General features: G+C 41.9%; 3 protein-coding genes across 3 annotated transcripts in view; 1 reads left to right on the forward strand and 2 right to left on the reverse strand.

Annotated features, from left to right (window-relative positions):
* The first annotated feature begins 48,761 nt into the window (after positions 1–48,761).
* aco1 (aconitase 1, soluble) lies at positions 48,762–60,010 on the forward strand. The gene is made up of 21 exons (XM_085253812.1): positions 48,762–48,996; positions 50,046–50,160; positions 50,250–50,418; positions 50,832–50,969; positions 51,056–51,125; positions 51,196–51,379; positions 52,770–52,909; positions 52,991–53,162; positions 53,256–53,356; positions 53,548–53,664; positions 53,928–54,087; positions 54,160–54,295; positions 55,022–55,106; positions 55,257–55,413; positions 55,736–55,860; positions 55,954–56,058; positions 56,671–56,813; positions 56,955–57,102; positions 58,080–58,202; positions 58,275–58,460; positions 58,534–60,010. Exons 2-21 carry the CDS (start codon positions 50,052–50,054, stop codon positions 58,648–58,650), a joined length of 2,685 nt encoding a protein of 894 aa, XP_085109938.1. The 5' UTR covers positions 48,762–48,996; positions 50,046–50,051; the 3' UTR covers positions 58,651–60,010.
* Positions 60,011–63,970: 3,960 nt separating this feature from the next.
* Positions 63,971–68,350, reverse strand: paqr9 (progestin and adipoQ receptor family member 9). The gene has a single exon (XM_085253891.1). The coding sequence runs from the start codon at positions 67,380–67,382 to the stop codon at positions 66,237–66,239; it is 1,146 nt and encodes a 381-aa protein (XP_085110017.1). The 5' UTR covers positions 67,383–68,350; the 3' UTR covers positions 63,971–66,236.
* A 3,378-nt stretch (positions 68,351–71,728) lies between these two features.
* Positions 71,729–72,089, reverse strand: part of LOC146577377 (leucine-rich melanocyte differentiation-associated protein) — a 3,847-nt gene continuing 3,486 nt past the window's right edge. Inside the window, exon 5 of the mRNA XM_085254069.1 lies at positions 71,729–71,947. Within this exon, the coding sequence (XP_085110195.1) occupies positions 71,758–71,947 (190 nt within the window). The 3' untranslated portion in view covers positions 71,729–71,757. The remainder of the gene's footprint in view (positions 71,948–72,089) is intronic.

The following is a 72,089-nucleotide window of genomic DNA, read 5'->3' on the forward strand; positions in this document are numbered from 1 at the left end:
CGGTGGAGTTCTTGATGTGGTGTGGGGTGTTCCCCACGAGAGGAGCAAGGATGGTAGCAAGGTGTTTTGCAATGTTATAAGTGGCTGAGTTTATGCTACTGACGATGGGTCTGAGTGGGACAGCTTCCTTGTGGATTTTAGGAAGTCCGTAAATGCAGGGTATGGCATCCCCTGGGTAAAGGCGGTGATATGTAAGGCGGTCAATGATTTTGTCCTTTTGAAAGTCTTGAAGGCAAGCTATAACTTTCTTTTTGTAGCTGCTTGTGGGGTCTCGCTTTAAGGCTTCGTCGGTATTGTTGTCACTGAGGAGAGTAGTGATCTTTGTATGGTAATCTGTAGTGTTTAGGACCATGGTGCATCTTCTCTTATCAGCTGGTAAAACAGTGATGTTGTGATCTTTGCTCAGAGAAACGTGCAGAACATGTGATTCATGTTGCACAGCAGTGGGACATTTGAAATAAAGTCAGCACACTCAGTACAGATAGTGCATCAAATATGATGCTGCTGCCAGACGTCTGCCTTTGAACACGTCCCTGCATCGCGCACAACACCAAGGTTGCCATGGCAATCACAGCTAACAGGGACAAAGTGCACAGCTGGAAGCCTGCAGGTATATTTAACACGATGTATTTCTCAGTGTCCTGTCTGTGTGTGAGAGACAAACAGCCTCTGTATGTGTGTGTAAATACAGCATGAATATGTAGAGGACATGTTTGTGGATATAAGTAAATGAAAGCTCTGCGTCATTTGAATCTTTGACTCTTGTTTCTGTTGCAGGTCTGTGACAGAACTTCTGGGAGGAGAAAAGTTGGTTTCATGCTCTGTGATTCTCTGTTTTGTCATCTCTCTCAGGTGATGGAGAGCTCAGATGATGACCCCGTCTACGTGGTCAAATTCAAGTCTACATTCAGAACAGACCTGGAGACACGCAAGAAAAATGCCAACATTGTATATGTGCAAACTGCTGCTGCACTGGAGCCAGATTCAAGGAGCTCAAGTGTTTACCCAGATCTTACTGAACTTACTGCAGGAACAGAGGGTTGTTGGAGGGAAACCTGTGGAAGCAACAACATACGAGCCACCAGAGAAAAAGTTGGCCCTATTGGTGCTTCATCAGAGTGTGAACAGGAGGAAGACTCAGCTGAGAAGAGTGTGGTGGATACAGAGCAGAGCTCACCATCAGTACAGAGGCCTGTCCATTAGAGTGCTGCTCCAAACATGCACACATAAGATAAGATAAGATAAGATAAGATAAGATAAGATAAGATAAGATAACCTTTATTAGTCCCACACGTGGGAAATTTGTTTTGTCACAGCAGGAAGTGGACAGTGCAAAAGTTATGAGCAAAATTAGAATACAATAAGAACTAGAAAAATTTGCATTTCCTGCGAAAATGCAGTGTGGATGCTTAAAGCTGAAGCTGTATGCAAAAAGTAGCTGAAAAAGCTGAAAAGTTGCAGAAATTGTAAAAACTTTGCAGAAGCAAAAGAAGTTTGCTAAAATGGAATAACTTAGCAGAACTGCAATATCTTAGAGGAAACATAATACTTGGCAGAAATACAATAGCATAGCAGAATTTAGCAGAAATATTGTAACTTACCAGAAACATGATAACTTCTCAAAAATACAAGAATTTAGGAGAAATAGTATAAGATAACAGAAAGAATATATTTAGCCAAAAATACTTAAACATTACAGAAACACTATGATTTAGAAAAATAGTACAACAGAGCAGAAATATTGTGATTTACCAGAGACACTGTGATGAACTATGAATATTGTAATTTTAAATTGAGACTATGTTTTAGCACAAATATTATAATTTGGCAGAAATACTATAATTTAGCAGAAATACTATATTAAGCACAAATCCTATAAAAAGCAGAAATGGTATGATTAAGCACAAATACTACATTTAGTAGAAATACTTTGTTTTAGCACAAATCCCATAAAAAGCAGAAATACTGTACTATGATTTAGTAGAAAAACTATAATTAATCAGAAATACTAAATTTAGCAGAAATACTATATTAAGCACAAATACTATGAAAAGCAGAAATAGTATGATTAAGCATAAATACTACATTTAGCAGAAATACTATATTAAGCACAAATCCTATAAAAGCAGAAATAGTATATTAAGCACAAATCTTATAAAATAGCAGAAATAGTATGATTTAGCACAATAGTAATAAGTTAAACAGAAAAATTGGAAAAGCAAAATGGACAGCTGAAAAAATGCTGAACATGCTGAGGGTCCCTCAAATATACTTGTTAAATGACAAAAATCTGCAAAAAAATTTATTACAGCCACACAATCACAAATATGTACACATGAGGAAACACACATGCACAGAGAGACCCACACACAAGATCCAATTCAGTCAACCAGTCTAAATATATTGAATTTAAATCTTAGAATGAGATCATCCCATTAAAAGCCTTTCTCTCTCTCTCTCTCTCTCTCTCTGTCACACACACACACACACACACACACACACACACACACACACACAGGGAGAGAGAAGTAAGTTTCTAGGTCAGCCTGGGAGCTGGTGAATTTGAATCCACCAATCAGAGAGGCTGTGCACTTTTCCCCACCAAAACAGGTGCATCTGTTTACACACGCAGCAGCACAGAGAGGCACAGGATTATTGCAGTCTATTTCTCATAGTGACGACTCCCCTCAAACAAATGACCGTAATTTCCTAACCGTAGGGGCTAGAACGGTCATTCTTACACCGTTTTGTTCAGAAGAGATGGGGGAATCTTCAAGTGTTGACAATTTAATATTAAAATATGAATTTTTAGAGATATATGACATGGATGACTTGTTGACTTAGAAGCCACGAATTCCCCAATATGCAAATTTGAATACCTGGAGCCCACATACATGATTGGCTGGCTGGGAAGCTGTGCAGGCCCTGATTTGTGGATTTGAATTCCTCAGCCCTCAGATATGATTGGCTGGCTTAGAAGCCATGAAGGCCCCAATATGCAAATTTGAATGCCTCAGGACACATATATGATTGGCTGGGAAGCCGTGCAGGCCCTGATTTGAAAATTTGAATTTCTCAGTCCTCACAGAGGATTGGCTGCCTGGGGACCTGGCAGAAATATATAGAAATACTATGATTAAGCATAAATACTACATTTAGTAGAAATACTATGTTTTAGCACAAATACTATAATTTAGCAGAAATACTATATTAAGCACAAATCCTATAAAAAGCAGAAATAGGATGATTAAGCATAAACACTACATTTAGTAGAAATACTATGTTTGAGCAAAAGTACTATAAAAAGCAGAAATACTATAATTTAGAACAAATAGTATAAAAAGCAGAAATACTATAATTTAGCAGAAATACTATGTTAAGCACAAATCCTATAAAAAGCAGAAATACTATAATTTAGCAGAAATACTATGTTAGGCACAAATCCTATAAAAAGCAGAAATACTATAATTTAGCAGAAATACTGTATTTAGCACAAGTACCGAAAAGTACCAGAAATACTATGATTTAGCAGAATAGTAATAACTTATTGAAACACAAATGCACAGAGGGACACACAAACACAGGCTCTAATCCAGTCAACCAGTCTAACTATATTCAATTTAAATCCTACAATGACATGCTGTCAAATAAGGGCAGGGTCCTCTCTCTCCCACTAAACACACACACACACACACACACACACACACACACACACACACACACACACACACACACAGAGGGAGAGAGCTGCCAAATTTAAATCCACCAATCAGAGTGGCTGTTTACGTTTTCCCGCCAAAACAGGTGCATCTTTTTACACACGCAGCAGCACAGAGAGGCACAGGATTATTGCAGCCTATTTCTCATAGTGAGGACTCCCCTCAAACAAATGACCATAATTTCCTAACCGTAGGGGCTAGAGCGGTCATTCTTACACTGTTTTGTTCAGAAGAGATGGGGGAATCTTCCAGTGTTAACAGTTTATCATTAAAATGTGAATTTTTAGAGATATATGACATGGATGACTTGTTGACTTAGAAGCCACGTATTCCCCAATATGCAAATTTGAATACCTGGAGCCCACATACATGATTGGCTGGCTGGGAAGCTGTGCAGGCCCTGATTTGTGGATTTGAATTCCTCAGCCCTCAGATATGATTGGCTGGCTTAGAAGCCATGAAGGCCCCAATATGCAAATTTGAATGCCTCAGGACACATATATGATTGGCTGGGAAGCCGTGCAGGCCCTGATTTGAAAATTTGAATTTCTCAGTCCTCACAGAGGATTGGCTGCCTGGGGACCTGGCAGAAATATATAGAAATACTATGATTAAGCATAAATACTACATTTAGTAGAAATACTATGTTTTAGCACAAATACTATAATTTAGCAGAAATACTATATTAAGCACAAATCCTATAAAAAGCAGAAATAGGATGATTAAGCATAAACACTACATTTAGTAGAAATACTATGTTTGAGCAAAAGTACTATAAAAAGCAGAAATACTATAATTTAGAACAAATAGTATAAAAAGCAGAAATACTATAATTTAGCAGAAATACTATGTTAAGCACAAATCCTATAAAAAGCAGAAATACTATAATTTAGCAGAAATACTATGTTAGGCACAAATCCTATAAAAAGCAGAAATACTATAATTTAGCAGAAATACTGTATTTAGCACAAGTACCGAAAAGTACCAGAAATACTATGATTTAGCAGAATAGTAATAACTTATTGAAACACAAATGCACAGAGGGACACACAAACACAGGCTCTAATCCAGTCAACCAGTCTAACTATATTCAATTTAAATCCTACAATGACATGCTGCCAAATAAGGGCAGGGTCCTCTCTCTCCCACTAAACACACACACACACACACACACACACACACACACACACACACACACACACACACACACACACACACACACACACACACACAGAGGGAGAGAGCTGCCAAATTTAAATCCACCAATCAGAGTGGCTGTTTACGTTTTCCCGCCAAAACAGGTGCATCTTTTTACACACGCAGCAGCACAGAGAGGCACAGGATTATTGCAGCCTATTTCTCATAGTGAGGACTCCCCTCAAACAAATGACCATAATTTCCTAACCGTAGGGGCTAGAGCGGTCATTCTTACACTGTTTTGTTCAGAAGAGATGGGGGAATCTTCCAGTGTTAACAGTTTATCATTAAAATGTGAATTTTTAGAGATATATGACATGGATGACTTGTTGACTTAGAAGCCACGAATTCCCCAATATGCAAATATGAATGCCTGAGACCACATATATGATTGGCTGGCTGGGAAGCCGTGCAGGCCCTGATTTGTGGATTTGAATTCCTCAGCCCTCAGATATGATTGGCTGGCTTAGAAGCCATGAAGGCCCCAATATGCAAATTTGAATGCCTCAGGACACATATATGATTGGCTGGGAAGCCGTGCAGGCCTTGATTTGAAAATTTGAATTTCTCAGTCCTCACAGAGGATTGGCTGCCTGGGGACCTGGCAGAAATATATAGAAATACTATGATTAAGCATAAATACTACATTTAGTAGAAATACTATGTTTTAGCACAAATACTATAAAAAGCAGAAATACTATATTAGGCACAAATCCTATAAAAAGCAGAAATAGGATGATTAAGCATAAACACTACATTTAGTAGAAATACTATGTTTGAGCAAAAGTACTATAAAAAGCAGAAATACTATATTAGGCACAAATCCCATAAAAAGCAGAAATAGTATGATTAAGCATAAATACTACATTTAGTAGAAATACTATGTTTTAGCACAAATAGTATAAAAAGCAGAAATATTGTAATTTAGCAGATATACTATATTAGGCACAAATCTTATAAAATAGCAGAAATAGTATTATTTAGCACAATAGTAATAAGTTAAACAGAAAAATTGGAAAAGCAAAATGGACAGCTGAAAAAATGCTGAACATGCTGAGGGTCCCTCAAATATACTTGTTAAATGAAAAAATCAGCAAAAAAATGCACAGGGAGAGAGAAGTAAGTTTCTAGGTCAGCCTGGGAGCTGCTGAATTTGAATCCACCAATCAGAGAGCCTGTGTACTTTTTCCCGCCAAAACATGTGCCTCTTTTTACACACGCAGCACAGAGAGGCACAGGATTATTGCAGCCTATTTCTCATAGTGAGGACTCCCCTCAAACAAATGACCATAATTTCCAAACCGTAGGGGCTAGAGCGGTCATTCTTACACCGTTTTGTTCAGAAGAGATGGGGGAATCTTCCAGTGTTTACAATTTATCATTAAAATATGAATTATTAAAGATATTTGACTTGTAATGCACCATAACTGAGTAGAGCGAAGCAAAAACTGCCTTGACTTGCCCTCAAACAACGCTTTCTAACTCGAAATCTATTTGGAGTATCGATATCATTCTTTCACCGTAAGAGACAGCAGGCTTTGGTGAACAATCATGGAAATTTTCAGGTCTCTGTGGAAATCCAACAAAAAGTTATGACGAGAGAAAAAAGTGGTTCATTTCCACAGTTTGAAATCTGAAGAAATCTGAGCGAAGGACGAATTTCCTACCCTCAAACAAGTCCAACTCATTTCAGAACGGTAATAGGTGAGAAAGAAATTCTTGAATTGTGAGCGTCAGGGGTGTCTGAAGATATTCGGGGACAAGCCTCATGTCTTAACTTTGCTTCGTTAAGGAGATATGACGATTCGAATATGCCTCTCATTACAGAAATCCAGCGGTGATTTTGAACAAGCTCTCCATTCACTTTATATGGAGAGTTTTCTGACCTTGTGTTAGTCTGAGGAGATTTGCAAAAATTCTATAAATCCCACAACAATGATGGTGACATTTTCTGAAAGCCAGCAAAAATACCTACGTTTTGATGTATAATTTGTGGAAGTTGAGTGAAAATTGAGCAAGTAGCAGGAAGTTGTTCGGACATGAAGTGAAAATTGCAAAACCTTCAGTGGCACACTGGAAGCCAAGAGCATAGCAACCATAACAACACATGTATTTTGTGAAAAATCACAATTTTGCAACTCAAAACTTTAAGAGGCATAAAAGTAAAACAGTAGAAGATTTGAAAAAGCTGAATCATACCTGAATAGCCCAATAATTTGTGAACATTTTAAAATTTGAATGGTTGTTCTAGGTGAAAATATGAGGAAGTAGTTAAGTTTCAAAAACAGGCAAAATTTAGCAGAATTGCAGAAGTTTCCCATTCATTTCAATGGGACAAATTAAAGGAAAAAAGCTTAATATTTTAAAAAGTATAATAGTTAAAAATAGCAAAAATCGTAGCAGGAATTAGCAAAAATAGCTGAATAGTTTAAAGTTTGAACGGTGAAAATAGCACAAAAATTGTGGAAGTAGTTAAACGGCGAAAAGTGTACGGAAGCAACTAGAATAATAATAACTAGAAAAATTTGCATTTCCTGCGAAAATGCAGTGTGGATGCTTAAAGCTGAAGCTGTATGCAAAAAGTAGCTGAAAAAGCTGAAAAGTTGCAGAAATTGTAAAAACTTTGCAGAAGCAAAAGAAGTTTGCTAAAATGGAATAACTTAGCAGAACTGCAATATCTTAGAGGAAACATAATACTTGGCAGAAATACAATAGCATAGCAGAATTTAGCAGAAATATTGTAACTTACCAGAAACATGATAACTTCTCAAAAATACAAGAATTTAGGAGAAATAGTATAAGATAACAGAAAGAATATATTTAGCCAAAAATACTTAAACATTACAGAAACACTATGATTTAGAAAAATAGTACAACAGAGCAGAAATATTGTGATTTACCAGAGACACTGTGATGAACTATGAATATTGTAATTTTAAATTGAGACTATGTTTTAGCACAAATATTATAATTTGGCAGAAATACTATAATTTAGCAGAAATACTATATTAAGCACAAATCCTATAAAAAGCAGAAATGGTATGATTAAGCACAAATACTAAATTTAGTAGAAATACTTTGTTTTAGCACAAATCCCATAAAAAGCAGAAATACTGTACTATGATTTAGTAGAAAAACTATAATTAATCAGAAATACTAAATTTAGCAGAAATACTATATTAAGCACAAATACTATGAAAAGCAGAAATAGTATGATTAAGCATAAATACTACATTTAGCAGAAATACTATATTAAGCACAAATCCTATAAAAGCAGAAATAGTATATTAAGCACAAATCTTATAAAATAGCAGAAATAGTATGATTTAGCACAATAGTAATAAGTTAAACAGAAAAATTGGAAAAGCAAAATGGACAGCTGAAAAAATGCTGAACATGCTGAGGGTCCCTCAAATATACTTGTTAAATGACAAAAATCTGCAAAAAAATTTATTACAGCCACACAATCACAAATATGTACACATGAGGAAACACACATGTACAGAGAGACCCACACACAAGATCCAATTCAGTCAACCAGTCTAAATATATTGAATTTAAATCTTAGAATGAGATCATCCCATTAAAAGCCTCTCTCTCTCTCTCTCTCTCTCTCTCTCTCTCTCTCTCTCTCTCTGTCACACACACACACACACACACACACACACACACACACACACACACACAGGGAGAGAGAAGTAAGTTTCTAGGTCAGCCTGGGAGCTGGTGAATTTGAATCCACCAATCAGAGAGGCTGTGCACTTTTCCCCACCAAAACAGGTGCATCTGTTTACACACGCAGCAGCACAGAGAGACACAGGATTTTTGCAGTCTATTTCTCATAGTGACGACTCCCCTCAAACAAATGACCGTAATTTCCTAACCGTAGGGGCTAGAACGGTCATTCTTACACCGTTTTGTTCAGAAGAGATGGGGGAATCTTCAAGTGTTGACAATTTAATATTAAAATATGAATTTTTAGAGATATATGACATGGATGACTTGTTGACTTAGAAGCCACGAATTCCCCAATATGCAAATTTGAATGCCTGAGACCACATATGTGATTGGCTGGCTGGGAAGCCGTGCAGGCCCTGATTTGTGGATTTGAATTCCTCAGCCCTCAGATATGATTGGCTGGCTTAGAAGCCACGAAGGCCCCAATATGCAAATTTGAATGCCTCAGGACACTTATTTGATTGGCTGGGAAACTGTGCAGGCCCTGATTTGAAAATTTGAATGTCTCAGTCCTCACAGAGGATTGGCTGCCTGGGGACCTGGCAGAAATATATAGAAATACTATTATTAAGCATAAATACTACATTTAGTAGAAATACTATGTTTTAGCACAAATATTATAAAAAGAAGAAAAACTATAATTTAGCAGAAATACTATATTAAGCACAAATCCTATAAAAAGCAGAAATACTATAATTTAGAACAAATAGTATAAAAAGCAGAAATATTATAATTTAGCAGAAATACTATGTTAAGCACAAATCCTATAAAAAGCAGAAATACTATAATTTAGCAGAAATACTATGTTAGGCACAAATCCTATAAAAAGCAAAAATACTATAATTTAGCAGAAATACTATATTAGGCATAAATCCTATGAAAAGCAGAAATAGTATGATTTAGCAGAAATACTGTATTTAGCACAAGTACCGAAAAGTACCAGAAATACTATGATTTAGCAGAATAGTAATAACTTATTGAAACACAAATGCATAGAGGGACACACAAACACAGGCTCTAATCCAGTCAACCAGTCTAACTATGTTCAATTTAAATCCTACAATGACATGCTGTCAAATAAGGGCAGGGTCCTCTCTCTCCCACTAAACACACACACACACACACACACACACACACACACACACACACACACACACACACACACAGGGAGAGAGGACTAAGTTTCTAGGTCAGCCTGGGAGCTGCTGAATTTGAATCCACCAATCAGAGAGGCTGTTTACGTTTTCCCGCCAAAACAGGTGCATCTTTTTACACACGCAGCACAGAGACATAGACCTGCTTCTTTCAGTTTATTTCACATAGTGAGGATTCCCCTCAAACAAATGACCATAATTTCCTAACCATAGGGGCTAGAGCGGTCATTCTTACACCGTTTTGTTCAGAAGAGATGGGGGAATCTTCAAGTGTTGACAATTTATCATTAAAATATGAATTTTTAGAGATATATGACATGGATGACTTGTTGACTTAGAAGCCACGAATTCCCCAATATGCAAATTTGAATACCTGGAGCCCACATACATGATTGGCTGGCTGGGAAGCTGTGCAGGCCCTGATTTGTGGATTTGAATTCCTCAGCCCTCAGATATGATTGGCTGGCTTAGAAGCCATGAAGGCCCCAATATGCAAATTTGAATGCCTCAGGACACATATATGATTGGCTGGGAAGCCGTGCAGGCCCTGATTTGAAAATTTGAATTTCTCAGTCCTCACAGAGGATTGGCTGCCTGGGGACCTGGCAGATATATATATAGAAATACTATGATTAAGCATAAATACTACATTTAGTAGAAATACTATGTTTTAGCACAAATACTATAAAAAGCAGAAATACTATAATTTAGCAGAAATACTATATTAAGCACAAATCCTATAAAAAGCAGAAATACTATATTAGGTACAAATCCTATAAAAAGCAGAAATACTATATTAGGCACAAATCCTATAAAAAGCAGAAATACTATATTAGGCAATAGTATAAAAAGCAGAAATACTATAATTTAGCAGAAATACTATGTTTGGCACAAATCCTATAAAAATAATAAATACTATAATTTAGCAGAAATACTATATTAGGCACAAATCTTATGAAAAGCAGAAATACTATAATTTAGCAGAAATACTATATTAAGCACAAATCCTATAAAAAGCAGAAATAGGATGATTAAGCATAAACACTACATTTAGTAGAAATACTATGTTTGAGCAAAAATCCTATAAAAAGCAGAAATACTATATTAGGCACAAATCCCATAAAAAGCAGAAATAGTATGATTAAGCATAAATACTACATTTAGTAGAAATACTATGTTTTAGCACAAATAGTATAAAAAGCAGAAATATTGTAATTTAGCAGAAATACTATATTAGGCACAAATCTTATAAAATAGCAGAAATAGTATTATTTAGCACAATAGTAATAAGTTAAACAGAAAAATTGGAAAAGCAAAATGGACAGCTGAAAAAATGCTGAACATGCTGAGGGTCCCTCAAATATACTTGTTAAATGAAAAAATCAGCAAAAAAATGCACAGGGAGAGAGAAGTAAGTTTCTAGGTCAGCCTGGGAGCTGCTGAATTTGAATCCACCAATCAGAGAGCCTGTGTACTTTTTCCCGCCAAAACATGTGCCTCTTTTTACACACGCAGCACAGAGAGGCACAGGATTATTGCAGCCTATTTCTCATAGTGAGGACTCCCCTCAAACAAATGACCATAATTTCCAAACCGTAGGGGCTAGAGCGGTCATTCTTACACCGTTTTGTTCAGAAGAGATGGGGGAATCTTCCAGTGTTTACAATTTATCATTAAAATATGAATTATTAAAGATATTTGACTTGTAATGCACCATAACTGAGTAGAGCGAAGCAAAAACTGCCTTGACTTGCCCTCAAACAACGCTTTCTAACTCGAAATCTATTTGGAGTATCGATATCATTCTTTCACCGTAAGAGACAGCAGGCTTTGGTGAACAATCATGGAAATTTTCAGGTCTCTGTGGAAATCCAACAAAAAGTTATGACGAGAGAAAAAAGTGGTTCATTTCCACAGTTTGAAATCTGAAGAAATCTGAGCGAAGGACGAATTTCCTACCCTCAAACAAGTCCAACTCATTTCAGAACGGTAATAGGTGAGAAAGAAATTCTTGAATTGTGAGCGTCAGGGGTGTCTGAAGATATTCGGGGACAAGCCTCATGTCTTAACTTTGCTTCGTTAAGGAGATATGACGATTCGAATATGCCTCTCATTACAGAAATCCAGCGGTGATTTTGAACAAGCTCTCCATTCACTTTATATGGAGAGTTTTCTGACCTTGTGTTAGTCTGAGGAGATTTGCAAAAATTCTATAAATCCCACAACAATGATGGTGACATTTTCTGAAAGCCAGCAAAAATACCTACGTTTTGATGTATAATTTGTGGAAGTTGAGTGAAAATTGAGCAAGTAGCAGGAAGTTGTTCGGACATGAAGTGAAAATTGCAAAACCTTCAGTGGCACACTGGAAGCCAAGAGCATAGCAACCATAACAACACATGTATTTTGTGAAAAATCACAATTTTGCAACTCAAAACTTTAAGAGGCATAAAAGTAAAACAGTAGAAGATTTGAAAAAGCTGAATCATACCTGAATAGCCAAATAATTTGTGAACATTTTAAAATTTGAATGGTTGTTCTAGGTGAAAATATGAGGAAGTAGTTAAGTTTCAAAAACAGGCAAAATTTAGCAGAATTGCAGAAGTTTCCCATTCATTTCAATGGGACAAATTAAAGGAAAAAAGCTTAATATTTTAAAAAGTATAATAGTTAAAAATAGCAAAAATCGTAGCAGGAATTAGCAAAAATAGCTGAATAGTTTAAAGTTTGAACGGTGAAAATAGCACAAAAATTGTGGAAGTAGTTAAACGGCGAAAAGTGTACGGAAGCAACTAGAATAATAATAAAGAACTAGAAAAATTTGCATTTCCTGCGAAAATGCAGTGTGGATGCTTAAAGCTGAAGCTGTATGCAAAAAGTAGCTGAAAAAGCTGAAAAGTTGCAGAAATTGTAAAAACTTTGCAGAAGCAAAAGAAGTTTGCTAAAATGGAATAACTTAGCAAAACTGCAATATCTTAGAGGAAACATAATACTTGGCAGAAATACAATAGCATAGCAGAATTTAGCAGAAATATTGTAACTTACCAGAAACATGATAACTTCTCAAAAATACAAGAATTTAGGAGAAATAGTATAAGATAACAGAAAGAATATATTTAGCCAAAAATACTTAAACATTACAGAAACACTATGATTTAGAAAAATAGTACAACAGAGCAGAAATATTGTGATTTACCAGAGACACTGTGATGAACTATGAATATTGTAATTTTAAATTGAGACTATGTTTTAGCACAAATATTATAATTTGGCAGAAATACTATAATTTAGCAGAAATACTATATTAAGCACAAATCCTATAAAAAGCAGAAATGGTATGATTAAGCATAAATACTACATTTAGTAGAAATACTTTGTTTTAGCACAAATCCCATAAAAAGCAGAAATACTGTACTATGATTTAGTAGAAAGACTATAATTAATCAGAAATACTAAATTTAGCAGAAATACTATATTAAGCACAAATCCTATGAAAAGCAGAAATAGTATGATTAAGTATAAATACTACATTTAGCAGAAATACTATATTAAGCACAAATCTTATAAAAAGCAGAAATACTATATTAAGCACAAATCCTATAAAAGCAGAAATAGTATATTAAGCACAAATCTTATAAAATAGCAGAAATAGTGTGATTTAGCACAATAGTAATAAGTTAAACAGAAAAATTGGAAAAGCAAAATGGACAGCTGAAAAAATGCTGAACATGCTGAGGTTCCCTCAAATATACTTGTTAAATGACAAAAATCAGCAAAAAAATTTATGACTGCCACACAATTACAAATATGTACACATGAGGAAACACACATGCACAGAGAGACACACACACAAGATCCAATTCAGTCAACCAGTCTAAATATATTGAATTTGAATCTTACAATGGGATCATCCCATTAAAAGGCTTTCTCTCTCTCTCTCTCTCTCTGTCACACACACACACACACACACACACACACACACACACACACACACACACTAAGTTTCTAGGTCAGCCTGGGAGCTGGTGAATTTGAATCCACCAATCAGAGAGGCTGTGCACTTTTCCCCACCAAAACAGGTGCATCTGTTTACACACGCAGCACCACAGAGAGACACAGGATTTTTGCAGTCTATTTCTCATAGTGACGACTCCCCTCAAACAAATGACCGTAATTTCCTAACCGTAGGGGCTAGAACGGTCATTCTTACACCGTTTCGTTCAGAAAAGATGGGGGAATCTTCAAGTGTTGACAATTTAATATTAAAATATGAATTTTTAGAGATATATGACATGGATGACTTGTTGACTTAGAAGCCACGAATTCCCCAATATGCAAAATTGAATGCCTGAGACCACATATGTGATTGGCTGGCTGGGAAGCCGTGCAGGCCCTGATTTGTGGATTTGAATTCCTCAGCCCTCAGATATGATTGGCTGGCTTAGAAGCCACGAAGGCCCCAATATGCAAATTTGAATGCCTCAGGACACTTATTTGATTGGCTGGGAAACTGTGCAGGCCCTGATTTGAAAATTTGAATGTCTCAGTCCTCACAGAGGATTGGCTGCCTGGGGACCTGGCAGAAATATATAGAAATACTATTATTAAGCATAAATACTACATTTAGTAGAAATACTATGTTTTAGCACAAATATTATAAAAAGAAGAAAAACTATAATTTAGCAGAAATACTATATTAAGCACAAATCCTATAAAAAGCAGAAATACTATAATTTAGAACAAATAGTATAAAAAGCAGAAATACTATAATTTAGCAGAAATACTATGTTAAGCACAAATCCTATAAAAAGCAGAAATACTATAATTTAGCAGAAATACTATGTTAGGCACAAATCCTATAAAAAGCAGAAATACTATAATTTAGCAGAAATACTATATTAGGCATAAATCCTATGAAAAGCAGAAATAGTATGATTTAGCAGAAATACTGTATTTAGCACAAGTACCGAAAAGTACCAGAAATACTATGATTTAGCAGAATAGTAATAACTTATTGAAACACAAATGCACAGAGGGACACACAAACACAGGCTCTAATCCAGTCAACCAGTCTAACTATGTTCAATTTAAATCCTACAATGACATGCTGTCAAATAAGGGCAGGGTCCTCTCTCTCCCACTAAACACACACACACACACACACACACACACACACACACACACACACACACACACACACACACAGGGAGAGAGGACTAAGTTTCTAGGTCAGCCTGGGAGCTGCTGAATTTGAATCCACCAATCAGAGAGGCTGTTTACGTTTTCCCGCCAAAACAGGTGCATCTTTTTACACACGCAGCACAGAGACATAGACCTGCTTCTTTCAGTTTATTTCACATAGTGAGGATTCCCCTCAAACAAATGACCATAATTTCCTAACCATAGGGGCTAGAGCGGTCATTCTTACACCGTTTTGTTCAGAAGAGATGGGGGAATCTTCAAGTGTTGACAATTTATCATTAAAATATGAATTTTTAGAGATATATGACATGGATGACTTGTTGACTTAGAAGCCACGAATTCCCCAATATGCAAATTTGAATACCTGGAGCCCACATACATGATTGGCTGGCTGGGAAGCTGTGCAGGCCCTGATTTGTGGATTTGAATTCCTCAGCCCTCAGATATGATTGGCTGGCTTAGAAGCCATGAAGGCCCCAATATGCAAATTTGAATGCCTCAGGACACATATATGATTGGCTGGGAAGCCGTGCAGGCCCTGATTTGAAAATTTGAATTTCTCAGTCCTCACAGAGGATTGGCTGCCTGGGGACCTGGCAGATATATATATAGAAATACTATGATTAAGCATAAATACTACATTTAGTAGAAATACTATGTTTTAGCACAAATACTATAAAAAGCAGAAATACTATAATTTAGCAGAAATACTATATTAAGCACAAATCCTATAAAAAGCAGAAATAGGATGATTAAGCATAAACACTACATTTAGTAGAAATACTATGTTTGAGCAAAAATCTTATAAAAAGCAGAAATACTATATTAGGCACAAATCCCATAAAAAGCAGAACTAGTATGATTAAGCATAAATACACCATTTAGTAGAAATACTATGTTTTAGCACAAATAGTATAAAAAGCAGAAATATTGTAATTTAGCAGAAATACTATATTAGGCACAAATCTTATAAAATAGCAGAAATAGTATTATTTAGCACAATAGTAATAAGTTAAACAGAAAAATTGGAAAAGCAAAATGGACAGCTGAAAAAATGCTGAACATGCTGAGGGTCCCTCAAATATACTTGTTAAATGAAAAAATCAGCAAAAAAATGCACAGGGAGAGAGAAGTAAGTTTCTAGGTCAGCCTGGGAGCTGCTGAATTTGAATCCACCAATCAGAGAGCCTGTGTACTTTTTCCCGCCAAAACATGTGCCTCTTTTTACACACGCAGCACAGAGAGGCACAGGATTATTGCAGCCTATTTCTCATAGTGAGGACTCCCCTCAAACAAATGACCATAATTTCCAAACCGTAGGGGCTAGAGCGGTCATTCTTACACCGTTTTGTTCAGAAGAGATGGGGGAATCTTCCAGTGTTTACAATTTATCATTAAAATATGAATTATTAAAGATATTTGACTTGTAATGCACCATAACTGAGTAGAGCGAAGCAAAAACTGCCTTGACTTGCCCTCAAACAACGCTTTCTAACTCGAAATCTATTTGGAGTATCGATATCATTCTTTCACCGTAAGAGACAGCAGGCTTTGGTGAACAATCATGGAAATTTTCAGGTCTCTGTGGAAATCCAACAAAAAGTTATGACGAGAGAAAAAAGTGGTTCATTTCCACAGTTTGAAATCTGAAGAAATCTGAGCGAAGGACGAATTTCCTACCCTCAAACAAGTCCAACTCATTTCAGAACGGTAATAGGTGAGAAAGAAATTCTTGAATTGTGAGCGTCAGGGGTGTCTGAAGATATTCGGGGACAAGCCTCATGTCTTAACTTTGCTTCGTTAAGGAGATATGACGATTCGAATATGCCTCTCATTACAGAAATCCAGCGGTGATTTTGAACAAGCTCTCCATTCACTTTTTATGGAGAGTTTTCTGACCTTGTGTTAGTCTGAGGAGATTTGCAAAAATTCTATAAATCCCACAACAATGATGGTGACATTTTCTGAAAGCCAGCAAAAATACCTACGTTTTGATGTATAATTTGTGGAAGTTGAGTGAAAATTGAGCAAGTAGCAGGAAGTTGTTCGGACATGAAGTGAAAATTGCAAAACCTTCAGTGGCACACTGGAAGCCAAGAGCATAGCAACCATAACAACACATGTATTTTGTGAAAAATCACAATTTTGCAACTCAAAACTTTAAGAGGCATAAAAGTAAAACAGTAGAAGATTTGAAAAAGCTGAATCATACCTGAATAGCCAAATAATTTGTGAACATTTTAAAATTTGAATGGTTGTTCTAGGTGAAAATATGAGGAAGTAGTTAAGTTTCAAAAACAGGCAAAATTTAGCAGAATTGCAGAAGTTTCCCATTCATTTCAATGGGACAAATTAAAGGAAAAAAGCTTAATATTTTAAAAAGTATAATAGTTAAAAATAGCAAAAATCGTAGCAGGAATTAGCAAAAATAGCTGAATAGTTTAAAGTTTGAACGGTGAAAATAGCACAAAAATTGTGGAAGTAGTTAAACGGCGAAAAGTGTACGGAAACACCCGGAATAATAATAATAAAGAATAAAGAGAAACAGGAACTCAATAGTGTGGATGCTTAAAGCATCCACACAATAAAGAGAAACAGGAACTCAATAGTGTGGATGCTTAAAGCATCCACACAATAAAGAATAAAGAGAAACAGGAACTCAATAGTGTGGATGCTTCAAGCATCCACACAATAAATACAGTACACAACTGTACAGAATAGAATAAAATAAAATACTATATACAGTAGAATAAAATATACAATAAGATAAAAATAGAATACAAATGCTATATACAACTGAGTAAAAATACAACGATGTCAGAAAAGTATTGCACTTAGTGTTATTGCACATGTGTGGATGTGTGTGTTTGATCAGTTAAAGTCTTTATTGTGGAGTCTGACAGCAGTGGGGAGGAAAGACCTGCGAAATCTCTCCGTCCCACACCGTGGGTGCCGCAGTCTCCCGCTAAAGGAGCTGCTCAGTGCTGTCACAGTCTGCTGCATGGGGTGGGAGATGTTGTCCAACAGGGATGCCAGCTTAGCCACCATTCTCCTGTCACTCACCACCTCCACTGGGTCCAGAGGGCATCCTAGAACAGAGCTGGCCCTTCGGATCAGCCTGTTCAGTCTCTTCCTGTCCCCAGCAGAGATGCTGCCGCCCCAGCAGACCACACCATAAAAGATAGCAGAAGCCACCACCGAGTCATAGAAGGTCTTCAGGAGTGGGCCCTCCACTCCAAACGACCTGAGTCTCCGCAGCAGGTACAGCCTGCTCTGCCCTTTCCTGTAGAGGGCGTCTGAGTTATGAGTCCAGTCCAGTCTGTTGTTCAGATGAACACCAAGGTACCTGTAGCTGTCCACAGTCTCAATGTCCATACCCTGGATGTTCAGTGGTTGCAGTGGAGAATGCTTGTGCCTGCGGAAGTCTACCACCAGCTCCTTGGTTTTACTGGCGTTGATCTGGAGGTAGTTCAGCTGGCACCAGTCCACAAAGTCTTGAGTCAGTCCTCTGTACTCTTTGTCGTCCCCATCAGTGATGAGGTCGACTATTGCAGAGTCATCAGAGAACTTTTGCAGGAAGCACTGGGTGGAATTGTGGGAGAAGTCTGCAGTGTAGATGGTGAAGAGGAACGGAGCCAGAACCGTTCCCTGTGGGGCCCCCGTACTGCAGACGACCCTGTCCGACACACAGCCCTGAGTCCTCACATACTGTGGTCGGTCGGTGAGGTAGTCCAGGATCCAGGTAGTGAGGTGATGGTCCACTCCAGAGTTCTCCAGCTTGTCCTTCAGAACCGAGGGAAGAATAGTGTTGAAGCCACTGGAGAAATCAAAGAACATGATTCTCACAGTGCTTCCAGCGGTCTCCAGGTGAGAGAGGGAACGATGTAGGAGGTGAATGACGGCATCATCTGCTCCAATGCCAGGCTGGTAGGCAAACTGAAGTGGGTCCAGTGATGAGCTTGTTAGGCGCCGAAGCTGAGCCAGGACCAACCGCTCCAGGGTCTTGTACATGTACTTGGCCACAGCTGCAACATCTGTACCTGTGAAAGCTTCTTCTCTGTTGCTGCTCATATTGTACAGAAGAAGAGAGTTTCTTTATCATCAGAAAATGTCAATGAGCTTGTGAGTCTTTGCAGCTGGCTCGGTGCAGAGGAGGAAGAACATGTCAAGACAGAGGAAGATAAATGCAGTTCATGTTGTCAACTCAACCTGGACTATTGAAAGAGTTTTTCTTTGTCTTGTTTCTGACTGAGATTCTCCAAAGGAAATCCAGCACAAACACATACTTCACACACTCAAAGTCCTGCACAGTAAATGAGCTGATGAGCGTTTGTGCTGCTGCCTGATAACAGAACAATAGTTCTGCTGCTTCCTGTTCTGGAAACACACATTTATAAATGTTCACTTGCTGTTGATCAAAGGTATGTTGGTGGCTCTGGACGCTGAGGGAACTTTGTAAAAAACTAGATCAAATATTAACGTCCTGGCAGAGGCAAAGAACTTTGATTCGATATTTGATTTGATTCATGTTTCAGCTCAGACTGACAGAAATGTTTGAACTGCTGCTGTGTTAAAGGGAACACTGCTGTTAGAAAGCACCTGATCTGTTTCTGCACACTGAATGTTGCACTTCTGATACTGCAGTACTATTAATATATGTTGTTGTAACAAAGCCATTAATGGTGATTCAAAGTGTTCATGGTTTCCCAGCACAACAAATGATCACACAAGTGTGACTGATCCACTTTCTAATGTGTGTGTAGCCCACACTGTGTGTCACTGTGTCACAGGTGAGTCTGTGTGTCCAGGTTCTATGAGGACAACAGGATATAGTGACTGAGTCCAGCAGCTTAAAGTCTGACTCCATCCTCCATTTAAATAACTCACAGCAACAACTGAATAGCTTTGCCTTTGTGTAGCTGACACTTCATTTTAATCTCCTTCTATTCTGGTTCATCTGGTCTCAGTTTCTATAAGCACACAGGTTTCATCAGGGACTCTATGACCTCAGTAATCTTTGCTGGGCCTTAATGCTCTGAACAAAGCTGCACATCACAAGACTAAATAGAAATGAATCAGTCTTTCATTTCTCACTGCTGTTTGACTTCAGCTCTCAATGTCCCACCATAACCCATGGAAAGAATTACTGTCCATCCAGGCTGCTGAACATGAAGCTGAAGAAGGTGGAGTATTGTGAGGGCTGATGGAGATGATGATGAGGAATCCAGGAGCAGTGGGTGGATGGCAGCATCAGCATGAAGGATCAGTGTGAGAACACATCATCATCCACAAAGGAAACCAGTCTGAGTGTCTGACGCTCTTGTTAGAAAGACGCAGTCCCAGCAGTTAGCTTACCTGCTAGTTAGCTGAGAGCTAACTCACTTGTACATTGAATACCAAACTGTGTAAACCAGGGGTGTCAAACATATGGCCCGTGGGCCAAATCCAGCCCTTGGAATAATTTCATATGTCAAATATTGAAGAATTTTCAGGCTTCCTGATACTCAATGTGAGCACGGCTGAGATTTTATTCTGATGAGCAAACCCTGTGGCCAAACACATTAAGAGACAGACTGAGATCATACCATTATGTGAAAGAAGACGGAAATGTCCCATAGACAGCAAGGGTAGTGGTAGAGACCAGTACACAGAGAAATGGGAGCTGTATTGAAATGCAAGCGTGTCAGGAAAGAGTGAAAAGGCAAAATGAGCAGCATCTGGCTGCATTTCAGTGATATTGGAGACCACAAAGCTGAGTGCAACATTTATACAGGAGATATACAGGAGACGCTGAGAGTAGAACTGATAAAATTAGGAGCTGGCTAAAGTGAGACCCATTTTTATTTCCACCCATTTTCCATTGTGGAGGACAAAAGGTTTCAAACTCGTCCAGGTCTTAAACCTCACGTGTTCTTCCTAATAGCAGTAAATGGATAAAAATAAGGCTTTTATGAAAACACTGAATACAAATTGCTGCCTTTAAAAAGACTAAATGTACAGTTCAGTATTGAATACTACATAAAATAAACTATATATAAAGTGTGTCTGAATGGCAGAGATGCAGAAATATGTGCATATAGCACAGAGCCACGGCTCAGTGTCTGAATGAGTCTCACAGACCTGAATGTGCTGTTGAAGCCATTTATAATTATAACGTAATTCTTTACTCGTTTGATCTGCTCCTTACCACAAGCGACCAGACGTGGAAGGTTTTGGACTTTTAACTATATTTTCTGAAGTTTTACAACTTTTCTTACTGTTAAAAACCTCGTTATGGCCATTCATGCTATACAAAGTAATGAGACGTGTGTTATCTACAGAAATGTCAGAATCTCAGCTAAAAGTTCACAAAACCATCTCAACAACCGCCAAACAGCTAAAACAGCAGGTGAACAGATTACACAAAAAAGATGTGAACACAAATCCCCCTGATCATCTCTTTTTTTAAACATGAAGTGTAGTTTTGGACGTTCATTTACTGTTGGTTCAGTGAATTTTGGTTGGACAGTGATGAAACCTGCAGGCTCAGAATCTGTGAGAAGTCTGCTTTCAGCACACAACAGCATTGTTGTGTTGTGTGAATTCACCTCTGCAAACTCATCACTGTTTCACCATCATGTTTCTACTTAGACAATAACAAAGGAAGCAGTTCCCAGGAACTACTGCCTGTCTTGTTAACATAAGAGTATGTTGCCCTTCAAAACACCTCCACTTCTCCTCTTATTAGAGGACTGCCTTATTATTAATCTGCTAATTCTGTCAGTTGATGAAAGAAAAATGCTTGATCTCACCTGAGAGTTTCCAGTGTACAGCGTGGACTCTTTAGTCCTTCAGACAGAAGCTTCACGCCTGAATCCTGGCAAAGGATTCTGGGAAGTAGCTAGCCGGTCGTCACGGCAAAGCTACGAGAGCGTCTCTCAGCATGGGCCCGAAAAAAGTTCTGTCAGCCGAGGAAGGAGACGATATTAAGAAGTCGCTGGAGTTTATGACAGAGGAGATTTCTACTGTCAAACTGCAGCAGAAAGCCATCAAGAACCTGGTCGAGGAAGTTAAGGCTCTCCGCATCCAGAACGCCGAGAAGGATCGGCGGTTGGCGTACCTGGAGAACAGAGTGGCGGATTTGGAGCAGTACACCCGGATGAACGATGTTATCATCACGGGGCTTCGCATCAAACCCCGGTCATACGCCCGGGCGGTCGCCACTGACAATGTAGGAGGGCCAGGAGAGGAAGATGTCAACTCCACGGAGCATCAAGTGGCTACCTTTCTACGGTCCAAAGGTGTGGAAGTGGATTATAACAACATTGAGGCTTGCCACCCTCTACCCCGAAAAAATGACAGTGACAAACCAGCCATCATTGTGAGATTTGCAAACAGAAAACAGAAAACAGCACTGTTAAAACAAGGAAGGAAACTGAAAGGATCCGATGTCTTCATGAACGAACATCTGATAAAAAGAAATGCGGACATTGCCAGGAAAGCACGTTACTTGAAGAAACGGAAAAATTCAAAATACATGGACCACCAACTGCAAAGTATTCATTAAACTCAATGGAACACTGGAACAAGCCAAAGTGTTGGTCATCAGAAATATGGAAGAGCTGGACAAATACTGAGGTCAACTTACTCTGGAGGTATGAATACACATGTGACGTGACACACAACACAACACATGGCACAGTCCAAAAGAACTTCATCTGCATCCGGCAACAATATCAACATAACTCATTGGAATTCTCTTTATGATAATCTGGAACTGAGAACATTTCGATACACAGACCATAATGTTCTAGACTTAGAAAAGGATATAGACCCGGAAAATAATTTCTTCTACAACATCAGCTGTAACTGCTGCTACTTCACTGATGAACAGTTTAAGCACACCATCAACACGGAAAATAAATTATCAATAATCCATTTTAATAGCAGAAGTCTGTATGCCAACTTCAACAATATAAAGGAATATCTAAATAAGTTGACAAATCCATTTGGAATTATTGCCATTTCTGAAACATGGATCAATGCGGAGAAAGGAATGGACTTTGGACTGGAGGGATATGAAGTGAATTTTGTAAATAGAAGGAACAAGAGTGGAGGGGGAGTAGCTGTGTATGTGGATAAAAACCTAAACTACAAGGTGGTAGAAAGTATGACAACTGTAATTGATAATTTACTAGAATGTATAACAATTGAAATTTATAAGGAAAAAGAAAAAAATTTAATAATTAGCTGTATATATAGAACACCTGGCTCTAGTATTCAAGTATTTAATGACTTCATAGAGGAAATATTCTCTAAAACAAATCAAAAAGTTATGTTTATCTGTGGTGATTTTAATATTGACCTGTTTAATCCAAAAAAGCATAAAATGACCGACGAATTCCTAAACACTATGTACAGTTTGAGTTTACATCCTAAAATAACCAGGCCTAGCAGAATTACACCACATTGTGCCACCTTACTTGACAATATTTTCACTAACAATATGGAAAACAACATTGTGAGCGGAATATTAATTAATGACATCAGTGATCACCTACCAGTTTTTGCAGTTTATGACACTAATTATAAGAAAAATCAGCATGAAGAACAACTGAGATACAGACGTGTAAGGACAGAAGAAACTATGACTGCATTTAAGAACGATCTATTAAATCAGGACTGGGATAAGGTGTACAAAGAAGCTGATATTGATATTGCATATGGCATATTTTTAAGAATATTCATGGAGTTGTACGATAAAAACTGTCCAACAATAAAATACAACAGAAAGCACAAATATTCAGATAGACCATGGCTCACTAAGGGTTTACAAAATGCATGTAAAAAGAAAAATACACTCTATAGGGAATACCTAAAACAAAGAACAAAAGAAGCTGAAAATAAATATAAAAAATACAAAAATAAGTTGACCAATATTATACGTGTATGTAGAAAGGAGTATTATAGTAAAATATTGAACAACAATAAACATAATATGAAAGGAATATGGGATGTTTTAAACGGTATCATTAAAAATAATTCTGGACAACAAAGTTATCCTCAATACTTTATCGATAATGGCAATATTATGGAAAACACTGCTGATAAGGTCAACAGCTTTAATCATTATTTTGTAAATATTGGACCAAAACTGGCAGAACAAATTCCTGAGTCACTGCCATCAGTAGAATGTAGTGAAAACCTGATTGATAGGAACCCTAACTCAATGTTCCTCACATCAGTGGAGGAAAAAGAAATAATTGACATTGTACACATGTGTAAATATAAAACATCTACTGATTGTAATGATATTGACATGAAAATCGTCAAGAAGGTCATTGAAGGAATTGTAGGACCTCTAACATATATTTGCAACTTATCATTTCAGACGGGAAAAGTGCCAAACAAAATGAAAATAGCTAAAGTTGTGCCGCTGTATAAAATTACAGGCCTGTTTCTTTACTACCACAATTCTCCAAAATCCTAGAAAACCTGTTTAATAAACGATTAGACAAATTCTTAGATAAATATAAATTACTCTCTGACAGTCAATATGGATTCAGATCAAAAAGATCAACATCTCTGGTATTAATCGAATCAATTGAGGAGATTACGAATGCTATAGATCAGAAACAGTATGCAGCTGGAGTATTTCTGGATCTCAAGAAAGCATTCGACACAATCAATCATGACATATTAATTAATAAACTGGAACGGTATGGGATTAGGGGGGTTGTACTGCAATGGGTGAAAAATTATTTAAGTGACCGGAAACAATTTGTGAAGCTGGGTGTCCATTCCTCATCATGCTTGGACATTGCTTGTGGTGTTCCACAAGGCTCTGTACTGGGTCCAAAATTATTTATTATTTATATAAATGATATTTGTAAGGCATCTGATATATTAAAATTAGTATTATTTGCAGATGACACAAATATTTTTTGTTCTGGGGGGAATCTAAAGGAGCTGCTGGATACAATTACTTCAGAAATGTGCAAAATTTAAAAATGGTTTAACAGGAACAAACTATCGCTAAATCTAAGTAAAACTAAAATTATCTTATTTGGGAATTCCCTTAGAAATGCACAAGTGCAGATTCATGTAGATGGTGTGGAAATTGAAAGAGTACTTGAACATAAGTTCCTTGGTGTGATTATAGATGATAAATTAAACTGGAAGTCTCATATAAATCATATACATAACAAAATTTCAAGAAGTGTCTCAATCTTGAGTAAAGTAAAACACATTCTGGACCACAAATCACTCCACATTCTCTATTGTTCCCTGATTGCACCGTATTTGAATTACTGTGCAGAGGTTTGGGGCAATACTTACAAATGTTCGCTATCATCAATCTTTATATTACAAAAAAGGGCTGTTACGTTCTGGTCCCGGCAAGTAATCAAACGTAACAAAAAGTTTGCCCCACTCACTTCCCACTCACGCATAAACCACAACAATGACACCTTTCAAAGTATTTAAGCAGCCATTTATTTTCATCGGCAGTGAGCAATGCCAAAACAATAAACAAAACTCCCTACAACAATCCCTACACTTCCCTACACCAAAATAAAAAGAAGCCAAAACAAAAGACAAGTCACTTACCTAACTATCTAACGAAAAAACAGGAGAAAACTTGTGTAATAAAAGAAAACGGCTTCTCACGCCTACTAGGCTGCGACAGTGAAAGTTATACAGCAACAAAAAAACAAAGTGACCGCCACTTGTTAACTTATTTACAATTATTTACAAGGCAAGGCTAGAGGTACGCATGAATACTCCAGCCTGCACTATAATGACACCACACACAACTCCGTGACCGAGTCAACGGGGTTCCAAAAAGCACTGTCAGTTGACTGTCATCCGGACGTTAAGTACTGGAGGTGGTCCATCAATTATCCACACAGGATCCACACAGGACAGGCAGAGACTCCACCCGGATATCCAGCAGCCACGCCCAGGTTTCCACCTCCTAGGAGAGAAAAAAAGGGGAAAGATACCCACAGCCATCCCCCCGTGGGAGGCATAACACAACACACACATCACTGGGTCGTAACAGGGCCATAAGGATAATCCATAAAACTGGTTACAGAGATCATACAAATCCACTATTCTTAAAATCAAAAATTCTAAAATTCACAGATCTGGTTCATTTTCTCACAGCACAAATTATATATAAAGCAATAAATAACCTGCTTCCTGACAATATTCTAAAAATGTTTTCTAAAAGGGAACGGGGATACAATTTGAGGGGGGAATTAAATTTAAAACATCCTCGTATCCGTACAACATTAAAAAGTTTTTGCATCTCTGTGTGTGGAGTGAAGCTGTGGAACAGACTAAGTAAAGATATGAAGCAATGTCCAAGCATGGCGCAGTTTAAAAAGCAGTTTAAGGATATGGTTTTTACAGGGTAAAGGGAAAAGGTAGAGATTTGATAGGGTGTTCTTGTCTAATATTTTCATGTGTGTGCGCATGCACGGGTTTGTTGGTATGGGTATATATATATATATATAAAATTGTAGGTTGTGTATCCTTCAGGTGTTAATGGGGTTATTGAAAATGTGTATATGTGCGTATGTGTGTATATACGTAGGTATGGATAGATAGAAACATATATGTGTATATATTTAAAAAAAAAATACACATAACATATAATGTAATTGCAAGGGGGTATTTCTGTAGTCTATTGATACTAGATAGTGGAAAAGGGGTGGGATTAAATAAGTTTATGCTTCTTCCTGCTCCTTTTTGAACATGGACGTTATTTGGAGTTGTGGTTGCTCATTTTCCTTTTGTTTGCTTTGTTCATTTGTCTCTTTTAATTCTATTTTTTTTTATACTTTTTCAACATGTTCAAAATAAAGATTAAATCAATCAATCAATCCTTCAGGTTAATGTTACTCAGGTCCAGCTGTCTCAGATTAGAGGTCTGAGAGCTGAGACCTGAGGACAGAGCTTCACAGCTTCTCTCTGACAGGTCACAGTGACTCAGTCTGAAAAATAACAGATAAACAATTACAAAAATAAAACACTTCTGTTGAAGTGTAATTAGATACTATTATATTTAGCAATATTTCATCTTGTTCTGTCAGGAAACTGAGCACTGATGCAGAACAACATGTGGAGAGAATCAGAGGAGAAGAAGTGAAGAGAGAACAGCAGTAAAACAACACTGAATTGTTCAGTGTGCTTTTGATATCAACAAAATGTGTCAAATTTCTTTATTTTGTATTTGTTTTAGTAGAACTGATGGTTATCACTTAGATAACAACCACAGGCCAGGTCTAAATTGCACTTTGGTGACAGTTACACCCAGAAATATTTCAGAAATGTGGACAATTTGTGCTCCAATGTATCCAGCATTGAACAAACTGAGTACCGATGACCACTTCATATTTTTGATATTTTATTTCAGTTGTTCCACCTGATCTGTGTTAACTAGAATAAACATTTAAAAACTAAAGCTATGATCACATATGTACTTACAGAGCTTTGTTGGAGGCTTTGACCACTGGCAGCAGCCTCAGAAGAGCCTTTTTAAAGGCTCATGTTCTCACTTAGATCATCTATTTCTACTTACATTTCTTTCTGGGAAAAACGGGGATTACTTTGAAAACAGGAACTATTTTCCCCAAAAATCAGCCGAGTGATTAGTAAATCACTCAAACATCTTCTCAGGCAGAAGAAGCTGTCTTGTTATGAGGGAGAGAAGAAAAAGATCGAGGCACAGAAACTTGTTGAAAGAGAGATAAAGCAGCTAAAATCAGGTGTAAAAGTAAAGCAGAGCATAAGTTGAATAAAGGACACTCAAGGCTGGCTTGGAAAGGAATGAAGTCCATGGTGGGGATGCAGAGCAAGGACCAAAGATGAATGTGATGCTGAATCAGCAGAAGACTTGGACTCATTTGATTCCAGCTTTGATATCATTGATTTCAATGAAGATCTTTGTGATTGTAGCAAAGGGCTGGTAGCTCTGAGAGTCCCACTGATGAGGTGTCTGTGAAGGTTCGCAGTCATCTAAAGAGCTTAGAAAAAAAGGCCTCTGGACTTCTTTAAGTTTCTTGAAGACATTTCACCTTTCACCTCTCATCCAAGAAGCTTCTTTATTTCTATGGTCAAATGGTGGAGAGTCCCAGATTAGCCTGTGTACAAACAGACTTCAGCCATATGAGAGTGATTGTGAGTGAATGAGAGCACACACAGGACACTCCGATCTCTGAATATGTGTGACTCAGTGAAAAAGAGGATTGTACTGGATATACTGTGACTGACAAACAGAGTTTAAAGAGAAAGGTGTTTGGATTAAAATGGATTATGCTAAAGTGAACGTGCTAATGAAATCTGAACTGACTGAAATGTGAAGTGAAGATGTAAAAGAGAGAGAGAAACTGATAATAAGGTGGGGCTGAAGATCAAACACCTGATTGGTTGAGTAGATATCAGACCGACAGTTTCACAGTTTTCCCTGTGGATTATAACTTTAAGAAGATGTGACATTCATCAAGGAATCCTGCTCTCCGGATTATTTCCATGAACACTGAGCTGGAACACATCTACAGTGCTGGAAGTGCCCGTCTCACCACCAACCTCTCTGTGCACATTCACTTTTCAACCCTTTGTGAGACAATAAAGGTGTAAATCTGAGTATTTATCTATGTTAGTGCAAACACCTCTAATAGGTTGGTTTAGTCTTTCTAAGTCATAACTTCCCTTGGAGTCTGCGGTCCAGGCTCCTGAAATTATCCTAGTTTAACAAGCACTACAATCTAGAGGAGAGCTGCACTAACAGGTGTGACTGATGAGATCTGACCTGCAAGGATACTCATGTTTCTCCAAAAGCTGATTCTGTTCATCTGGTCGTAGCGTTTTGTGGGAGAAATATTTCGTCACTCATCCAAGTGACTTCGTCAGTCTCAGCTGACTGCAGGTTTCCCCAATCTTATAAACAGTACATTTGCATATTGACTGAAACCAGCCCACTGAAGGAACAATGCCAGATAATCACAGCTGATCTCTGACAAACCACAGCCAAACAATCTGTATAAAGAATGAAAGATGTAAGTTTATTAGACAAAGTGCTTGAAATCATTCAGTGTTTCATCATCTGTTCAGAGCTGAAGAAGGTTCAGAATGTAGAAGTTTAGAAAATGGAAACTCCAAACAGGTGAAGCCAACAGGAAGCAGCTTCAAACAAACAAGAGAAAAAACTCTGAACCTTTCACATTAAAGTCGTACATTTATCATAAAAACAGGAAAAAGACTTGAAAAAGTCATGTTTTTCCTTCCAGGAACCACAAGGCTTCACTTTTAAGGCAAGGCAAGGCAAGTTTATTTGTATAGCACAATTCAACAACAAGGTGATTCAAAGTGCTTTACAGAGACATTAGAAACAAGAACAAATAAAAAGCATGATTTAAAATTGATTAAAACAAGCAAATAAAACAACTAACTAATTAACAAACAAACAAACAAACAAACAAAACAGTATATAAAATCAAAACAGATAAAATCAGAACAGTAGATAAAATCAGTAGTTAAATGTAAGTTTTGAAATTTAAGCTTAAAGTGTGGATTTGGTGCTTTATTCAAATGCAGCTGAGAACAGGTGAGTCTTCAACCTGGATTTAAATAAACTGAGTGTTTCAGCTGATCTGAGGCTTTCTGGGAGTTTGTTCCAGATATAAGGAGCATAAAAGCTGAATGCAGCTTCTCCGTGTCTGGTTCTGACTCTGGGAACTGATAAAAGACCGGATCCAGATGACCTGAGGGATCTGGATGGTTCATACTGGGTCAGGAGGTCATTGATGTATTTTGGTCCTAAACCATTCAGAGCTTTATAGGCCAGCATCAGAACTTTAAAGTCTATCCTCTGACGGACAGGCAGCCAGTGTAAGGACCTCAGAGCTTGACTGATGTGGTCCACTTTTTTGGTCTTAGTGAGGACTCGAGCAGCAGAGTTCTGAATGAGCTGTAGTTGTCTGACTAATTTTTTAGGTAGACCTGTAAAGATGCTGTTACAGTAATCAAGCCTACTAAAGATGAATGCATGGACTAGTTTTTCCAGGTCCTGTTGAGACATCAGATCTTTTATCCTTGAAATATTCCTGAGGTGATAGTAAGCTGACTTTGTTATTGTCTTAATGTGTTTTTCTAAGTTTAGGTCTGCATCCATCACTACACCCAAATTTCTCGCCTGGTTTGTGGTTTTTAGATGTATAGATTGAAGTTCTCTGGTGACCTGTAATCGTTTTTCTTTGGCGCCAAAACTATTACCTCAGTTTTGTTTTTGTTTAGCTGGAGAAAATTGTGGCACAACCAGTCATTGATTTCCTCAATGCATTTACCAAGAGCCTGCACAGGGCCTTGGTCTCCTGGTGACATTGTGATATATATTTGTGTGTCATCTGCATAGCTGTGATAGTTTATTTTGTTGTTCTTTATAATCTGTGCCAGTGGGAGCATGTAGATGTTAAACAGAAGGGGTCCCAAGATGGAACCTTGGGGAACTCCACATGTGATATTTGTCTGCTCAGATGTGAAGTTACCTATTGATACAAAGTATTTCCTGTTTTCTAAGTATGTTTTGAACCAGTTTAGTACAGTTCCTGAAAGACCTGTCCAGTTCTCCAGTCGTTTGAGTAATATGTTGTGGTCAACTGTATCAAATGCTGCACTGAGACCCAGTAAAACTAAGACTGACATTTTTCCACTGTCTGTATTCAGACAAATGTCATTAAACACTTTGGTCAGAGCAGTTTCAGTGCTGTGGTTCTGTCTAAAACCTGACTGGAAGGCATCATAGTAATTATTCTGTTTTAAGAAGTAATTGAGCTGTTGAGAAACTGCTTTTTCAATGATCTTACTTAAAAATGGGAGATTTGAGATCGGCCTGTAGTTGTTCATTTGTGTCTTGTCAAGATTGTCCTTTTTCAGTATAGGTTTGATTACAGCAGTTTTTAGTGGTTCTGGAAACACACCTGATAATAAAGAAAAGTTGATGATCTGACTCTAAAGTCTTTGAGACCTTTTTGAAAAAACTTGTTGGCAGGATATCTAAACAGCAGGAGGAGGAGTTCAGTTGACCTAAGATGTCCTCCAGGTCTTTGCTGTTAATAGGTTGAAACTGTTTCGTGATGTTTAAACAGTTTTTTGGTGGACACAGTACATATCCTGGATCTGCTGTTGATGTACCAATTGCTTGTCTAATTTTTTGGATTTTTTCAGTGAAGAATTTGGCAAAGTCATTGCAGGCCATGGTCGAATGAAGTTCAGCTGCCACTGACACAGGAGGGTTTGTTAGCCTGTCAACTGTAGAAAATAAGACCCGAGCATTATTGCTGTTTTTAGTGATGATGTCAGAGAAGTAGGACCTCCTTGCACTCCTCAGTTGTAAATTATAATTGTAAAGTTTCTCTTTATAAATGTCATAATGAACCTGGAGGTTTGTTTTTCTCCATCTGCGCTCAGCTTTCCTACACTCTCTTTTTTCATTTTTCACCAGTGTGGAGTTTCTCCATGGAGACTTTTTCCTTCCAGAGATAACCTTCACCTTAATGGGAGCAATGGTGTCCATTACATTTAACATGTTAGCATTGAAGCTATTGACGAGCTCATTGACTGACCCTCTGGACAGGTCAGGTGTTAATGGGAAGACCTGGTTAAAAATTGCACTACTGTGTTCAGTTATACACCGTTTTGTGATCACTGTTGTTGATATATTTGTGTGGGCTGAGATTTTACTTTCAAAGAAAACACAGTAATGATCAGACAGGCCCACATCAGACACAGTAACCTTTGAAATGCTCAGGCCTTTGGAGATCAGTAGGTCAAGAGTGTGTCCTCTATTATGTGTGGCCTCTGTTACATGCTGAGTCAGCCCAAAGTTGCCCAGAGTGTTACTCAGGTCTTTAGTCCCTTTGTCCTGAGGGTTGTCCACATGAATGTTAAAATCCCCAACAATAATTACACAGTCAAAATCAACACAGATCACAGACAGCAGTTCACTGAGGTCATTAAAAAAGTCTGTGCAGTATTTGGGAGGCCTGTAAACATAACTTTGGATGGGGCATTCAGCTGTAAAGCCACATATTCAAAAGACTGAAAACTTCCAGGAGATAGCTGCTTACATTGAAATGATTCATTAAATAAGACAGCAACCCCCCCTCCTCTCCTGCTCACCCTGGCCTCACTGATAAAACTGTAGTTAGGAGGGGTCGTCTCGATGAGAACAGCTCCACTGTTACTTTGGTCCAACCAAGTTTCAGTTAAAAACATAAAATCAAGGTTGTGCTCAGTGATTAAATCATTAATTAAAAATGTTTTCCCAGCTAAAGATCTAACGTTTAATAAAGCCAACTTAAGTGTTTTAGAGGTATTACTTGTCCCCCCCCCCCCCCCCCCCCCCGTGTTTGGGAGCAGTCTGTGGCACACAAGGTATGTTTACTATGTTTAAAGATCTTTTATATTGCATCTCTCTGTGTTTTGACCAGGCCACATGTCTCCTGTCACCTAAAAGTACAGAAATTTTAAAACCTTCTAGTAAACAGTGTTAGCGCCATTTATAGTTATTACATGTTTTATTTTGAAAGGCCTGAAAAGGATATGGTGCTTTTGTTGTGAAAGGTTTGTGAGAAATAAAGCAAGCGAATGGCGGAGCGACACGATGGTTTTACCGTCGTTGTTGCACAAACCGACGCGTAAAACAGCCTCTGTCTATCCAGACTCTTATTTTAGATATAAGAGAAATAGAGAACTCCAAGAAGAAACAAAGATAGCCATTACATTAAGTAAAACCATCATGCTCCCGAGCAAGACGACTGCATCGCTATGAGATCGTGCAAAGTTTGATACAGCAAGTCAGTTAAGTGCACAGAGCCGTATGCATGAAGAATCTAAGAAAAGAAGAAATAAGCTTTCATGGATAAAGTTTTGGACTATGATATGCTGCTAAGCTACAAGTCGTGTTAAAACTGAACAATTGCGATTCTCAACTTCTTACAAATAAGTCAGTGACAGTGTTTTTGGTCTTAAGAAGATGACACTAACTACGAAAGCCTCAGCTTTGTGTCATAGACCATTTTGTTTCATGAACACTTGTTGAATAAGAAGTTGTGTAAAAGGAGCAGAGATGGCAGATAAAGACCCGCAAGGTTGCAGGCCCAGGGCACAGAGCTGCAGTAGCGGGACTGGCCACAAGAAGGCGCAAAAGTACACCGAAAGAGGTTTGGAAGAACAGCTCGGCAGGCACATAAACGCAAGAAGGTCCAAGCTGTCACAATTAACTTCAAAAATGAATAAAATTAGCGGACTGATGAAAGAGAATGAAAGCCTTGACATTGTTGATGAACATTTAAGTAACTTTTCAAAGCTGCATGAAGAATTCTTACGGGCAAATGATGATGTACTGTCACTGTTGCCAGAAGATGAAAGGAATGTGGACCAGATGCTCTGGTTCAATCCAAAAAAGGAGCAGTTCAGTGCGTTTATGACTGAAGTTGAGAAATGGATCATCGTAACAAGACATCAGCATCAAGACGACGTGAGCCCAGATGACAGCGTGTCAGTGACTGCTAGACTAATTGCAAAGAAATCAGGTACCAGCTTTGGAAGAAGCTCAGTCAGTAGCCGCTCATCAAGATCGTCCAGAGCTTCTTCGGTATCATCTGTACGGCAGAAAGAAGAAGCAGAGCGCGCTACTCTGCTTGCACGAGCCGCATCCTTGAAACAGAGACAAGCCTTGGACATTGAAGAATGTAAGTTAAAAGCAAGAAGAGAACAGCTTGAGATCGAGACAGCTATTGCTGCTTCTACAGCCAAAATAAAAGTGTTAGAGGACTGTGAATATGACAGCTGTAAAAATGATGTGGAACAGTGTGAATCGGCTGTTAAGCACTTCAGCTTCCAAGAGCCAAAGGTACAAGGTGAACATGATGGGCATTCAAAGGTAAACAGTCACAGTGTAAAACAAGAAGATGACTTGCACCAAACTGATGCCAGTGTTATTCCAATGAATCTATGTGAAGTCATGTTGAAACAAAATGATATCACTGAGATGTTAGTTAAACAACATAGACTGTCACATTTGCCTCAAAGAGACATTCCCATCTTTAGTGGTGATCCACTTGAGTTCATGCCATTTACAAGAGCCTTTGACCATACAATTCATGACAAAACTGACAGTGACAGTGACAGGTTATATTACCTCTGAACAGAGGTGAGCCCAGAGATTTGGTAAGAAGTTGTCAGCACATGGATCCTCAACAAGGCTACAGTGAGGCAAGGAAGTTGCTGTTTTGTGATTATGGTAATGAACTAAGAATTGCAACTGCCTACATGAACAGAGCATTCAATTGGCCACAAATCAAAACAGATGATGCAAAGGCTCTTCATAGCTATTCACTGTTTCTCACTGGTTGTAACAATGCAATGCAAGACATCAGTCAACTGCAAGAGATGGAGATCCCCACGAACCTCAGAGTTATTGTCTCTAAACTGCCATACAAAATGAGAGAAATGTGGAGAGTCTCTGCGTTTGACATTCAAGAAACAAGTGGAAGGAGAGCAAAGTTCTCAGATCTGGTTAGATTCATAAACAGACAAGCAAAAATAGCTGCAGATCCTTTGTATGGTGACATTAAGGATGCTGAAGACAAAGCAAAGTCATCTGCAAATGTGAGAATGACTAGATCATCCAGGCAAAGGGGAAGCACATTTGCTACAAGTGTAACACAAGCTGCAAATGAAAGGTCACCTGAAATTAATAAAAGTGCTTCTTGTCACACTAGCAATGCCTTCCAGAAACCATGCATATACTGTGAAAAACTCCATACACTGGCAGAATGTCAAAAGGTCAGAAACCAGCCTTACAAAGAAAGACTAGAGTTCCTTAAAGCAAAGGGTCTGTGCTTTGCATGTCTGACACAAGGTCATCTGAGTAAGGACTGTAAGAAAAGATCATTGTGTGAGTACTGCTCTAAGAGACATCCAAGTATGCTTCATTGGACAAAGGAGGAGGACAGTAAGGCAGACGATTGCATCCAGAGAAATGTCTCAGACATTCCCACAACAAGTGATGAAACACACACTTCAGGCAGAATTTGTGGAGCCACAGGGGCCGGAAAAGGCATTCATGTGTTATCGATCGTTCCTGTGTGGGTTAAGTTGAAGAAAGGCAATAAGTTGATTGAGACTTATGCATTCATGGACAATGGGAGCCAAGCCACGTTTTGTTCAGAAAAACTGATGAGACAACTGGGTGTAGAAGGTAAGAAGACAAAATTCATGCTTCGCACAATGGGACAAGAAAAGATGGTGACAAGTTACCACCTGTCAGGATTAGAAGTGTGTGGTTTAAATGAGAACACCTATATAGATCTTCCTGACATTTACACTCATGCAGACATTCCAGTGTCTAGAGAGAACATCCCTACACAGGATGACTTAAAAAGGTGGCCACATCTTTGGCAAATCAAGTTCCCACATTCAGACGCAGACATTGGACTTTTGATAGGATGTGATGTGCACAAGGCTATGGAACCATGGGAGATTATTCATAGTAACGATAACGGTCCATATGCTGTTCGAACAGTCCTGGGTTGGGTTATCAATGGCCCTCTCAAGAGAGATTCTTGCTCTACTCCTTCTGACAGAGAGCTGAGTGTTTCAGTAAATCGCATCTCTGTCACTAATGTTGAGAATCTTTTGATGCAACAGCTCAACTATGATTTTCCAGAGAAAGCTTCTGAGGAAAAACAGGAAATGTCACGAGAAGACATCATGTTTATGGATTCTGTCAATGGCACAGCTGAAATGATTAATGGTCATTATAGCATAGGTCTTCCTTTGAGAAACAAAGCTGTCAAAATGCCAAACAACCGCAGTGCAGTAATGCAGAGGGCAGAGAATCTGAAAAGAAAATTAATCAGAAACACAGAGTTTCACAAGGAGTATCAGAGCTTCATGTCTGACTTGCTGAATAAAGGCTATGCAGTTCAGGTACCAAACACAAAGACTACCCCTGAAAATGAGAGAGTTTGGTACATACCACACCATGGGGTGTACCACCCCCAGAAAAGAAAACTCCGTGTAGTTTTTGACTGTGCAGCATCCTTTCAAGGGAAATCACTGAACGAAGAACTCTTGCAGGGGCCAAACCTAACGAACACACTGATTGGAGTACTAACAAGGTTTAGGTGGGATCACATTGCCTTGATGTCAGACATAGAAGCTATGTATCACCAGGTGCGAGTACCTCCAGAGGACAGTGATCTTTTGCGTTTTCTCTGGTGGCCAAACGGGAACTTGAATGAACCTCTGCAAGAATACAAAATGATGGTGCACTTGTTTGGGGCAACATCCTCCCCAAGCTGTGCAAACTATGCACTAAAAAAGGCAGCAGAAGATGCTAAAGAAAAAATGCCACTAGCAGCAGTTAATGCTGTTCTGAACAATTTTTATGTAGATGATTGTCTTCTGTCAGTTTCAGATGAAACAGAGGCATGTACTATGGTCAGGGACCTGACTGCATTGTGTGAGAGTGGAGGATTTCACTTAACAAAGTGGATGAGCAACAGCAGAGTTGTCCTTGCTTCCATTCCTGAAAGGGAAAGAGCAAAAGAGATGAAAGATTTGGATTTGAGACATGATGCACTACCAGATGAAAGAGTCCTAGGAGTGAACTGGTGCACAGAGACAGATGTATTCAAGATCAGGATAACTGAAAAATCTGTGCCAAAGACTAGGCGAGGCATCCTCTCATTTGTAAGTGCAATATATGACCCATTGGGCTTTTTGTCTCCTGTCATACTGACAGCAAAAATCATCCTGCGAGAGCTATGTGGCAGGAAGATTTCATGGGATGAGGAAATCCCAGCTGAACTGGCTCAAAGGTCACAAGTTTGGCATTCAGAGCTTTCAAAACTTCATGGCTTTACCGTCAACAGGTGTTTGAAACCTGCTGGATTTGGAGTGGTCATATCTACACAATTGCACCACTTCGCTGATGCCAGTGAGAGAGGTTACGGAGTCGTTACTTACCTCCTTATCACAAACCAGAAAAGAGAAACTCACTGCTCATTCATTATGGGCAAGTCCAGAGTGTCTCCTCTGAAGCAGATGACAATTCCACGTCTCGAGTTGACAGCAGCTGCAGTAACTGTAAAAATGGACAAGCTCATGAGAAAGGAGCTGCAAATGCCACAAGAAGAATCTGTGTTTTGGTCTGACAGTAGCACTGTTTTGAAGTACATTTCCAGCGAGAACATCAGATTTAAGACATTTGTAGCAAATAGAGTGTCACTTATTAGAGACAACACAAAACCAAGTCAGTGGATGTATGTAAACTCTGAATTAAACCCTGCTGACCACGCTTCAAGAGGAATGAACACAGAGACATTCATGAAGTGTTCAAACTGGATTGCTGGGCCAGAGTTTTTGACAAAAGATAAGGAAAACTGGCCAATTCCACCGGACATTAAAGAAATACCAAAAAATGATGTCGAAGTCAAAGAGGTGATGAGTGTGGATGTTACAAAATTACATGAAAATCCAGTGAACAAACTGATCTCTCACTATTCAGACTGGTACCGTCTAAAAAAGGCAGTTTCCTGGATACTTACGTTCAAGCAGCTGCTTGGCAGGTTGAGTGCGCATCGGAAGCTTCTCATGTCACAAGCAAGTGGCTGTGACAGCAGTAAAAGGAAATCTGAAAGGGTTGCAGGTCAAATGCAGCAGTTCAAAACATGTATTAAGGGATCTTCACTTACCACTGCAGATGTTGCAAAGGGAGAAACTCAGATTGTTAAGTTTTGTCAAAATCAAAGCTTCGCAGAAGAAATTGCAAGTCTTCAAAAGGGTGACAAGCTTAAAAGGAGCAGTCACATTGTGAAGCTGGATCCTTTTGTCCAGGATGGAGTTTTAAGGGTTGGCGGTAGGTTGCATGAGTCTGCACTACCAGCCGATGTTAAGCATCAAGTGATTCTCCCTAAAAGTCATCATGTTTCTACTTTGATTCTGAGACACATTCACCAAGAAACAGGCCATGGAGGAAGGAATTACATATTATCCAGGCTGAGAGAAAGATTCTGGATTCCACAGGCAGATTCAGCAATAAGAAAGATCCTGTCAAAGTGTGTAACATGTAGAAGGACATCTGCGAAACCTGGTGAACAAAGAATGGCAAACTTGCCACAAGATCGCCTGATTCCTGACAAACCTCCATTCACAAATGTGGGTGTAGACTATTTTGGACCTTTTGAGGTCAAGCATGGGCGCAGCAGAGTTAAGCGATATGGTGTATTGTTTACATGTCTTGCTGTTAGAGCAATACACATAGAAGTTGCCCACTCACTTGAGACTGATTCTTGCATAAATGCATTCAGGAGGTTTATTGCAAGACGAGGTCAAGTGTCTGTCATGAGATCAGACAATGGCACTAACCTTGTGGGTGCAGAAAGGGAAATGCGTGAAGCAATCAAGGGATGGAATCATTCAAAAATCTCAGAAATGCTCATGCAAAAGGGCATCACCTGGATATTTAACCCCCCAGCAGGGTCACATTTTGGAGGAATCTGGGAGAGATAAATTCGCTCAGTTAGAAGAATTCTTAACCAGATCCTAAAGCAGCAACCTCTGGATGATGAATGCTTGCGGACATTGCTATGTGAAGTTGAAGCAATTGTCAACGGCAGGCCAATAACAAGAGCGTCTAATGACCCCAATGATTTAGACGCACTTACACCTAATCATCTACTTCTTCTTAAAGGGCAGCCAGTACTGCCACCTGGATTGTTTCAAAGAGAGGACTTGTATGCAAAAAAAAGGTGGAGACAGGTGCAGTACCTGTCAGACATTTTTTGGAAGCGTTGGACTAAAGAGTATTTGCCGCTTCTACAAGAAAGACAGAAGTGGTTAGTGACTAGGAGAAATCTGAGACCAGGAGATGTTGTTCTCATAGTTGATGACAGTGCACCAAGAAGTTCCTGGTTAATGGGAAAGGTTGAGAGAACAGTTCCAGACTCACATGGACTTGTCAGACGTGTGTTTGTCAAAACCAAAACTAGCGTTTTGGAGAGGCCTATCGACAAGTTATGTTTGTTGCTTGAAATGGAGGCAACAGTTTGAATCTCAGCCTCATGTGTAACAGATATAGGTTCAACACATATGACTTATGTTTCATATAATGTTTGGTTAAGCCAGTTAGATTATGAGTGTTGATATTAAATGACGCTTTATTGTGTTAATGTGTAATTGTTATGCCTTAGCAGTAACAATTAGGGGCCGGAATGTTAGCGCCATTTATAGTTATTACATGTTTTATTTTGAAAGGCCTGAAAAGGATATGGTGCTTTTGTTGTGAAAGGTTTGTGAGAAATAAAGCAAGCGAATGGCGGAGCGACACGATGGTTTTACCATCGTTGTTGCACAAACCGACGCGTAAAACAGCCTCTGTCCATCCAGACTCTTATTTTAGATATAAGAGAAATAGAGAACTCCAAGAAGAAACAAAGATAGCCATTACAAACAGGGTCCCAGCTTCTCCTGGGAAAAGTCACCACTGCCATAATCCTCACAGCCCAGACCCTTCACACATCACACATCAGACTGCGGAGACAGGGCATGAAGGTGGTAAAGAGGAAGTAAGGGGGGCGAGGCTGGGCAATGTGACTTCGATTGCTCTGTTGAGGGTGGGGCTCGATGGCGAACCTTTGGCCGCTCTGGTGGGGGGTTTATGGGGGACAAAAAGGGATTGGGACGGGGGGTAGATCTGAGCCCAGCATTGACCCGCTCCATCATCTCCTCAGTGAATTTCAGGTGTGGGGAGGAGGGAGAAAGGGAGGGGGAGGAGGGTGATGGCCTGTCAGGGGTTTGGGGGACTGGGGAAGGTCGTGGTCCCTGGTCCTGGTCGTTGGTGTTGTTGAGAGAGTTGGAGGCAGATAGGGACCCCTCTTCTTGCCTTAGATGTCTCTCCTTTCTGAGGCTCTTCCTCAGATGCCTTAGATGTCTCTCCTTTCTGAGGCTCTTCCCGGGTGGGGGCAGATGGAGCTCCTCCTCAAGGTTTCTGCTGGGCTTTGTCTGTTCTTGGAGTACTGTTTGTTCCTCTTTATGAGATAACTCCTCGTTTATCTCAGCCTTGGCACCAAGCACAGATGGATGACGTATGGAATAAAACAAGTTGGAGGTAAACAGTTTCACCCCTGACTTGTTAAAATTAAATCCATTTGCTTTAAACAGATGCCTGCGTTCCCAAAAAACTATTAAAGTTGTCGATAAAATGCACTGAGTGGTCAGCACATGCTGATATAAGCCATTTATTCAGTGTAAACAACCTGCTGAATCTCTTGTATCCTCTGACCGGCGGTACAGGTCCACTGATGAATACAGCTGCATTCAGAGAGTTTACAGTATTTAATAATCCAGTAAAGTCCCGTTTCAGGACCTCCGACTGTTGTTTGGACACATCGTTTGACCCTGTATGCAGAACAATGTTTGTCACAGTTGGATATTCATCTGCAATTTGAAGAATTCTCTCCTTCAGGTTGTTGACCATATCGTTAGGAAAGCAGAGGACTTTAGTGTTCTTACCGCACATCCTTTGTACATCCTTTACGGCAGAGTCACCCACAATCAGAGTTTCAGGCCTAGCCTTTAGCTTTCCCTGTGGTCTTTTACTTTTCAACAGATTTTCAGACCTTACTTCGCTGCTTTTAGATGGATGGTTGTCCGATATAGATCCAGGGTCCTTTGATAGTGGAGCAAATCTGTTCTGCAGTTTCACATTCAGTTGTTTTGGAGGTTTGTTGTTATCCTTCCTATTCACGGTTGTCCAGTCCTGTTTCCTCCCGTATACAGGGGTAGAAGAGCTTCTCTGTCTCGTAGGAAGTGAAGGCCAGTCGGTTTCAGAGATTTCAGCTCGCTGTGCCCTGCCTGTGGTACGTCCTCCCCCTTCCAGGAGACATGATTTATGTCTTGGTTTTGCACCAAGACAGTCCAAGGGGGGATTATCACTTGAGGATTTATAATAATGCACAGAGTCTACTTTCTTGGTCATGTTATCTGTGCTCCTTAGCTGTGTACTAGCTTGCTCATCGCCATTGTTTTGAATCAAAGGCAAGGTTGTTTCATTTCCACACAGTCCATTTACCTCCACGTTTATTTCTAAGCGATGAATTTTTGTCTCCAGTACTGCAATCTTCTGCAGGAGGCTGTGGTAGTCATCTGTGGAGAGGGAAGGCATCTTGTTGCTAGTTAGCCTAGCGGTTAGCCCCTTTCCAGGTTATTGAGGCTGTTCGGTGCCCAGACGCTGTAATCAGGCTTCAGCTGTGTCTAGGCCACAGACACACGGAGCGCTGAGGATAAGGTAACTATAAAAATGTTGCTGTTTCTGTTAAGAACACTTTAGTCCTAATGATCTATAAGTGTCCAGAAGCTATCGCAGGTAAGCTCATGAGGAAAAAAGGGAAAAAATCAGCATAAAAATCAATAAAAATCAATAAAAGAAGCAAAGCATTTAAAGAGCAAAGAGATGAAGCGTCCACACTCACAAAAGGGGAGGAGCCATAGTAGGAGAGCAAAGTGCTGCCAGACTCTTATTTCTGACAGGAACAGAAGAAACCACAGCAAACTGGTCCAGTTCTTCATCTTCATCACAATCTGTTTATTTCTGATGGTGTCTTCAGTCTGAGGTTTGAAGTTTCCATGTCTGTGTGATGTGTGGTGTGAAGGCTGCTGGTTAAACTGGGACTCACTGTTTAAAGCACTGAGTGCTCATAGAGAGATGCTCCATGAGTCCCAGTACAGACTACAAACATGGTGGAAACTTAGCTTTGATATCCACACACTCTGCACGTCTGTGAGTAACTGTGATGAAGATGTGCAGAGATCTGTGTCCAAACAGGAGAAAGACTGTAAAGACTCTGTGCTTCTAACATATGTGAGGCTGTTTGTTGTTGTTGCCATGGAGCTTTGCACTGTTTGGGTCAGCAGGTCATGTGATCAGGTTTGTTCTGCTGGACGATGGTTCAGTGTCAGGTTTCTTTGCATTCATCAATAAATATCTAAATAAATCAAAGACTCCATGTTTGTTCTTTCATCATGTGACCTCTGCTCATCCATCTCTGTGTGTATCAGGATACATTTGGCTCATAATACACAGAAAAATCAGAGTTATTACCTGTAATAAATGTGAAAGATTCCTGCAGTGATAACCAGGCAGGACTGAAACACATCCAAGCTGTCACCACGGTAACAGCACCGTCCATCCACAGGTGAGGGGAGGAGCAAAATCAGAATCAGAATCAGAATCAGAATACTTTATTGATCCCTGGGGGAAATTATTTTTTGTTACAGTGCTCCATTTTAAACCAACATTAAGACAAGACAGACAATACGCTAACTAAGAATAGTACAATATATACATATATATACATACATACATACATAAGTCACTTATAAATAAATATTTGGAAAAGAAACATGAAAAAGAGGGACTTTCACCATTTTATACTAAAAACACTCAACTAATGTTTCTAATATGAAACAAATAAGCCCACATTAATGTGAGCGTTTATTAAATAATAATAATGATGATTTCCTCCTGATCTCATTTCCACAGCAGAGAAAACTGTGGTGTATATTGAGGTGGAGGGTGTGGTCTGTGGCTCAGGTGTAGAGTGAGGGTGGGGTGCACCACAGCAGCATGCTGGGACTGCTGAGGGTGGAGGAGGGAGTGATGATGACATCAGAGCTGCAGCACAGAGACCAGTGAACACACAGTCTGTTCATCTTTGCATAGATACAATATACAGCACAATATTGAATGACAGACACGCTGTGGGAGCTTCCACAGATACACTGACGTCAGCATCCAGAGTCCTCCTGCTGCTCCCCCCTCAGAGCCCCGTGATCAGCACCAACACATTCAGTTAGATGACAGAGTCCAGCTGCAGCTAGAATCAGCTCCCCTCTGTGAACAACAGCACAGCGTCAGTGTTTCACACTCAGTGAAAGGAGGAAACAGCAGAAGAACACCATGTGTGCTACGTTTCCCAGGACACACTACAAACTGCACAAATACAGAGCAGCACGTGGAAGGACCTGCAGCTGCATTTACAGAGCTGCAGACAGCGTGATGTCCTGTATGGACAGGTGGAAGGAACCAAGTCCTCAGCTGGAACACTCGTGTTTGTCCACAGACAGGAAACACAGCAGGAAACTTCCTCACAGAAGTGCAGCTCATGGATAACACACTTCCTGTCAGTCAGAATGAGGCTGCAGCCAAACACAGAAAGGTGTTTTTGTCCAGATGAGCCCAGAGAAGAAACACGAGTGTTCACAGACATCAGAAGCTCAGAGAGGTGAAACATGAGGTTGGAGTCCTCGTCAGCATCCAGAAGAGCTGCTGTGAAACCCTGAGTACTCATGACAGACTCTGATGGCACAAACACATCATGATTCAAACAGAAAGACAAACATGGAGCTCCTGATCCTCCTGCATGAGAACAAGCTGACATGAGCGCTGTGTCTGAGAGTGTCTCCCTGTCACAGTGACAATAACACAGCTGCTGCTCACAGTCATTAAACTGACCTGAGGTCAGCTGTGCTCCTTACATATGAACCATGTGACCTCACATCAGTGCTGTGGATGACTGTAGTCATAGAAGAGTAGAGCTGTAGCAGGTGGTGTGAGGAGGAGGTGGTGTATTCTAGTTAACGCAGTACTGAAACACTCCAGCAGAGGGCGCTGTTAAGTCCTTATTGTAACACAGTTACTGTGTGCAGTTAGACTTCATACATAATCTGCACTTATTTCCATCAGACATGCTGTCAGTAAATGATTGGTTTCTATTGATTCTACTTCCTGTTGACTCGTTTGATGACAGTGAAACAATCACAGCTGATTGTGTGATGATGTAAACTGTCACTGTTACATTCAGTGTGTGTGACATAATGTTAGTGCAGGCTGATAACAGCCTGGTTCTGTTAGAAACACATGAACGTGTCCATAGATCAGTGTGTGTTTAACATGAGAGCTTCAGCCCTGCTGATGTGTTAAATAAAGACATGCAGGAAAACTGATGAGACTCTGAAATAACTCTTTATATTTATAATGTAACTCTGCATCAAAAGAACAACAAAGGATCCCAGACAGGTTTCTGTCAACAAAGACCATTCTGATGTTTCTGTGTTTCTAACACTTTGACATTATTAGTAAACAGACTGCAGTGAGCAGCATTTATAAAGAGCTTATATACAGTGGGGCAAAAAAGTATTTAGTCAGCCACCGATTGTGCAAGTTCCCCCACCTAAAATGATGACAGAGGTCAGTAATTTGCACCAGAGGTACACTTCAACTGTGAGAGACAGAATGTGAAAAAAAAATCCATGAATCCACATGGTAGGATTTGTAAAGAATTTATTCGTAAATCAGGGTGGAAAATAAGTATTTGGTCAATAACAAAAATACAACTCAATACTTTGTAACATAACCTTTGTTGGCAATAACAGAGGTCAAACGTTTACTATAGGTCTTTACCAGGTTTGCACACACAGTAGCTGGTATTTTGGCCCATTCCTCCATGCAGATCTTCTCGAGAGCAGTGATGTTTTGGGGCTGTCGCCGAGCAACACGGACTTTCAACTCCCGCCACAGATTTTCTATGGGGTTGAGGTCTGGAGACTGGCTAGGCCACTCCAGGACTTTCAAATGCTTCTTACGGAGCCACTCCTTTGTTGCCCGGGCGGTGTGTTTTGGATCATTGTCATGTTGGAAGACCCAGCCTCGTTTCATCTTCAAAGTTCTCACTGATGGAAGGAGGTTTTGGCTCAAAATCTCACGATACATGGCCCCATTCATTCTGTCCTTAACACGGATCAGTCGTCCTGTCCCCTTGGCAGAAAAACAGCCCCATAGCATGATGTTTCCACCCCCATGCTTCACAGTAGGTATGGTGTTCTTGGGATGCGACTCAGTATTCTTCTTCCTCCAAACACGACGAGTTGAGTTTATACCAAAAAGTTCTACTTTGGTTTCATCTGACCACATGACATTCTCCCAATCCTCTGCTGTATCATCCATGTGCTCTCTGGCAAACTTCAGACGGGCCTGGACATGCACTGGCTTCAGCAGCGGAACACGTCTGGCACTGCGGGATTTGATTCCCTGCCGTTGTAGTGTGTTACTGATGGTGACCTTTGGTACTTTGGTCCCAGCTCTCTGCAGGTCATTCACCAGGTCCCCCCGTGTGGTTCTGGGATCTTTGCTCACCGTTCTGATGATCATTTTGACCCCACGTGATGAGATCTTGCGTGGAGCCCCAGATCGAGGGAGATTATCAGTGGTCTTGTATGTCTTCCATTTTCTGATGATTGCTCCCACAGTTGATTTTTTCACACCAAGCTGCTTGCCTATTGTAGATTCACTCTTCCCAGTCTGGTGCAGGTCTACAATACTTTTCCTGGTGTCCTTCGAAAGCTCTTTGGTCTTGGCCATGGCGGAGTTTGGAGTCTGACTGTTTGAGGCTGTGGACAGGTGTCTTTTATACAGATGATGAGTTCAAACAGGTGCCATTCATACAGGTAACGAGTGGGGGACAGAAAAGCTTCTTACAGAAGACGTTACAGGTCTGTGAGATCCAGAGATTTTCCTTGTTTGAGGTGACCAAATACTTATTTTCCACCCTGATTTACGAATAAATTCTTTACAAATCCTACCATGTGGATTCATGGATTTTTTTTTCACATTCTGTCTCTCACAGTTGAAGTGTACCTCTGGTGCAAATTACTGACCTCTGTCATCATTTTAAGTGGGGGAACTTGCACAATCGGTGGCTGACTAAATACTTTTTTGCCCCACTGTATAAAGATATGACAGCTGTTTGACAAGTTTATCACTCTGTGTTTGGACCTGATCAGTCCAGCTGTTTACTTGAAACATGTTCATTTACCTGTTCTGTTATATTCATGTTCTTGTCTCTGTTGAAAACACATTTTAATGTCCCTCAGATTTTTCTCCCAGATGAATAAATATAAAAATGACACAAACTGACTGCAGCTACTTTTTGTCCTTTCTGTCAAAAACCTTCATGTGACTCATGAGAGACACGTTTCAGCTGTTTGTGACAGATCAGAGGCCAACAAGTCATTTATAACACTTTCCATCATTGTTTAGCACAAACACATGTTGACACAGCAGCGGGGCCGCAGTGAGAGTCAGAGCGAGGAGATCAAAACTCCTGTTTGACCACAGCCTAAACTCAAAAGGAGTCAAAAATGTCCGGTTGTATTTCAGACCTCAGAGGGTGAATCCAACAAATCATGAAAAATGAGGTTTACATGTTTGTTCATGACAGTGCAGATTTCTGACATTTTGTGTAATTTAAGCTGTAACAATGTGATTGTTTTCTAACAAAAAACAGTGAAACTTAAGTTAGACTTGTGTTTGTAAATGAAGCGCCCCAAGTTGTGTAGCTTTCTGGAGTTTATACTTATTGGGCTACATATTTATTTATTATACAGGCTATACAGTACATAACATCAAAACACACATGTTTCATGTAACTAAAGTGTGTAATCATGTGGGCTACAGACAATAATTAAGTTACAGAATATATTTATATGAAAAACGTGCATACTTACTGCATTTGAATCATTTTAACCACATGTAACCACCTGCATATGTGTTTGGAAAGGAAAGTGTTGCATAAGTAAGTAGTTCTGCAACTACAAACTATAAAGATGTGCTAGTTTAACACGAGCCACGAAGCAAACGACACATGTAAGAACATAGCTGCTGCTGCAGCACCATCTACTGGTCATTTTGATAAAAGCAGCTAATCTTTTAGTATACAGTCTGCACAGCGCTACATTGTATTCGTTTTTTGTTCGGGGGCACATTTTACCTGTGCTGGTTTATGGAGATATTCTACATATGAATGCTTCTGCTCCGGTTGATACTGTGTATCCTTCTCTGAGGTTCATCACTGACTGTAAATCTCAGACTCACCACTGTGAGTTCTACTCTCAGGTAGGACGGCCTGTCTATTTTATTCTATTGTATACAGTATTTTATTTTATTTTATTGCATTCCAGTGTTTTCTAATTTCTGCTACATAACTTTGTACTTTTGCTGTAACGAAACAAATTTGCCACCTGTGGGATTAATAAAGGTGTTCTTATCTATCTTATCTTGTGTTCCCTGGCTGCAGTGAAACATGCTGGTCATTATTCTCTTTATGAATGTGTACAATATAACAAATCCATTATTGCGTTAGGTTTGCTGTTCCCCATTTTTGCTTCATGTTGGTTTGCTCATGATAGTTTTTAATAGCATTGGTTAACTTCTTGCCTAATACTAACTAAATGGCAGTGTTGGGAAGGTTACTTTTAAAATGTATTCCATTACAAATTACAGAATACATGCCCCAAAATGTATTCTGTAACGTATTCTGAATACTTTGGATTACTTAATATATTATCATGCTTTTTACAACAACGTGAATATACTATTGCTGTGTGATTTATTACTATTACTGAAGGTCCGCGACTCCGAACCGTAGTAAAGGGACCTCTGACTAATACGGCGGGGTCCCTGTCGGCTCGTAGCCGAAAAATAGCTTTACTTTGTTGTCTGGGTCAACTTTTCTTGCGAGAGACAGAGAGAGGCGTTGAAAGGCTGCTCCAACTGAACTTATTGTTTTCGGAGGAAAACACGAACACGGTGTACAGTCGAGTCTTAATAGCTTACTTACAACTGGGCTCGTCAGGCACTCTTCTTGGCTGAAGTGGTTATTATTATATTTACATGCTTCCAGCTCCCGTTTTTCCTCGACGACAGCTCGTACCTTTCCACTCGCCTTTTTCTCCCTCCTCGCGCTCACAGACACATTAACGTGTATGGCAGTCCATTCTCCCTGCAGCACGGACTACACTGCCCATGATGCTACATTCTTTAGAGCTATGCTTGTAGCATTCTGCCTGTTAGCTTAGCACAACAACAACAACAACAACAACGAAAAGGCGCTCTCTCACCCAGGAAACACACAGTCGCAGAGAGAGAGAGAGAGCGTCGCCCTGTAACCATGGCAACCGTAACGCTGCCGCCTGGAACAACAGAACGTAGCTGTCAAACAAAACCCAAACAGTCCTGACCCGCGACAACATGAAACAGGAAAGTACCGCCGTGTAATCCATTTATTTCAACAAAGTAACTGTATTCTGAATACCACCTTTTTAAACGGTAACTGTAACGGAATACAGTTACTCATATTTTGTATTTTAAATACGTAACGGCGGTACATGTATTCCGTTACTCCCCAACACTGCTAAATGGCGAGACTTCGTGATATTCTCTTAATCACCTAGTTTGTTTGTTTTTTAAGCTTCCACTGGTTTTCTATGGGACTGAAGTTTAGAGACTGGCTAGCCCACTCCATGCCCTTAATGTTCTCCTTCTTTAGTCTCGGCTTTGTTACTGAGTGTGTTTTCACTCAGTGGTATGCTGGAAGCCCACGACCCATCTTTAGTGTTCTGGCTGAAGGAAGGTTCACATCCAAGATTTTATGGTGCAAGACCCGTCTGGCCCTCAATGTGGTGAAGTCATCCTGTACCCTCAGTAGCTCCAAAGCATAACAGTCCATGCTTGACTGTGGTTCTAGGGGTCTTTCTGTCATACTCAGCATTTCCCTCCCTCTTAAAATATAAGATAAAATATATAAATGCCAAATAATTGTTTTGTATTATGCCACCGAAAATAAATGAATAAATAAATAAATGAATAAATAAATAATCCATTTCCCGTTCCAGTTCCTTTCCATAGTTGTCAGATATACGTGGATATGAAGCTGCAAAGCCCGGCGTGGGTTCAGCTTTTATTCTGAATAAAAACCTAGCCGGAAGTGTCCCCAGTGGAGGCGGAACCTGGGCGGAACAAGCAGCAGGTTTTGTGGCGACTAGCTGGTTGTGACCTAACTGCTGTGATCTGGTGATACTTCAACACTGCATCTAAAGTAAGCAATAACCATCCGACCACATTCAGTTTCTTGGCTTATTAACGATTTTCCAGAAGAACGTCTGAACTGAAATTCTCGTTGTGTCGCTACGAAAGCTAATTTATCCAACTGTCACATTATGCTTTATACCAACTCACACTAATAAGATATCATGTCTGAATTATTAGCTAATGTTATGCTTCTTTCCTTCGGTTTAGTGTTCAATTTAAATGTTCATCTTTGAATAAAAGCCTGATACCTGTCTTCATAAATGCTGAACTTTGACCCATGAGCTATGCTAAATGAACACGTAGCATCAAATTTAGCAAGTTTTGGTAGAATTCGTAAATGGGTGCAGTTAACCGTGATCGTTAGCAGGTCAGGTTTTCTTCGCACGTTTTTACTGATAATATACCAACGTGACGGATGTGGAGACAAAGCTGTACTTTAATCAGGCTTCAAGTGTAAAACTTTCTGATTGAAACTGGGACCATTCTGGTAAAAATGGCATAACCGAGGCTACAAATGTGACCTAAAGGTCAGCGTCACGTTTTATATCGGCAGGAGTGACAGTAGTTGTTACACAGGACTAAACCATTAGAAGTAAAGCTGTCCGGATATTGATGTCTTTGTCACTGTCGTGGCAGTTTGACTTTGCACTTGACAGCAGAGGTTTAGCCTGAACTTCAGCTAACCAGCCAAGTCTGTGGTCATGTAAGGTGTGCAGGCATGCGCTGTTTTCACCTTTCACACAGATAACGCCTCTTTCTAACAGGCCCCAGAACCTGAATTTCACTTAATGTGTGTTTGAGCTGCAAGTGACTGACACACAGTCAGCGTCACATTTTTGTTAAAGGAATTGAGTTACGCAATGTTCATAGAACGAGGTCAACGACCCTCCACCACTAACCCTGAATCCAAGCAGATCCACCTGCCGTTAGGGAACGAGTAACAGGCCCGAGCTCTGCCTTCCTGTCAGTCTTCATTTGGTTTGTATGTTGTTGACGTATTTGAAAGGTGCTTCTTTAGTCTGCATCATGTAAGTCAGGCTTTTGATCTTCTTTTAGGAAAAGATGTCGGCAACTGTGAAAAATCCTTTTGAGCACATAGTTGAGCCTCTGGACCCCAAACACCCAGAGCAGCAGTTTTTCAATCTATCCAAGCTTGGAGATCCCAGATATGGTAGGAGCACATCTACACTGAATGCTAACATGAAGCATCTCGTCGGTGCACACAACCGAGAAGTATTGACTTGCACGTGCGCTCCTTAGACCGTCTGCCGTTCTCCATCCGGGTCCTCCTGGAATCTGCCGTCAGGAACTGTGATGAGTTTCTAGTGAAGCGTTCGGATGTGGAAAGCATCCTGAACTGGAAGCAGACGCAGTTCCAGACTGTGGAGGTGCCGTTCAGGCCGGCGCGGGTCATCCTCCAGGACTTCACGTATGTCTTTTCCTCACAATTTGAGTGTCAGTGTCTTGTTTTAACTTTCACACATTTAATACGTTTAATGCACCTGGTGTGTCAGTGATGTCATCAGAGTAACGCTGGTCTGTAAGAAGAACGTTGTGTCACGAGGTGTTTGCAGGTGTTGTGAAATCCCTGTTTACATCATCTCAGGTGCAAAAAGAACCTTTGAGTGAAATAACCAGCTCAGGATTTAAGTGCAGTTTGCAGCAGCATCTGCTAAAAGCAGTCTGGACTTTAACAACAACAAAGTTATTCCCTGTGTAAGCAACAGGTTTCTACGGTAACATAGACTCCAAACACATGCTTTTGGGGTCTTATTAGTGATGTTTAAAAAGGTGACATCACATTCTGAGCGGTCCCTGATCAGCCTGTGCTGTGTCACGCAGCGGTGTTCCTGCTGTGGTCGACTTCGCTGCCATGCGTGATGCAGTGATGAAACTCGGTGGCGACCCAGAAAAGATTAATCCAGTTTGTCCCGCTGACCTCGTCATTGATCATTCCATCCAAGTGGACTTCAACAGGAAGTAAGATCTCTCACCTTTCTCCCACCGTGTGTCAGCTCATAGGTGTTTCATTCACTGCTTCATTTCACTTGTTGTTCTTCACGCAGGTCTGACAGCCTTCAGAAAAATCAGGATCTGGAGTTTGACCGCAACAAAGAAAGATTTCAGTTTCTAAAGGTATGAAACTGTCGTGTGTCCATGTAAGTCTGATGGTTCGGTCCGTAAATATGATCTCTGGTCTTTGCAGTGGGGCTCCAAAGCCTTCAGAAACATGCGAATTATTCCTCCTGGTTCAGGAATCGTTCACCAGGTCAACCTGGAGTACTTGGCCCGCGTGGTGTTTAACCAGGATGGGCTCTTGTATCCGGACAGTCTGGTGGGCACCGACTCTCACACCACCATGATCGATGGTCTGGGCGTCCTGGGCTGGGGTAAGACGTTGAATATTTAGGAGCAGCTGTTTGTCTCACTCTCTTTTACAGCAGTTATGCTGCTGTAGGCTGCTGCTGGTCCCAGTATGAATGCAGCTTCTCTGTTCCATCATTAACTAGATTCTCTCATAGTTTGTTTTTGCCGTGTTTATTGTTTGATTTCTTTTGCTCTGTGCAGGATCCTCACCTCATGAAATACACACTACTAGTCAGAGGTTTTAGAATACACACATTTTTCCATTGAAAATGATTAATGTCTCGTTGCACTCTGAAATCAAAGCACAGCACAAAGTAATTGGAGTCAGTTTTAGACCCAAACATATTCTAACCTTTGACTCGTCAGTCGCCTCCTTTGGCAGATGTAGCAGCTGAACGCAGTCGTGGCTTCTGTCTACAACAGAAATCAAATCTTCTCCCACATCTGGAGCAGAAGTTCCATAAATGTGGACCTTTGTAGCTGCTTTGCTTTCAGTTCAAACCAGCTCGATGGGCTTTCAGTCTGGAGGCTGTGCTGGACACTCGTTCTGGCGCAGCTTGGACTGATGTGTGGGTCGTTATCCTGCTGTAGGATGAAGCCCTGACGGAGCGCAGGGTGCTGCATGGTGCTGCAGAACGCTGTGGTAGCTGTTTTGGTTCAGTCAGCAACCCTGGATCCAGCAAACAGCCCCAGACCATCACACTTCCTCCTCCATGTTGATGCCACACACTGTGGAACTTTGTCCTATTCTGACGTCTGGCTTTCTTTCTGCAGCTCGTCCTGTCAAACAGTAGAAACTGAGACTTTCTTACTACGACCACTATGAAGCTGCTTGAAGCTGTTGTCCTGTGAGCCGCCGTCACACAGCTGTTAACTCTCAGAAACTTGACTCAGTCGTGTCTTTGGCTCTGCAGACCTCTGCCTGTCACAGGTTGCATTTGATGCTGAAGGAAACTGGACTCGCTGACACCTCCACTCTGTCTGCATCTCTCTGCAGCACAGACCTGCATCTAGAAGTGTTGTGATGGTCCGTCTCTCATCACTCTGTCTGTTCAGCTGATGCTGACGAGGGTTTGTGCCACAGTGTGTCCAGCACTGCTTCATGCAGACGGGGGGCTGGAGGTCACACCTGTAGGAGCAGCAGCAGCGTCTGCACTGTTAGCCCATGTTGTTGCCTTTTTGTATCATTGTGAATGTGCATTATGTTGTTTAACCTCTGACAGTTCAACACTTTGTTAACATAATTAGTAGTAATAGTGTTGTTTTTAGTTATGCATCCACACATAAGTGCAGATTGTTTGATTTGCAGTAAGATCACTCAGAAACATTTGCATTAGCTGCTTGTAATGGTGTGAAAGTGAAAAATCAGGTGTGAGCTTGGTGTCCTAAATAAAATTTGACTTGCCCCTTCAGGTGTGGGTGGGATTGAAGCAGAAGCTGTTATGTTGGGTCAGCCAATCAGCATGGTGCTCCCCGAGGTGGTGGGCTACAAGGTGCACGGCGCTGCAGATAAGTTCATCACGTCCACCGACATCGTCCTGACTGTTACCAAGGTAGGAGGGCGTTTGATGCAGCTGTTCCAACAGCAGTCAGCGCTCTGACGTCACAGCTGTGCTTTCTGCATGCGCCCGCAGCACCTCCGTCAGGTGGGCGTGGTAGGAAAATTCGTGGAGTTCTTCGGCCCAGGTGTGGCTCAGCTGTCGATCGCTGACAGAGCCACCATCGCCAACATGTGTCCAGAGTACGGCGCCACGGCAGCCTTCTTCCCCGTGGACGATGTCAGCCTTCAGTATCTGGAACAAACCGGTGAGCTGGTGGCGTTTGACGTCAGCACAAAGGTTGCATTCATTCATTGCAGGCGATTCTTTTTGTTTATGCGACTCGTTTGTCTAAAATCAGGACGGGAACCAGAGAAGTTAGCATACATTACCAAGTACCTGAAGGCGGTGGCCATCTTCAGAGACTACAATGATGTTTCCCAGGATCCAGAGTTCACTCAGGTCAGCCTCTGACTTCCTTTATGTTTGTGCACATGTTTGCTGAACCCACAAAACACTCCATGTGTTCATGAGGAAGTCTATTTTCAGGGATCACAGGTCATTGTCTGTTTTGTCTTTTATAGATTTTAATGAAAATTGTGACATGATGCAAATGTAATAAGAATAAAGCTGGATGTGTCTGACTTCCTCAGGTTGTAGAGCTGGATCTGAGCACGGTGGTTCCCTGCTGCAGTGGTCCCAAAAGACCTCAGGACAGAATCCCTGTGTCTGACATGAAGAAAGATTTTGAAGTTTGTCTGGAAGCAAAGGTGCGTTCCTACACATTTACAGGTGGAGGCTGCTGACACTCAGCATTAGCTCTGGTCAGTATCACTGCTTGTAGCATGAGGTGATACCTGCCTCTAGCACAGGTGCACAGGTGTCTAGCTGCTGTAGGGGGGCTCATTAGTGCAGGCCGTTCACTTCAGTCTTACCAGGAGTCACTCGTGTGCTGGTACAGGCTTGTTGCTAACCGACACGTCTGTCACATAAGATGCTCTGAAATCGTTCTTTTCTATAATTCTCGCCTCAGCAAGGCTTCAAGGGCTTCCAGGTGGCTCCACAGCGCCACAACGCTACAGCCCCCTTCCAGTTCAACGGAAAGGAGTACGCGCTGAGTCACGGCTCGGTGGTTATCGCTGCCATCACGAGCTGCACCAACACTAGCAACCCATCCGTCATGCTGGGAGCAGGTGGGTGTGCTGCGCTTCACTGTCACACAGTTTTCTGACACAGTGACTGAATGAGAGTCTCTCGTATCTCAGGACTCCTGGCAAAGAAAGCAGTCGAGTGTGGTTTGAGTGTGAAGCCGTACATAAAAACCAGCCTGTCCCCTGGCAGCGGAGTGGTGACCTACTACCTGAGAGAGAGCGGTGTCATGGACTACCTGTCTCAGCTCGGGTAAGCTGCTTGTTGTTGAAACGATCCCACGTTTGTGTTGACTGACTGTTATTTCACTCACACCTCTCACCTGCTAGAGACCTGGTAGGATCCAGTGTAACCAGTGTTTAAAAGCAGGACATCAGCACAGTGATCAGTGAACGTTTCAATGATTGTTTTTAATGTTGTTTACGTTCAGAAGACTTGAGGTGTTTTAACAACACAGAGTTAGGGTTAGAGTTATTTCTGAGCGCTCAGCATCACTGCGTTAATGTCTCGTCATAACTGCTGTTTGATTCTGAAGCGCCCCTGTGTGCTGCACGTTTGTGGCGCCCCTGTGTGTTGCACGTTTGTGGCGCCCCCGTGTGGCGCCCCTGTGTGTTGCACGTTTGTGGCGCCCCTGTGTGCTGCACGTTTGTGGCGCCCCTGTGTGTTGCACGTTTGTGGCGCCCCCGTGTGGCGCCCCTGTGTGTTGCACGTTTGTGGCGCCCCTGTGTGTGGCGCCCCTGTGTGTTGCACGTTTGTGGCGCCCCTGTGTGTTGCACGTTTGTGGCGCCCCCGTGTGGCGCCCCTGTGTGCTGCACGTTTGTGGCGCCCCTGTGTGCTGCACGTTTGTGGCGCCCCTGTGTGTTGCACGTTTGTGGCGCCCCTAGAACTGGTACTCCTGTGTTTACATCTGAGGAAGTGACAGAGTGACAGAGTGTGTGACGTGCAGATGTCTAATAATCCCTTTGTGTCTTCTGCCAGCTTTGAGGTTGTTGGCTATGGTTGCATGACGTGTATAGGCAACAGTGGGCCGCTCCCAGAGCCGGTGGTGGAGGCCATAACCCAGGTACTAACGGCTTACATCGGAGGCTCCTCCTCCTTCCTTCTGTGACGTTTATTCATTCCTAACACACTCTTTGTTGACTTGAAGCAGCTCCGTGTTCAGTCACCATGAGCCTTCTGTGTGTCATGTGACTGAGGTGTTTTTGTGCCTCAGGGGGATCTGATCGCTGCAGGCGTCCTTTCAGGCAACAGAAACTTTGAAGGACGAGTGCATCCCAACACCAGAGCCAACTACCTGGCTTCCCCACCGCTCGTCATCGCCTATGCACTGGCTGGCACAGTGAGAATAGACTTTGACAATGAGCCCATTGGTAAGTCACTGATTGAAACAGGTTTGAGTTGGATCTCCAAGCTTTCACTTACTAACCCAAAACATTTGAGATACTAAGCTGAAGCCTTTTAGTTATAGATGGCTGGTGGAAACAGGTCCAGGTCTAAATAAATAGGAGTGATATTTGAAAGAAAGAGACGAGACAACCTGCGCTCTGGGTTTAAACCTGCAGCTCACTTCCAGCAGCTCTAAGTGTGTTGATGAGCTTTAAGCTGAAGCGTCTGTATATGGTTTAGGTTATTATCACAATCAGCTGAAAAGACGTTTGACTGCTGTCCTCTTTCTTTCTCTATCCCCTGTAGGGATGAGCTCTGAAGGCAAAGACGTTTTCCTCAGGGACATCTGGCCCACTCGAGAGGAAATCCAGGCTGTGGAGAGAATGTTCGTCATCCCATCCATGTTCAAAGAGGTTTATGAGAAGATCGAGGTAGTGTGATCTTACGTTTGTTGGGGAGATCGTGCACTGCTGATATGTCTCGTTGACAGAAAGCCTCGTGCTGTGTTTGTGGTTTCGCTGCAGCACGTGAATGAACGCTGGAACTCGCTGGCTGCTCCCTCTGATAAACTCTACACCTGGGACCCCAAATCAACCTACATCAAGTCTCCGCCCTTCTTTGATGGTTTGGTAAGTACATGCCGTACACGAACGTTCGTCTGCAGACTTATTCAAAGGTTATGTTTTGCCTTCATTGAGAAGAAGAGTGGACTTGCCTCCATAAAGCAATTGGCCCCACTAGTGTAGGGTGTAGCTTACAGTGCCTGGAGGTGACTGTGGTGGTGAACTGTGCTCCACCACAGCTCCACAGTCTGTCACAAGGAGGCTGTCGTGTTATTGGTTGGGCCTCCCTGCAGTAGGACACGCCCGGTTCCAACACCTGACCCAGGTGACCTTAGCCAGAGAGGTGGGCCTACTCTAAAGCCCTTCCGAATGACCTCCGCCCCCTGTCTGGAGCCCATCCACCTTTCAGAGAAAGCTCATTTCCACCATTAACAATTGATTTGTGCCGTTTCTCACTAACGACGCCATCTGGTGGAAGACGGGTGCATAACATTTATGACACAGTAATGTCCCGGCTTCAGTTAAAACAAAGTGACAGCTCGTTGACTAGTCTTGCACATCATTTAGTTAAGACAGTGAGACATTTTGAGCCGTGTGGTTTGGCGAGCGTGTCCCCGCTGCACACAGGAAACCCTGTTGTCTGACCTGACGTGTCTTGACTGTGTTGTATTAACTCAGACCAGGAAGCTGCAGCCTCCTGCCTCCATCACAGATGCCTGTGTGCTTCTGAACTTGGGAGACTCGGTCACAACCGACCACATTTCACCTGCGGGGAACATCGCCAGGAACAGCCCCGCAGCACGCTACCTGACCAGCAGGGGGTGAGTCAGCGCACACGTGTTACTGAATAATAATGGTACTTAGCCCACGTCACAGACAGTTTTCATATGACTTCATCTCTTGATGAAAAACACTTGTCGGTGTGAAGCCATCAACATTTTCTGCTGCTGCTCTTTTGGCAGTTTGAACTCCCGAGACTACAACTCGTACGGCTCTCGGCGAGGTAACGACGCCGTTATGGCCAGAGGGACGTTTGCCAACATCCGTCTCTTCAATAAGTTTCTCAACAAGCAGGCGCCACAAACCATCCACCTGCCGACAGGAGAAACGGTAGGAGCTCGTTACCACTGAGCTACAGGAAGCCTCACGCTGCATCGTTGTGCAGCACTTGTTTATAAGAAGAAGGGGCACGGCTGTGTCAGCTCAGACTGAACCCACATGCTGAAATATCAGAGCCAGCACAGTCAGGGCTGCATGCTGCCCTCTGGTGGACAAACTATGCAACTTCAACTTCTCAACAGAAGTCAGACACAAGCTGTTTAAACTGTGATGTTAAATTACATTTAATTTATGCCTCGAGCACATTTTCTTTATTTAAATTACAAACCAGCTAATATTATTATAGCTATATATACATGACCGTCAGTGCATCTAAAGGAGTGTGGAGAGCAGATCATAAATGTAAGGTTTTCTGATGATCTTGAGTCAATGTTGTGATATTAATAAACTGAAGGAGAGCCTGCGGACACTCTTGTTTATGAGTTTTGAGGTTGCATAGTTTGTCCACCAGAGGGCAGCATGTACCTAACAGTACCTACCTAACCCTAACAGTAACCTGCAGCTGTTTCAGGAACGCCACCAACACCCAGCTGATAATAACTGCACATAGCAAATGTTAGACACATCTATATGTTTCCCATATTTATATCAACGGTTATGCCTGAAAGAGAAAAATCAGAGCTTTGTGCCGTGACTCTTTATCTCGATAATAAGTGAGCTATGAGGAAGTGTGCGTTCTGGTTCTTGGTTGACATCAGGAACTACAAGCTGCATGTAGATTCATTAAACACTGTTACAGTAGCTCTAACGGTGCTCTTAGGTTTGTTCTTGAAAATGAAGTTGTGAAATAAAATGCAGCAGTAATCTAAAGTAGGGCAGGGTTCAGACCTCACAGGGTTAATTATCACTGTTGTGTAAAAGCATCAGTGTAGACCATGTCAGATGTGTGGCATTGCTGACCATGGTAACAGATGCAGTGCTGTTGCCGGGCGTATCTTATGATTGGAGCATCTGTGTTCTTGTTTCAGCTGGATGTGTTCGATGCTGCAGACAGGTACCAGCAGTCCAGAATCCCTTTGCTCGTTCTCGCAGGGAAGGAGTACGGCTCTGGGAGCTCCAGGGACTGGGCTGCAAAGGGCCCCTTTCTGCTGGTAAACTCAAACTACTTTGTTTGTATGCTCACATAGTTGTTTGCAGGTCTCAGGTGTTTTTTGTGTTTGCAGGGGATCAAGGCTGTCCTGGCAGAGAGCTATGAGCGGATCCACCGCAGTAACCTGGTGGGGATGGGAGTGATTCCTCTGGAGTATCTACCAGGAGACACGGCCGACAGCCTGGGTCTGACCGGCAGAGAGCGCTACACCGTGGTCATCCCTGAGCTGCTCACACCCAGGATGGTCGTAGACATCAAGGTACGGACAGACGGTACGCTGCTGCAGGCGTGTTGGGATGTGACGCTGACCTGCTCTCTCCCTGCTCCCACAGCTCGACACGGGGAAAACATTCCAAGTGCGCCTGAGATTTGACACGGATGTGGAGCTGGCATATTTCCGGCATGGAGGCATCCTCAACTACATGATCCGCAAGATGTCTGAGTCCTAACTGATGTGTCACTGTGGGCTACACAGCATAACTGTAGTGTGTGTGATTCTGGTTTTACTACTGGTGCCAGCAGCTGTGTTTGAATGGCAAAGCAGACTGGTGATGATGATGAGTATTTATTAACCGTACTAAAGATAAGATGAAGCTTGATTCAAACATGGGAAACAGCATCCGCCTCAGTCCAGGGCTCAGCCTCAGCAGCTTTACTGCTTTTATTGTGCACATGAAGGTGACCCGTTCAGTCAGGTTTGCCTGGCCCACCGTCCTGTAACCATCCTGCTTTATGAACCATCAGCTGTGTACATGTCACAGACAGACGTGGCTCTCTGCTGTTGGTCCTTAAAGCAAAGACGTCCCCCTGTGCCATAAGACCAAGTGCTTCTTCATTTTAAGACTTCTTGTTGTTGACCTCGTGGACCACAGTTAGTATCACGCACATGTCAGCAGCAGCCAGACCTGCACCTAGGGCTGTTCGATGTAACCATATATATGACGATGTAAAAACGTCTGTCGATTCCTATCACGCTATCGTTTGTTTCGTGGTGTCGCAAAATAAACTGTTTACTGCAATATTTGTTCATGGTTTTGATGTCACTGTAGTATTAATTTCTTAAGTTCTCTCTTTCTCTTATATATAATATAACCACACTACAGACGGACAAGCGCCTGTTTTTACATGTTGTTGTTAGCAACAATGACGGTAACACCATCGCGTAAACCTTTCATAATAAAGCTTAAGATCCTGTTGAGACTTTTCAAAATAAACTGAATCACGTGAAAGATGCAGAGTATTTACGGAGGAGAAACAAAAAAGAGTCGTCAGGTGCTAAAAATAAACCTCAGCCTGAAACTTTGAGAGAAAACTGCGGCCGTTACAACTTATGTCTAAAAATATATCGTTTCATGCATCGGTTAAAACACTCGACTCCAGCTGCAGGACGCACAGCTGGAAAAACTAAACGCCAGTCGAGCTGCACGAGATTCACAGGAAATATCACATGTTTGTGATTTATATCGTTGCCAGGACGATAAATGTCATATATATATATGAGATTGTGGTCATATCGCGCAGCCCTACATGCACCGATGACAGCATAAATATGGTGACAATGAAAACAACCTCGTTAGGTGATGTAGTCGTTCAGCAGGCAGTTTTAAAAAAGCTGCTCTCAGACTCACAGCCAGTGTCTTAACTGGAAACTGAACGTTTCCTGCTGGGATTAAAACCTTCAGGCTTTGTCTGCGTGAATCCTTTCTTCACACATGTTGCTGTTGTCCTGCTTTTCATGGTTCTGAGAATCACAGTTTTTGTAGCTCTCACATGTCCGATGAAGTCTCAGAAATAAAAGCTGGTTTCTGGCTCCGCTGTCCTATCGTCTTTATACTTTTCATCATGTTCACTTGTGTAGCTTGCGTTAGTGTGCACTCTTTGTTGGTTCTTAGACGGAGCCTTAAAAGAGTCACTGGACGGCCTTCAGCTGCATAAACAGGCTGCCAGCTGACTGAAGGTAAAAGTAGGTCTGAAACGGCTTCAAATATCTTTCTGACAGGAAGTGAGAGCTTTGTGGTTCGCTGGGTTCCTCTGACGTGCCTCACGATCTGCTCCTTTCTGACACTAGAGGGTGAACAGAGCTGCAGAACAGGAAGTTTACTGGCAGACGAAGCTTCCTGCTTCTCAGAAAGGCACAGGCGGCAGCATGAAAGCAGCTCTCCATTGTTTAAAGTTCTGCTCTCACACAGCACTGATTTCTGGAACACCAACAAACGAGGCAAAGATGCACACGCTTCCTGTCTGCCAGCAGTTTTCTCCAGCACCTCCTCTGAAGCCATGGTCCCATCCCTGAGGTCTACCTGATGCAAAAGCCAGGTGACCAGAGGGCCTGAAGCACCTCAACCAAAGCAGCTCGCTCCTCTCAGTGTGCAGCAGCAGGTTTACTCCCAGTTACTCCCAGTGTGCAGAGAGAAAAAGCCCAGACACGTGGAAACAGATTTCAGCTTGTACTGGTTCAGGACCACAGGTGAGGACGGCACAAAGAGCAGCTAGCAAACTCAGCTCCCTCCTCTCCATGCTGTGCGTGTGTTGCTTCCACAGCCACCAGCAGACAGCTGCTGTGGGTTATGAGCTCACCTGGAGAAAGAAGTGGAGCTTCCCCTCTGTGGAATACCACCTACTGGATCTAGAGATCCACCAGTACGCCTGGCAGACTGACACCAGAGGCCAGTGCCTGCTTCAGGTCTCAGCAGTCCTCAGCAGTGAGCCAGCCAGGCTGACCCAGAGGCGTCTGTGAGATTGTTTAGAGCACAGAAACATTCAGGGAGCTGCTGAGACTTGCATGCATGAGACTGGGGCTGTGTGGGTGGGGACGAGCTGATCAGCCCCAGCCAGGTGGGAGAAAAGAAGTGTGGAGAGTTTAGTGACATTACTCAAGTAAAAGCTGTGCTACATTTCCACAGAGTCCTGCAGAGCAGGTCCAGACTGAACACAGCAGAGGAAGCCTTTCTGTCTCCCACACAAACAGCAAAACCACAGTTCACACACAACAGCTGCTTCCTTCTGGGTCCACTCAGCACCCTCCACTGGTCCCCACTCTCCGACATGTTTCAGAGTCCTGCACAGCGACCAGCTCCTCCCACCACCTGTCATCATCCTGGGATACTCTCTCTCTTCTGCTTCTGTTTGGTACTCAGACAGCAAAGTGTTTCCCTGCTGGGTGCTTCCCTCACTGCATGATCGAGGACAAGAAGCTTAAAACATTGCACGTCATGTAACTGACAGTGGCGATGGATGAAGCTGCAGCTGTGTTCAGACTCGTGATTATCTTACCAGACAAAATAAATCCAGCACAGTCTGATTATTTCACACTGTTTCACCGACCTGCTGCTTTTCAGGGATCACTGTGTCAGTTTCATGTGAAAATAACAGAGAGCGCATCGTCCTGTATGAAAGCTCAATAACCAAACGTGATAGGGTCGTGTTTTCCCTTCAGCCTATCAGCGGTGAATACCACACTGCCCCTCCCCAGTTCAGACCACGAAGCTTATCTCAGCTCACAGCTGTCAGAACTGAATGAGTAGATGAAACAAACAAACCCTCTTTGTTGTGAAAGTACGGACATTTGCAAACGATGTTCCACCTGATATTTGAATAGTCTGACTTCAGCTTCTCATGTTGTTAAAGTTCCTCCCTTAAAACTGGACTTTGCACAGGTTTGAAGCCCACACACTGAGCCCATATGAAATGTTTTGCATACTTGTAGTAATTTGCATCACCAATTGAAGAAGCTCATCAATCTATATGTAAGATATCAAGCCTGAAGAGGTTGCATACATGTAAAAACTGTATGTACCCATACAGCCTTTGCCATGACACTCATCATCAGCTATCAAAACAAGCTGACTGGAGTCCACCGGCTGATAGGACATGTGTTGACAGTGCATGTTGGAGCACTAAGCCATGAAGTCCAAGGACTTCTGAGACAGGACTGTATTTAGGCACAGATCTGGGAAAGGGTATCGAAGCCATCCTCCAGAAATTGAAGCAGTTTGGAACAACCAGAACTCTTAGAAAGGAACTCAAGGTGACCACGAAGCCAATGTTCACCCTGACAAAGCTCCATCACCGCTCCTTGGAGAAAGACAGGAGCCACGCCTCAGTTAAAAGCACAGGAGTCTGATCAGAACCTGGTCTGATGCCAAACGTCATGTCAGGAAGAAATCAGGCAGCGGTCATCACCTGGCATGAAGCATGGTGGCAGCAGCGTTTGCGTGCTGCGGAAACGTTTTTCAGCAACACGAACCGAAAGACGTGTCGGGGTGCCGAGACTTGAGCTGGACTGATCATGAAGTGGATCTGACGTTCAGAGAGCTGCTGTGGGGCTGTTTGCAAACAGGCTCTTGCTGTTCGCTCGTTCCTCTAACTCCCTCACTCGCGCTTTTTCCTTTTGCTTTGGTAAATCCTCGTAAAACAGATAAAACCATTAAAGAAGTCAGATTATAAAACAAATCTCTTTGCCTGCATCTGATGCTGTGACAGTTATTTCTCACTCTTCATTTCGGTCGCAGCAGATGGCCCCGCCCCTCCCTGAGCCTGTTTTTGCCGGAGGTTTCTTCCTGTTAAAAGGGAGTTTTTCCTTCCCACTGTCGCCAAAGTGCTGCTCATAGGGGCTCATATGATTGTTGGGTTTTTCTCTGTATGTATCATTGTAGGGTCTACCTTACAATATAAAGCACCTTGAGGCGACTGTTGTTGTGATTTGGCGCTGTGTAAATAAAGCTGAATTGAATTCATTTACATTAGCCTTTGCCTCCATCACTCTCCCCTTTGCTTTCACCACCTTCTTGACTGTTTAAAGGCTCCCTGATTTAGCAGCAGCTCTGCTTGAGGATGATCTCCACTCTGATGTTCATGTCTTTCCTGCAGCTGTGGATGTTAAAGTCAAATGAGACAAAGTGATGCAGTGGGGTAGAAGTGGAAAAGCCAGGTGTACGTGCAGGTACGTACACGTGGCAGAGCGTAGGGTCCTGCAGACCTACAGCACACACAGCATGCAGCAGGCTGAGAGGAGGAAGTGCTAGACTTGCAAATCAGGGCAGGACAGGGAACTTCTTTGAAAACATTTGAATTATTCAAACCTCTGAGATCCCCTGACTTAGCGAGTCTAAACACCTATAGACATGTTTGCAGCTGTGTGGGGCCAGGAACCAGGACTGTGTGCGATGGCTGAAACTGAACACGTCACACTTTCATTTGCTTTCGTCTGTCAGTTAGAAGATTAATAACAAATCCATTCGTTCAAAGGTTAAAAATGCACCTGCTAGCATCTGCATGGACACAGATAAGGGTGCAGTTAATATGTTTGATCTCACTTCTTTAATCCAAACGACGCAAAAGAAAAGCTGGGAAACAACGGAGGAGCTCAGCTGCACACGTTAACGCCACGACACAGGAAGCAGCAGCAGGACTTCCCAGTGTTTGTTACGTCAGCTTCAGAGTTTGCAGTTTCAAAACGACGCTTGAAGTGAAAAACAAACTTTCTGTTCTGCACATGAACCAAACATTATTTTGTGATGTCTGCTTTGTGTTCAGTTGCTGCCCACAGCCCACATGACTGTTCTTCAGCCTGCTGTGTTCAGCTTGTCGTCGCACGCTGTTGTCACTTTGTAGAGGCTGGTCTCTGACCCACACCAGCTTACAGGAAGTGTTTGTGTTGCACTCATTACAACGAAACCAGCAGTGCTGTTTGTGCAGCTGAAGCTAAGGACAGCATTCAAGTGGCATTGATTATGAAAGCAGTAAAGAAAATAAAGACCCACAATGACAGAAGTTCTCTGTGTAATTTATTGAAAACTCAAAGATACACTATTTGATTAGGATTTGTACACTGAGTGCTAGAATTACCCTCCTGAAGTCATTCATAATTAAATGCATGTGTAAATAATCTATTAGAGTTTTCTTCACCCTGAGTACTTCACTAGGTAAGATGAGTAGTCAGTGAGTCTAACATCCTCATACTGAACACAGCTTAACAGATTCCAGACTCAACCGGACACGATCGGTTCCAGCGATGGTTTTTCTCAGCAACACAACGATTCGAATGCTGAATTGAGGTAAACACATTGCTTCAACACAGACGAGTCTCTCAGGCCGTTCATCAGACAGCAATACTTTAACCTGAAATGAAATATCACAGCACCACAGACCCTCAAAGGAGCCACACGAGGAGCCTGAAGAAAGTGCAGCATGATTTCAACCTCTATGTTCCCTCCGTACATATTCCAGTGTCACATGTAATAAACAACTCTGATCCATGAGAATTAATTTCTGGTGTGCAAGTATAAGCAGGTATATGTGCAGATTTTAGTACATGATCACAACGTCACCACGTGAGATTAACAAACAGGTCAAAGAGAAAAAAAACCACCGATGGTCACTGTCCGTTTGAAGAGCGCAAACCCGGCGGGGTGGAGGACCGGACCACACCGATGTCTCGCTTCTTTTTGTGGAAGACATGAAACTAAATGATCAGAAGAATATTTCTGTTTAACTAAAATCATCATCATCATTATTACACACTTACGTTTGTGTTCAGCAGTACAGATTTGGGGACATTAGTCACTGTATGGTAAAATCTGGCTCTTATGCAGCTTTTCTAATCTGCTCAAGCACTTTATACAGCAGGTCTCTTTCACCCGTAGATTCATACGAGCATCTTTTCTACATCTTTCACACTCAAACACATCTGCAGCGACTGGTGCTTCCAGTGTCTCTCCCAGTATACTTTGACATCCAGCAATGAAGCCACCAAGCTGACCTGCTCCACCTCCATGTTCGAGTTCTCAGCATATGAGAGGTTATATGTCCACTTCATCCACTACTAATGCTTCTCTGGACAACCCACATCTAAATAACACGATGTACATGGATGGTGTCTAAACCAAACCCTACAGGGTCCAAGTCTCACGGCTGAGGAGGTGTGATCAAGCAATGCCACAAAGCTTAACTTTGCTCAATCAAGACTTGGTGGTAAAGTTAACATTTAACTCGACCGTACAGCCTCAGGCTGTTCATGACTGAACGTCGCTGGTTTCAGCCTGTATTTAAAAAATGGACACACTGAGCGTATGGCTGACGATAACACACGTGGTCATATCAGCTCGTAGGAACTGAAATTGTGATGTTAGCTCAACACTTTTCAAACTATGGCTTTGACTCTGAAGGCTGCTCAGCACATGAAGGGTCTCGGACACAGAGCCCACTGCTGCAGTCACTGTGCTCACGCTAACAAAGCAAACCTTTAAAGTGGAACAGTGCTCTGCAGACTTTGCTCTCATCATAAAGATATAAAGTCTGCAGTGAGCAGCAGAGCCTAAGGGGAAAACCACACAAACAGCAGAAACAGTCACACAAACACATTTCACCTGTCAAAAACTGCGGTGTCAGAAGGACACGGTTATTTGCTTTGAAGTGTTGTGTCCTTACAGAAAGTTAAGCATGGCTTCTTAATGACGGGGCAAGTATGTGCGGCCCCTGAAAGTGCTTCACTGTAAGACTGAGAAGAGCTCTCAGCTATTTCTGTCGTCGTGTGCAACGCACACTTCCTGCTGCAAGGGTCACTTGCAAAACAGACAGGAAATGAGATTCGTGTGCGAATGTTTGTGCAAGTAAGAGGAAGAAAAGGTATGTTATCAAAGGAATCATTGGACATGAAACAATGGGCTCGGCACAGGCCGCAGCAACACACCGTTTTAGCTCGAAATAACAAACGGAGGAGGAAGAACAAAAAGGACCTAACAGCAGACAGCTCATCAGCAAATGTTCTTAATGGTCCCACTAACGTCTAACATGTTAACCAGTCGTAAAGTGGAACATTAGTTCTCCTGGGCAGCAACCATAATTGCAGAGCCCTGAGAGGTAGTTGTTGTCCCAGCGCTCAGACGTCCTGTTAGGAGGTGCTGGAGCAGCTCTGGGGAAAGAACTGGCAAAGATATGCACTCAACCACACGTGTGAGCTCTACATATAATCCTTATAATCCAAAGGGGGCGGGAACATACGGCGGGTCTAATGATGGCGGTGACTTCTCCGTGATCAGTGACATTTCAGGTGCTTCTTGGGGTGCTCCTTTTCCAGCTGTTCTCTCTGGGATCCATAGATACAGTTGGCCCGCCAGGAGAACCATACGATGATGGAGACAATGGTGGTCTGGAGGAGGAGCATCACTCCGTAGGTGGACGCAACGGTGGGTCCAGGTAGGTGGGAGAGGGAGGTGGGGGGCAGCAGCAACGCTGGGCTCAGCAAGATGGCCTTAATCTCAGCCTTGATCATGTGAAGTTCATCCAGGATGGACAAAAACGTGCAACAGTGGAACCACTGGTGGCTGTGCCCCCAGATGTCAAAGCGTCCTGGCGCAAGGCGTTCGGGGAACTTGCTAATGTTGAAGATGGCTGACACCAGCAACCAGAGGCAGTGGCGATAGAAGAAGCGGGCCATGGGGGTGGAAGCGGTGAAGGAGGAGGAGGAGGTGGAGTAAGGCGATCGGGTGAGGAGGCGGTAGAAGATTGGTGTGGAGGAGATGAGAAACGGAAGGAGAAAAACCAGCGTCCGGATGATATAGCGATGCTGCCTCCACCTCTGCCGAGTATTGCAGCAGGATAAAACACAGATGATTGCTACAACACATGCACACGGGATGTAGTAGGTCTCAAAGAACACGTTGCACTCTGGGATTGCATAGGCTGAGGGTGCAGCCTCACGGTTCAACTCCACCCGGGAGCTGCTCCCTGTCTCTGCTATTCCTGCCTGAGGGTGGATGTAGTAGTAGTATGCCAACGATGAGCCGACCGTGTACGCACTGATGGTGCCGTAATCCACGAAGAAGCAAACCTCTCGTACCACAAGAGACATTGAGTTAAGCAGGTGAGCCATGCTGCTGGCCATCAGTAAACAGGACACCCCAATAAAGTAATTCCACAGCGGATAGAAGAAAGGCTCACCGCTATCAGGCGCACCTTCCCAACCAAAAACCTCCACAAAGTAGTAGAAAAAGATGAAAACAGGAAGAAAGTGCGTCCAGAAATTGCCCGTTTCATTGGTAGGCCTGAACGCTGACAGTAAGCAGTCCCACAGGCTGTAGTTTGGGAAGCGGTAGCCCGTCAGGATAAAGTTTTCTATGACTCGAGGCGGCACGTCCGTATGCCTCAGGAGAGGCAATGGCTGACCGCAGTTCAGAAGCATAGTTAGAGTTTATTTATGCTGCCGATGGACAAAAACCTCCGCTGGGATCTCTGTTTGCATAAGTTCTTCACTTTTATTGCTTGGCTGTTGACTTTATTGCTGATCACATCGTGGTTTGCGATTCAATCCGTTGCTTCTGGGTGGATAAGGCATCTACAGACGGGCCCAGCTCTAAAAGACCATTCAGCACCCTCTGTGCACCTCCAGGCCTCGTGAGCTGCACACTAATCCAGTGAGCAGCTACTACAAAGCCCAGGAGTGAACCAAGAGCAGAGAAGAGTTATGCAATATCCAAAAAGCTTAGGCCACTGGTTAATTTTTCATTTTGGTTTCCAAGGTCAGCAGAAACATCCAGCATGCAAAGTCCATCTGCCTGTTGGTCGTTCCTTCTTTTGCATAGTGGATCACACACACACACACACACACACACACACACACACACACACACACACACACACCTGTCTTGTGATGCTTAGTTCTGCAGCAGCGAATAAAATGGAGCTCAGTTATTACTGTGTTACAAGGTGGAACAGCGCGTCAGTGAAGGAGTCCGTACAGCTGGTGTCCTGGAGACTCCGTGGCATGTAGGCCGTGTTGTTCATCAGCACTGTCCTGTTTGCTGCAGCGAGTCTCCACGGCCCGGCTTCTATTCATTCAGCTGCCGGTGTGTTGCAGTGCGCTGCGGGCACGAAGAAATCCTTCAGGACTGACACGAGCCGGCGTTCAGTCCTTCGACGCAAGGTCACGTTTAAAAATAGCATTTTAGAGCCGAGAGCGCGCCTTCATATGTTCCACGCGTAAAGGGTCGATGAGGCAGGAGAGCGCGATGCCCGAGGAGGGCGACGGCAGCCGGCGTTTCTGCGAAACACCGAGCGGAACGGCGCTTTGACAGGCACCTGCGTCAAGTTACGCGCAGTCACAGCGAGTTTCCGGTCAGCGCTTTCAAACGGGAACACCGAGGCTGTGACGTAACACTTCTAAGAGGTCATTGTGTCCACCATTTGAACCGCCGCCGCACTGCCAAAGCGCAGTCTCTAACTACAACACAAGGCAGCACCAAATACAGGACGTGTGAGGTGAAACTGTTATTTGAGCCGAGGTTCATTATTATTCATTATAAGGAAAAACTGAGCAGCTGCACTGGGTGCAGAGGGCAGCAGAGCAGAGCTGGCAGCACTATCAGTGTGGCAGGACGTGCGTCTCTGAATTCATCATTTACGTTTAACTACGACCACAAACTGCTCTGGAAAGATGCGCCCGCGTCCTTGTTACTGCTGAATCTGATCCTGAGGCAGGCTTCGTGTTTGACACCTGATCGGGAGTGTTGTGATGTAGCAGTGCGGTGTGTTGAACAGGGGTCCGAGCAGGCAGACAAACGCAGAGAGATCACTCTAATGCGGCCTGTTATTGGTCTTTATAATGGGAAGCAACATGACGTCACTGCTGTTGTGATTTGGCGTTACAAACAAAATTAAATAAAACGGAATCGAAGTGAAATCTTCCAAGAGCCTTATTTTGAAGGGGATTCACTCAGTTTCCGGTACAGTTACGACTCGTGCAGCTGATACAGAAATCTTGAGTGTGCGTGTGTCCGTGTCGTGTGGTTGAGGTTTGCTGTAGTCACACTGGGGACAGATGAGGACTGCACTGTTAGGGGCACCATGCTACACCACTGCATGTCTGACAAGACAGGGAAAAACAAAGGGAATAATCTTCAGTGCAGAGGACGAAGTCTGCTTCCTGTCCACTACCAACATAACAACTCAGTTTTTCAATATCCTAACCAGCTAGTTAGTTCTCTGACCAGCTAGTTAGACAGCTATTAATCACAAAGGCAGCCAGCAACATCCTGTGTGAGAAAAACCTCATTCCTGCAACCAGTTTGATGAATTCCTGTACACTGAATTATTTATTTAAATAATCTTTATTCATCTTGTGTCCTCCTTATTTAGACAAGTGCAAAGATAAATGCAGAGGTAGAGACTAACAAAAGTTACACAAAATACAAACAAAAACATGTACTTGAGAACAGAAAGCTAGTGTAGAGAAGTCGCTCTCAGAGTGAAGTATTGTGTTCCACAAGAACAGGAAACTTTTACCATTTAAAGATATTTGGTTCATATTTCACATTTGGTGACTATCTGACCTCAAACCTCAGCACAGTCATCTGAATACAGGACAAGTGGTCTTAATGTCAAAACGTCCTCCTGTTGTAATGAGTGAAGGGTTCAAATATGACCTTTACAGTTTGTTCAGGGAATAAACAATCATGTCGTGTAGACGAAGCCCAAACGTGACACTGATAGCAAGAAGAACATCGTGGAAATAAAGGATATAAAGATGACACAGTCAGCAACCAGCCCAGTTCCCCTTTTTACGAGTATTTATGTCTATATTTTTAAACACATCAGCATTAGATCCAGACAAAAGAAATCTAGAACATGTTGTACAAGACGGAAAGTTTATATGAAAAGATAGAGTCAGCAAAGGTGAATGTTAGGTTTGATGCATGTGTTGTAGGTAGAAAGCTAGAGTGCTTCTGTTTGCTAGGTAACCACACACATGACTGCGTGCACGACCTCGATAAGGGCAACAAGCAGCCTTGAGACGAACAGATTCTACCGACAACAATCTGGGAGAGCTGCACTCCCATCATGTAACCACACATTGTATAACCATGCTCGCACAATCACACTTTGTAAGCAGTTATAGGAATTTCTCATAGGTAATACAGCATCAAGCTTTATGAATGTTCATGTGTGTAACCAATAAAAACAGCCTGCAGGGGGAAAGCAAGCTGAAGTGGTTTGGAGATCAACTGCTTCCCCTCACGAGTGAAAACCTGAGCTCTGTGTGACCTCGTTCCTGAGTGAGCTTCTGTTCATCAGTATCAGGGGAAACTCTGACAGCAACACAAATCGATCATACAGGAATAATTGGATTCTGAATGCCTTCAAAATGACTAAAAGCCACAACTTATACAACATTGCGCACAGAGCACAGATATCTGCACCTGTTCCAAACGCTGCTCAGAACTATAGCATGCTCAGTGGGGCTGCACATCTGCCCAGAGGTTCTGTCAGCGCATATGTGAAGACGTATCCACAGGGCTTAGTCGCAGTGTCCCAACCTTAGCCGAGCCTGTGCAGCTGACGTAAGTGAACTAGATATGGAAGCTAACACATCACATACACTCCTGACTTGCTATCATATGTGGTCTGTGGGCATCATTAATGCTAGCGTGCGCTGTCAGGTTACCTGCACTGTCTGTTTCACACAGACGTGAGACGTTCTAACAACACTTTGATCTTTGAAACGTGGTAACAAATAACATGTCTGTAACTGCTAGCATGTTGTGACACAAATGTGAGAGCTCACGGCTCCTTCAGTATAAGCATGCAGGACCACATGCTGGGAGACTGAGAGAACGTCTCATACTGAGAGCTGCAGAAACACACTGAGGGTGTCAGCTGTAGCACAGGAAGGAACCGAGAGAGCAAAACACAGAACAGAGAAACGAGAAGTCATGTGAAACAAAGGTCTCACTGCAAAGCATCGAACATGAAGAGTCGGGTTTCTGACCAAACAGAGCTCGCAGTAGGAGGCCGGCGTGTGTGAGTGCAGGGTGAGCCAATCAGATGGTTCGATTTTCTAAAGAAACACAGGCTGTGCTTCACACAGCGAAGAAAAGTTCAAGGTTTGTTGATTCAATTAACGTTTGATGTCGTTCTTTTCTCTGGGAAACTACCAGATGTGTGAGTTTGACAGTGGTGCCTCCTGCTGAAAATACCGACTGTAACACATGCAGACACAACTTCACTCCCTCTTCCTGTAGCTGATGCAAAGAGACTGAGATCAGTATGCAGAACAACATTAATCTGAGAGTGTTCTGATATCTCCACAATCACAAACATCATGATTGGAGTCATTCGGAGTCCTGCCTGTTGCAGCTCTGACGCTGGTGACCGAGCAGACAAACAGTCGATTTAGTGTTGTTAAAAAAATGCACGTCATTAAAATTATGATGCGTTTTATTGCACACAGTGATTTTGATGCACTGCTCAAAAACAAAAGGAACGCGTTTCTGTCAGCAGATGCAGGAACATGTGAGAGCACCTGTGTGAAAGCTGATGATGGAAACATTACAGGCGATAAGAGGAAGAATCCTCTGGCTGCTTTATTATTCATTCAGTAAAACAGGTGCTCTGCATTAAGAGCTACTCGCTGCACTTCCTGTTAATTATTGATTGTTTTTCAGATGAAGCCCAGCAGACACACATGCCCATACATGACCACAAACCACAGCTTTAGATGAATGTTAATACAAGCAGACAAAGAACGCACAATTATAACATTAACACGGGCGACACAGGCTTTATTTCATAATGCTGCTGGGCTTTTTCTGAATGCGAGTGTGCTTCTTGGATGAGTCCTTTCTCCGTTTTCTGCTGCTGTGACCGCTCTGCTGTAGCCGGTAGGTTTTCCGAGCCTGGGCTCTCTCCTTCTCCAGGACCTCCGTGTCATCCAGGATCTCCAGACCTGGAAGCTGACTGATCACATAGAGTCTGAAGAGGCAAAGCAAGAACAGGGCCAGATGGGTGAATGCACCACGGATAGACTCGTAGAGAAAAAGCACACCGACTGTGTTGATTCATAACCTTTTAAATCATCACAGCTTACAAGTTTAAAGTTTCTTAAATGGGAGAT

The sequence above is a fragment of the Mchenga conophoros genome, linkage group LG3, assembly GCF_057382185.1.
Source record: "Mchenga conophoros isolate Kocher_MC1m ecotype Shallow Benthic linkage group LG3, M_conophoros_male_GT1.1, whole genome shotgun sequence".
NCBI classification, from domain to species: Eukaryota; Metazoa; Chordata; class Actinopteri; order Cichliformes; family Cichlidae; genus Mchenga; species Mchenga conophoros.

Bases quoted from the DNA above. Each gene is read 5' to 3' on its own strand.
- aco1 (XM_085253812.1), top strand. From the start codon at position 50,052: ATGTCGGCAACTGTGAAAAATCCTTTTGAGCACATAGTTGAGCCTCTG. The intron at 52,910-52,990 runs GTAGGAGGGCGT...ATGCGCCCGCAG, and splicing joins TCGTCCTGACTGTTACCAAG to CACCTCCGTCAGGTGGGCGT. The intron at 56,814-56,954 runs GTGAGTCAGCGC...CTCTTTTGGCAG, and splicing joins CGCTACCTGACCAGCAGGGG to TTTGAACTCCCGAGACTACA.
- paqr9 (XM_085253891.1), bottom strand. From the start codon at position 67,382: ATGCTTCTGAACTGCGGTCAGCCATTGCCTCTCCTGAGGCATACGGAC.